This window comes from Oryza sativa, chromosome 7 (assembly GCF_034140825.1).
Source record: "Oryza sativa Japonica Group chromosome 7, ASM3414082v1".
NCBI classification, from domain to species: domain Eukaryota; kingdom Viridiplantae; phylum Streptophyta; class Magnoliopsida; order Poales; family Poaceae; genus Oryza; species Oryza sativa.
In genome coordinates, this window is record NC_089041.1 from 5,706,326 (window position 1) to 5,767,006 (window position 60,681).

General features: G+C 40.2%; 5 protein-coding genes and 3 long non-coding RNA genes across 18 annotated transcripts; 6 read left to right on the plus strand and 2 right to left on the minus strand.

Annotated features, from left to right (window-relative positions):
• Positions 1-1,227: 1,227 nt before the first annotated feature.
• Positions 1,228-2,389, minus strand: LOC136357495 (uncharacterized). Its single transcript, XR_010742813.1, has 4 exons — positions 2,122-2,389; positions 1,947-2,045; positions 1,502-1,875; positions 1,228-1,414 (listed from the first exon to the last, which is right to left on the minus strand). It is a non-coding gene; the product is annotated as an uncharacterized lncRNA (long non-coding RNA).
• A 144-nt stretch (positions 2,390-2,533) lies between these two features.
• Positions 2,534-3,839, minus strand: LOC112939705 (uncharacterized). Its single transcript, XR_010742845.1, has 3 exons — positions 3,762-3,839; positions 2,816-3,670; positions 2,534-2,730 (listed from the first exon to the last, which is right to left on the minus strand). It is a non-coding gene; the product is annotated as an uncharacterized lncRNA (long non-coding RNA).
• Positions 3,840-10,710: 6,871 nt separating this feature from the next.
• On the plus strand, positions 10,711-12,025 carry LOC4342679 (uncharacterized). The gene is made up of 4 exons (XR_010742502.1): positions 10,711-10,815; positions 11,242-11,284; positions 11,439-11,542; positions 11,985-12,025. It is a non-coding gene; the product is annotated as an uncharacterized lncRNA (long non-coding RNA).
• A 3,468-nt stretch (positions 12,026-15,493) lies between these two features.
• LOC4342680 (zeta-carotene desaturase, chloroplastic/chromoplastic) lies at positions 15,494-20,885 on the plus strand. 2 transcript variants are annotated; one of them, XM_066312297.1, is made up of 14 exons: positions 15,494-15,842; positions 16,180-16,332; positions 16,410-16,544; positions 16,872-16,944; positions 17,325-17,398; positions 18,036-18,140; positions 18,381-18,625; positions 18,709-18,796; positions 18,946-18,988; positions 19,063-19,219; positions 19,392-19,520; positions 19,756-19,828; positions 20,025-20,189; positions 20,395-20,885. In XM_066312297.1, exons 2-14 carry the CDS (start codon positions 16,300-16,302, stop codon positions 20,551-20,553), a joined length of 1,479 nt encoding a protein of 492 aa, XP_066168394.1. In that variant the 5' UTR covers positions 15,494-15,842; positions 16,180-16,299; the 3' UTR covers positions 20,554-20,885. The 2 variants fall into 2 exon arrangements, with proteins under 2 accessions (XP_066168394.1, XP_015646524.1); XM_015791038.2 differs by having other exon boundaries at positions 16,180-16,304.
• An 869-nt stretch (positions 20,886-21,754) lies between these two features.
• On the plus strand, positions 21,755-24,964 carry LOC4342681 (uncharacterized). Of its 3 annotated transcripts, XR_010742503.1 has the most exons (9): positions 21,756-22,155; positions 22,268-22,395; positions 22,624-22,689; positions 22,832-22,914; positions 23,247-23,293; positions 23,480-23,558; positions 23,658-23,870; positions 23,946-24,006; positions 24,826-24,964. XR_010742503.1 is itself a non-coding variant. In XM_015791039.3 (7 exons), exons 1-7 carry the CDS (start codon positions 21,875-21,877, stop codon positions 23,748-23,750), a joined length of 777 nt encoding a protein of 258 aa, XP_015646525.2. In that variant the 5' UTR covers positions 21,756-21,874; the 3' UTR covers positions 23,751-23,911. The 3 variants fall into 3 exon arrangements, 1 of the variants encoding a protein (XP_015646525.2); XR_010742504.1 differs by lacking the exon at positions 24,826-24,964 and having other exon boundaries at positions 21,755-22,155; positions 23,943-24,005; XM_015791039.3 differs by lacking the exons at positions 23,946-24,006; positions 24,826-24,964 and having other exon boundaries at positions 23,658-23,911.
• On the plus strand, positions 24,925-27,144 carry LOC107275250 (cytochrome b-c1 complex subunit 7). The gene is made up of 4 exons (XM_015791040.3): positions 24,925-25,109; positions 25,210-25,367; positions 26,051-26,098; positions 26,801-27,144. The coding sequence occupies exons 1-4, from the start codon at positions 25,013-25,015 to the stop codon at positions 26,867-26,869; spliced, it is 372 nt and encodes a 123-aa protein (XP_015646526.2). The 5' UTR covers positions 24,925-25,012; the 3' UTR covers positions 26,870-27,144.
• Positions 27,145-29,547: 2,403 nt separating this feature from the next.
• Positions 29,548-41,570, plus strand: LOC4342682 (transcription initiation factor TFIID subunit 5). Of its 8 annotated transcripts, XR_010742505.1 has the most exons (23): positions 29,548-29,839; positions 30,398-30,479; positions 30,742-30,891; positions 31,000-31,078; positions 31,196-31,287; positions 31,415-31,471; positions 31,639-31,726; positions 31,843-31,952; positions 32,143-32,241; positions 32,627-32,778; positions 34,029-34,139; positions 34,224-34,293; positions 34,385-34,424; positions 34,774-34,938; positions 35,038-35,114; positions 35,393-35,509; positions 35,644-35,909; positions 36,878-36,973; positions 37,052-37,127; positions 37,225-37,284; positions 40,150-40,269; positions 40,913-40,973; positions 41,052-41,570. XR_010742505.1 is itself a non-coding variant. In XM_066312299.1 (21 exons), exons 4-20 carry the CDS (start codon positions 31,045-31,047, stop codon positions 37,276-37,278), a joined length of 1,704 nt encoding a protein of 567 aa, XP_066168396.1. In that variant the 5' UTR covers positions 29,548-29,839; positions 30,398-30,479; positions 30,742-30,863; positions 31,000-31,044; the 3' UTR covers positions 37,279-37,284; positions 40,150-40,686. The 8 variants fall into 8 exon arrangements, 6 of the variants coding, with proteins under 6 accessions (XP_066168396.1, XP_025882762.1, XP_025882759.1 ...); XR_003243434.2 differs by lacking the exon at positions 40,913-40,973; XM_066312299.1 differs by lacking the exons at positions 40,913-40,973; positions 41,052-41,570 and having other exon boundaries at positions 30,742-30,863; positions 40,150-40,686.
• Positions 41,571-51,908: 10,338 nt separating this feature from the next.
• LOC4342683 (protein neprosin) lies at positions 51,909-55,194 on the plus strand. The gene is made up of 7 exons (XM_015789897.3): positions 51,909-52,324; positions 52,919-53,005; positions 53,144-53,401; positions 53,509-53,673; positions 53,850-53,903; positions 54,062-54,208; positions 54,479-55,194. The coding sequence occupies exons 1-7, from the start codon at positions 52,187-52,189 to the stop codon at positions 54,854-54,856; spliced, it is 1,227 nt and encodes a 408-aa protein (XP_015645383.1). The 5' UTR covers positions 51,909-52,186; the 3' UTR covers positions 54,857-55,194.
• Positions 55,195-60,681: the final 5,487 nt, after the last annotated feature.

Here is a 60,681-nt window from a genome sequence, read left to right on the forward strand (position 1 = left end):
CAAATCTGGGTTGAAACTTTTTAAAATGACTTAAAAATTTTAAATTTTAATTTCAAAGTTTTAAAATTTAAATTGAAAGTTTTAAATATAAGTTAAACGTTTTTAAATTTGAGTAGAAAGTTTTCAAACTTTAACCGAAATAATAATTACGGTCTAACTACTCGGCCTAACTACTCGTAAAAAAATCAGCATGCTAATCCTGATGCTAATCAGGTTTCCCTCGCGCTAATCGCACTACTCCTCTGTGAGCGACATGGACCGCGTGTACACGTGGGCCGGGGTGGGCCGGAGTGCTCGCCCGCAGCGAGTACGCGCGAGTTAGCAAATCCGGAAACTATTGACTGATATAGGTTTTGTTTGTAAACGTCCATGCTTACGAGCATCCGACTGCATCTAAGTAATAGAGAATTAATACAACCACAGAAAAAAAAAAGTGCCTGTAGGAGATGAATTTACTGAAATTTTTACATTTTTATCCTTTTTGAAAACTTATTTTACAAATAGACCCCTGGGAAAACTTAAACCGGAAATGGTCTTTTTTGGGACGCCAGAGTGGCTGGCGCCGTACCCCAACATGGCGGCGCCAGCCACACTGGCGCCGTGCCCGTGCCACCGTGGCAATAGGGCTATCGTGGAGGTGCTGACTAGGCCGAAGGGGGCGCCAGCCAAAGTGGCGCCGCCCCTCATATCACGGCGTCAGCATGGCTGGCGCGCCCCTCCTCTGCGGGCCCCACCAACTTTCTCCCCCCCCCCAAAATTTTCGCCAAGTCTGTTCTGCCTCCAGGCAACGGCTGGCGCCCCCCCCCGACCGCGGCGCCAGGGTGGCTGGCGCCCCCCTCCTCCCCCCATCGAAGCCCTTCTGCCTCCGGGCCTCGGCTGGCGCCGCCCTCATGGACCACGGCGCCAGGGTAGCTGGCGCCGCCCTCCCCCAGCCCGAAACCCTTCTGCCTCGCGGCACTGGCTGGCGCCGCCCTTCCCAACCTCGGCGCCAGGGTGGTTGGCGCCGCCCTCTGCCTCTCTGCAAATTGAAGATCCATATTGCACAAATGTACCAATTCACAGTTTGCAATTCAAATCACAATTCACAAATTCGTACAGACTAAAACAGGTTCCAATTGCACAAATCACAATGCCAAAAGTCCATCACATAGTCCTCACATAGTCCATCACATATTCCACACATCAAACAATGCCAAAAGTCCATCACATATCCCACACATCAAACAATGCAAAAAGTCCATCCTATATTCCACACATGAAACAATGTCAAAAGTCCATCACATAGTCCTCACATAGTCCATCACATTTTATATCACATAGTGCACCACATATGTCATACTACCAACCAATAGATTAACTTCATACAAATTACTTCTTCCGTTGGCGCCGAATTGCTTGCGAGCCCGGAGTGTACCTACATTTGAAAATCCAATGTTTAAAACATTTTAAAAACAAAATAAGGGAAATCAAATAACATTTGAGAATGGTAAGCTCATTTTACCTCTTTTTCGCTGTCCGAGTGGATCGCAAGTTGTATTGCGTGGGTTGCGTCCCCTGAGGCGCGTCGGGAAGCTGTGACATGTCTATCTCCTCGGCGTCTGGTGCGACATAGTCCTCATCCTCCTCGTCCTCATCGTCATCGTCGTCGCTAGGTGGAGCCGGCGCCTTCCCCTTTCCCCTCCCTTGCTTAATGCGTGACGACGACGAGCCACCAACTCCTTCACGCTCTTCTATCCTGATGGAGTGTCGAGCAGTACTTGGACGCGCGGATTGAGGTAGTGGTGGTGGTAGTCTCCCCGGTTGGTACACGTCGTCCAATCCAACCGACCTGCAACCTAATCTTGCTGCAAGTTTTCGGCACCTTTGACGAACTTTCTGCATTTCAAAAAAAAAAGAAGTTTGTTAGGCATAACTCAAGTAAATGCAAAGTGCTAAATAAATTTTACCTCTAAAACATTGCGGAGCGTGTTCTCCGTGTCCTCACCACCCCTCGGAGCTTAGAGGGCATGCCCCATTTCATTCACACTCCTGAGGAGCTCTCTCGACTGAAAGCGTGAAAAGATATATGTTAGGGTCTAGGGTGCAAATGGAAGTAACTTTGACAAATGCAAGAAAACTTACGACTCTGTCTCTAAGTGGGGCGTGCTCCATTTGATATCCAACTCTAGTCCGGACATCATAGGGATTCCGCCCCTCATCGGAGTCGCGGTCATCCTCTATGTCGGCTTCCGTCCAAGTAGGGCGGAGGAACAGTTTATATGTCCTATGCAGCCAACGAAGGTACTCTGAGAAAAGATGATTTTGGTGTATAGTCTCGATGTACCTATCGGTCCTTCCGGCTGTTCTCCATTCATCAATGTATCTATTATGCTCTAGCCTCCAGTCTTTCACCTTCTTTGTTCTCACCCTGTCATACCTAGACAAGTAGAAGGTGATGAAACAGTAGTGAGCATCGACAAGGGTTAAATGGTACAAAATTGAACATTGACAATGAAAGCAAACAAAGATAAGAAATATTTACTTGTGTAATTCAACTCCAGTTGAGATGTCCTCAACCGGCCAATCTTGTTTCTTCCCGAACTGTCACATGACACGGTGCGGAAGGTGGTACTCAACTGCCCAGAAACAAATCAATGGGCACTGGTACATGAAATAGTCAGAGTCTCGATTGCACATCGAGTTCAGGGTCAGGCTTGAAGCCTCATTTGTGTGGTATGGTAACCACTCAATCTGCAAAAGTTGAAGAGATGTCGTTGGTTAGTATCTCAATTAAAGAAGTAAATGTCTAACTAGAAGTGATATTGGAAGTACTTACATGTTGAGGCTGCAAGCAGTCCATCTCATTGACATAATGCTTGTATGCCACATCCCGAGCATGTGCAGTGGCAGTACTCTCAAAAAGGTAGGCCACTGTCTTCTCCATGTCTGGCTCATTGTAGGGCCAAGGAGTGAAGCTATGCCTCCACTTAGGCCTTCCAACCGGTAGTCTTAACCACATCCACATCTGAATCAATAGCACACAACCACTCATGTTGGATGATGGTGCCTGACGACAACAGGCCTCATAGAGCTGTCTATATGTCCACGCTAACACTGCTGACCCCCAACTGAAACGGCCCAGATCACCAAGGTTGGCGACCAAAGGAATCCATATCGCCGAAGCAATGTCACCCCCAGCATCAGGAAACAGAACCCCTCCCAACAAGTGCAAGATGTATGCACGGGCATAACACTCAACACGCCATGGCTCAGCATCGTCGTCAAGATGTGAGAAGTTCTGACTCAGCCAAGACAGGGGTATTCCATTCTACTTCTTCTTCCCCCCTTGCCCCTGCTCAATGTTCAGTGGAATGCCAAACAGCTGCTGCACTTGTGCATGCCATCCAGGAGTCTCTGTCCTGCCCGTCACGGCATGCCCCCGTAATGGGAGGGCCAAGATCATAGCCACATCCTGTAGAGTGATGGTCATCTCACCACTGGGGAGGTGGAAGCTGTGTGTCTCAGGCCTCCATCTGTCCACAAGTGCTGTCAACGTAGGAGCGTTGAACACTGGCATTCCTCTGCTCACGACCAAGGCCACCCCGAGCAACCCGGCAGCCCTTAGGTACGGGATGTACCTATCGTCGAACACTGGGGGGGCATGAGCTCTGACTCGGAGCGGTTGAAGTACCTGCATTAGCAATTGTAAATCAATTAGTTAATATAATGTCAAATACACGCTACCGATACTTATGCACAAGTGAATCAATGCCGATTCATACCCTCCCCGCCTCGATCGCAGCCCCGCGATGACGGGCCTCGTAGTAAGTCGGCGGTTGTCCCTCCTCGGCCATCCTACATGAAAAAGTAATAAATTCACCGTTAGTTACCAATGTGACATATATTAAAAGAAAATGAATGCGAGAACATGAGTAGGAAAACAAAATATTTACCTCCCTAACACTTAAATTTTTTTTGGACTTCTTCTTTTTTGGACGCTTAGGACACTTAGTTTTCTTGTGACCCTCCTGGTGACACAACGAGCATCTATTTTGCACCGGCGCAGCATCAAGTTGAACGCATGAAGGTGGTTTCCTTCCAGAACCACCCAGACCCGAGTCCATTTCGTTCTTGAATCGTTTCGATCTCCTCTTCCCTCTTGTTTTAATCTTCAAATTTGGGTCAGCAACAAATTCTTCACCATTGTACGATGGCCACTGTGTGGGGTCGAGGTATGGCTCAAAGCGACTTGCCCATGTTTTCACAACGGCTCTTGAAGAGAACTGATACGGCATTCGGTTGGGAGATTCCTTATCAATTGCATGAATCAGATAAACGTGTATAAGATATGAGCAAGGCATATGGTAGAGCAATGGCCTTTGGCAAGAACATGAGTTCCCCTCACCTTCAACTTTGAAGGCTCTTGCGCCGAATCTAACACCACCACGCGTTATACCACCCCTCTCTGTGACCTCGTATGTCTTTTTCTGCTTATCGAAACACCTTGCAGTGTGTTTGTTCGCCTTACTTTCTTGCACCTTCATCTTACTGTCAACCTTGGTGGACCAACGCTGCCCTAACTGGACTCGCTTCAAAGCTTCATCATGTCTGTTCACAAAGTAGTCATTGCACTTCATGAACGTAAATGATATGATGGCCGTCACTGGAAGCTTACGAACACCAACTAGCACGCTATTGAACTGTTCGGCCATGTTGGTTGTCATGTAACCCCACCGGCGGCCATTTCTATCGTATGCACGAGACCACTTATCTTTATCCAACAACTCATCATAATATTACAAATACTCTATCATACAACCCAAACCTCCGTCATGCCTCAACCATAATTTTTCATCCATCCATCCAACCAAACCATCCAAAAATTAACATTACCACATATATGGTTAAAAAAATCATGACACCAATGAGTACATTGCAAACATGTAGCACTACAACAAGCCAATCCTAAGAACAAATGCTAAAAATCACAAATTTGGGTAAAAAAGGGGTTCTAGGGTTACCCACCGATCTACAAATTCAACCAATAAAAATGAAAAAAAAGAAGGGGGAATGAAGGAGTCTACCTTTCTCTTCGATTTCCACAACAAATCCCGCGAAATACGGCTTCAAATTGAGTGGATTTGAGGTGGAGAGGTGAGGGGGAGAGAGAGGGAGAAGAACAGCAGCTCGCTGCTCGGGCTGGGAATGGCGAAAATGGGAGTGGGGAGGAGAAAGGTGGTGGGGCCCACGGGGTTTAAGGCACAGAGGAGGGGCGCGCCAGCTATGCTGGCGCCGTGGTACGAGGGGCGGCGCCAGTGTGGCTGGCGCCCCCTTTCTGCCCAGTCAGCACCTCCACGACAGCCCTAGTGCCACGGTGGCACGGGCACGGCGCCAGTGTGGCTGGCGCCGCTATGTTGGGGTACGGCGCCAGCCACTCTGGCGCCCCAAAAAGGACTATTTCCGGTTTAAGTTTTCCCAGGGGTCTATTTGTAAAATAAGTTTTCAAAAAGGACCAAATTGTAAAAATTTCAGGATGAATTTACGTCTATTTTAAATACTCCATCAGTTTCAGATATAAGCATTTTTAGGTTGTTTAATTAGTAGAGATTAAGCCCAAGGGAAAAGATTATGGGTCTGTTCACTTTGATGCTAAAAAGAACTTACCAAATTTTGGCAGGATTTCTTATATAGTTACCAAAATTTAGCAGCAAACTAAATATAGCCACTTTTTGTTGTAACTTTACCAAAATTTGGTAAGGTTGAAAATGGCATCAAAGTGAACAGGCCCTATGTTCTAGTCTCCTTATTGATCAAAATTTGAATTTTAAATTGCTTGGATTTCCCACCTAAGCACATGATTAACCGAAATGATTGGATTCCCGTGAATTAATTGGAATCAGTGCCTTGGAAATGCTTATATTATATACTCCATTCGTCTATAAATATAAATATAAGCATGTTTGGATATGCTACAAAGATAACTTTATTCTAAATAGATAGAGTTAAACATTATGATAGTCTGTTTCACCATAAATCTAGTAAAATTATTCTTGCATACGTAATCTCTATGATTTTCTTTTGCTATTGACAATCAAAGTCAAAAAGTTTGACTTATCAATGTTTCAAAAGTACTTTATTTATGATAGAGGGAGTACACAATCTACATCATAAAAATACTTATATTCGGAAACAGAGAGTATATGATGTTGGACCATTTAGAATTTATGAAAAAAAACATTTTTAGTCCGGCTATGGTGAATAAAATATTTTGTGAATTAATTGTTGTAAAGATCACAGAGCTATTTTATTCACCTCAATCAAACTTAAAGTGATTTTTTCCATGAATTTTAAAAGTTTGAAACCATTACTGCATATGGTTTTCTATATTTCCACAGGTTGTCCATTGACATTGAGGCAAAGGTGGCTGGACATTTTGAGACGCATGTGAAAAAGCAATGTTTGGGAGTTGGAACATACGAAAATCATTTACATAGTATTTTTGCCTCGATTAATTAACAGGCACACAAACGGTTTCACCAATAATTTTTAATACACACAATTAAAGTGGTTTGCAAGATTTCCTAAACCTAATGGAGAGTTAATGATTCATTTATTCACTGGTCTTATTTTGGAGTGGAAGGAAAGAGGCTGAGGTGTACGTTGGGTGTCCAAGTAAACGAAAAAGAGGATATTGGTCGCCGACCATGGTGCTTCACCCACGACCATGGGAGGTAGACTCGATAAGGCGCACTTACTGCCGCCCAAACAAAATGCAATGCATGCCTCTTGTTGTCTATGTCCACACGCTTACTTTCCCCCCTAACATCTACTAACATATGTGGGTCCTACTATCAAACATTTAATGAGCGAAGCTCCACCATTTAGCTTGTGCATATACTTATCTCTAATCCTTCCGTAAAAAATACCCAACTTAGGATTGAGTTTTTTTTTTTACGCAGGAAGTATGACTTATATTAGTAGCAAATAAAAAAACACATTAACTTATGGTTAATATTTTTTATATACACATTCTTAGTTTGAATGTTATAAACGATGGAAACCCACAAAGTCAACTCTAAAAATTAAGTTTTAAAATTTAAAATTTAAATCATAAGCATAAGAAAAAGATGGATGCGCATGATTATACAATGTTTCAAATCCATACTTGATAGTAATTCATACATAAAAATGTCCAGCATGAAATTTACTTTTTGGAGCTAGACAAGAGCTATATATATATCCAAATCTATAATAATATAATTTTCTGGTTTTTACATGTGATTTTCCTCATAAATCATATATTTAGAGAACCTTCCAAACGGTTGTCCAAAATATTCCACGGTAACAATTATCTAAATATTCACCAACAATTATGCCACGCCAATTTTCTTGACTTTTTATGTGCGATATGTCCTTAATCAAACTATATGCATGATCACATGGCATTCATCAGATATTGCCACTAAGAATGTGTTCATCTATGGTCAGTGAATTTTTTAAAAAATATATATTTTTTCATCGATTTTACATGAATATACACGTTTAAAGGGTAGAAATATACCAGCGCAGTGGGTGCGCGACGTCGCGTGGCATGTACGCGCGGGGGCTCCTAGCTAGCGCGTGCGTGCCGCTAGCGTGCACTTCCCCTTTTAGTCTTAACTACCTATATTAGTTAATATACTTAACACTAATGATAGTAATTAGGAAAGATTCTGGATATTTTTTGGGGACTTTTTTTACTAACGGATTGAAAAAATTTTAAGTTAGATTTGAAATCTTTTGATTCAAGTTTTAAATTTTAAAGTCAAATTTTAAAAATTTTTAACTTAGATTTGAAAACTTTCAACTCAGATTCAAAAACTTTCAACTCGAGAATCGAGATTCGAAAACTTTCAAGTCCAGATTTGAAAATTTTGAAAACTTTCAACTTGAGATTCGAAAACTTTCAAATCCATATTTGAAAATTTTGAAAACTTTCAAGTCGAGATTTAAAAACTTTCAAGTTCAGATTTGAAAATTTTCAACTCAAAATTTTAAAACTTTCAAACTCAAAACATGCTAAAGATTAAAAATAATCAGCAAAAAGTGGGGAAAAAACGAAAAAAAAAGGTAAAAAAACCAAAAAAAAAGCGTGGAGGAGGCGTGCGCCGGCGCAGTGGCGCTGGGCCTTCTGGGCCTAAAACGCGCGCCGCCGACACGCGCGCGAGAATTAGTGATCGTGGTACGCGCAGGCTGCTCTAACTCGCGCGATTAACTCATGAATTAGCATCATTAACAATTAATTATTATTTAATTAGCATATCTAGTAATTAATTAATCTCTAATTAGGATTATTAATTACGTCATTCCGGCTGTGTCGCTAGGGGAACAAGCGGGACCCCCTTCTCGCTAGGCTAACCAGCGAGACAAAGCAGTCTCGTACTGTCCCCTTGCAACACCGCTTGCGTCATCATGTCATTATCAATATCGCGTGTTAGTCTTGCCATTTCGTCGCGATTTTCCACTGCCAAACCGCCACGACGGTCTATTCATATAAATTTGTTGGAATCTCGTATATTTCTAAGAAAAAATAACTTCAACAGTACAATTTCAAAAAAAAATTATATGGTCCGTGTGCAACAATGGCCCCGTTCTTTTCTCCAATTAGAGTTGGATTAAGATTAAGATTTTTGTGGCACGCTTTTCAAACTGCTAAACGGTGTGTTTCGTGCGAAAACTTTCTATATGAAAGTTGTTCTAAAATATCATATTAATCTATTTTTTAAGTTTACAATAATATAGATTCTTCTTACAGTTATACTGTAGATTTTTGCAGCAGATAGGGAGGATAAATCAATCATTCTCTGCAGATAGATTTTGACATAGATTTTAAAAATAAAACAAATGTAATAAATTAAAATTTTATTTGAAATTTAATATAACAATAGATTTTTTTATCGGGAGCACTAAAAAAATATCGTGAGCATCTGTAGTACTATCTTTATACGAATGCTCCTCATTTTTACGTCTTTTTTCTAAAAAAATAAATATATATATTTTATTTTATTATCTAAAAACAAATTTTGTCAAAAATAATGTATCGCACAACAAACTCATAACTATAATAGTCTCATGTAACAAACATTTACATTCTCAATAATACAATTCATAATTTTTTATGTTTATCCAAAGAGTAAAAATGGTCATTTTTATAGAAATTAGGCGGTCAACTAATATGAGGAGCATGAAGGGATAAAATCAAATTTTTGGGTATAAAAAGAAGTAAGCAAAATTTAAGGGTATAGAAGTGATTAGCTAAAATTTTAGAGGTATACAAGAGATTTTCTCCTTTACCAATGAGTAGTGGATTCATTTCTAATTTTTCATATACTTGCATGGAGTTGTATACAGTTTTTTCACATAGGGAAGTCTTTGTCAAGACCCATCTAATAAAGAAAGTCGTCTTATGCCCTGGTTGGATCCATGGGTTATCTTTTAGCCCTCCTTTAAATAGTCCTAAATAGCTCAAAAGTTCTAAACAGATAAGCTATTTTAAAGTTATTCGGAAACAACCCACCAAAAAAAACTATCCCTCTCAAGGAGTGCTAATTGAGGCTATTTCAGGTGGGGTCCACTGAAAAAGTGTTTTTTTGTCTCTCTCCATGGGAAAGTGCATTAAAGGCCAAATAGCTCTCAAAATACCCTTGGATCCAAACAACTTAGGACTATTTCTTTGTGCTAAAAAATAACTCTTAAAATAACTCTTGACAACTTAGGGCTATTTCCTTGTGCTAAAAAACAGTTTTTAAAATAACTTTTGACTAGTTCTCCAAACAGTGGCTTAGTACATGCTACTAGCACCTCCCAAGGACACGGACATTCTCTAGCCGGCCATGTTTTTTCTTAATTATGGTACAGACTTTATCTTAATCAGTACACATTTCAAACTGTTGAACAATATATTTCATGCAAAAAAAACTATATATAAAAATTGCTTTAAAATATTAGATAAATTTCTTTTCCAAGTTTAAAATAATTAAACTCAATTAATCATGTGCTAAAAACTTTCCCATTTTACGTACATGTAGTACTTAATCTTTATCTTCATTACTTTCAAACAAGGAAGCTTAAGATTTTAAGAAGCTGGCTTGCGAGAATCTGGAAAAGTTTGAGTTTTCTAATTTCTGCTTTCTAATTCATTTTTTCTAGATTCTACAACTTTCTATTACTACAATTTAAATTGTTTAGGAGAGCTTTTCACATTCGGAGATTGTAGAAAAAGCTACATCTATACTAATATAAAAATGAGTAGTTTGCCCTCCAATCATACGTGCCAAATCAGAGAAAACTGGGCCCACGTGTGAACGCACCGAATCCCCATCCCCGCCGCTGTAAATCCCTTCGCGCACTGATACCCTGGCGCAGCAAAAAATCGTTTCCCCTGAAATCACGCTGCCGATAGCTTCCTCTTCCCCTTGATATCGCTCTCCACAAAATCGATTAGCCTACACACGATTTCACCATCCACAAAATCGCTCAGCCTCCTCCTCCGCTTGATCTTGCTGGCCATCTCCTTCACCACCGCTGTACGCAGCCTCGCCGGAGATCCGCCTGACGACGGAGTTTGAGGTGGCGCGACGGAGATCCACCAGGAGCGAAAACCAGTCTCTGCTCCCGCGGAGCACGGCCTCGACGACGCTTCCTCCTTCCCACCTCACCCCAACTCTCTCAGATTGGCGCCGCTGCCAGCCACTCACTCGCCATCGGCAAGATCAGTCGCACCGCCGACCCCTCGCTCTCCCTTGCCAAGAACAGTGCCGCTGCACCTCATCCCAGCCATCTCCATGACGAAGCAAGGTAACCTCTCCTATTTCTTGCCAAGAATTTCATTTTTCTTACACTGATTCCCTTGTGAGTATTTTATTATAAAGTGATCTTTTCAATGGCATAAGTTTTCATGTCAATTCTCAATGCATCTTTCTTGATGGATCTATTTTTAGCATAATCAGATGGTACGAGGCATGCACTTGCAAGTCGTGTCAGTTCTTGGTTTGCAATTGATATCATAGTTAGGGAAAAAAATTTCAGTATTGCTCCCTAGATCGAGGGAATGATATGTTTCGAAACAATTGAATTATTTTCATTCTTCATGTTTCACACAATTATTCATCAAACGATCTCTATGTTCCATCAGTTATTGGCCTATTGGGTGATTGCCTGTAAGCTTGGAACTATATTGGGTAAGTATTAGCAAGTTTAACCTTTAATGTTTCCTGTGTGTAGAACTACAGATCATGAGATCAACAATGGCAAGGACAGAGGGCAGGTAAATAAAATGGTAACAACAGCTCCCACTCCTCCATTTTCTTAATTTCTCTATAAAACATTGGATGCCCTGATATAGGATGAGCACCATACCCAATGATGAGTAATTTCTATAGAATTAACTGCACACCTGATTAATCACTTGACACACTCAGGGAGTTGTGAAAGTGATTGGCAAATATTTTATTCGTACACGGTATCAGGTCACAAATATCTATCAACTTAAGTCTCGACCTCAAGGAGTTCCTCTAAGAGTCAGGTAACTATGCATTTGCTCTCTGTCAATTCTTGTGAATTGTTGCTCTATCCAAAGTATGTGTATGCCATGTCAATTAGCAGTGATTTTTAGGTGGTTGACTAACTTATATTGATATTGATCTAGCAGTGTGTTCTAATTGGTCTACTACTCGACTGTGCATTATGACGAAAAAAAAAGTGAAGCCTAATTTTTTTGTCATAAGTACATGAGTTTGACCTCATTAAGTTGTACTAAGCAGTAGTAAGAACATGACATGTAACATGGTCAAGTTGTGATCAATCTTTTTACTTAGAGATGCTCTGACTGCTAGATATTTGCTGCAATGGGCTGAAGACCCCTACTTATTTAATTCCCATATAAAATATGTTTATGTTAATCTAAAATTATGTGCTGCATCCATTCTGTCCTTCTCATAAGCATATCTAATTTGCAAACCTTGCAGGAAAATGCTAAAATCAGCACAAGCTATTGATGAATTCAATCAAGATGGAGTTTGAACAGAAAATTTGAGATGGGAGAAGAACTTCTGTGGTTGGAAGTTGAGATGGGAGGATTTAGCACGACAATACATCCATCACCATGTAGTCCGCTGCCATCTTCACCATATGGTGTAAAGCCTTCTGCAGTTCACTTGATGCACAGATATTTTGCATGTTAACAGCTGAGGGGTTTTGTTAATCATAAGGCGTGTATCTCATTCAAATTAATCATTTTTTAGCAAACACTTCACTTTTGTTATCCTTGAGCAACCAAGTTTACAATTATGTCGTTTTGAGAATGCAAGATTATTTGAGAAGACTTGCTTGATTTTCATGGATATGTAGTTAGACACAGGTGCTTGACACTTTGAGAAGTGTAAGTTGGCACTTGACAGTTTCCTACTAGGCGTCCAAAAAAAACTAGCATGCACACAAGTCTTGCAAAATCTGAACCATATAGCTTAGCAACTAATTTTTTTCATGCAATGCTTAGGTATCGAACTATTTGATGCCTCACAACTTCTTTCGTCATGTTCTGTAATGCTATATTTTTCCTTTGCCATTACTTAAAGAATACTCAATTTTCGTGTTCGAGAAAGAAAAAAGAATACCTTTTCTTGTCATTACTGTTAAGGCTGAGGAGAAACAGGAAGAATTTTGAGGCTTAACGAATTACAGATATTCCTTCTATAAGTGAATTTTATAGCTTGATCCTGACCGCTGTGCCCACCGACTAGCGAAACCTGAGATACCTGCTTATGAACACGCTTCTTTATCACTTCAAATTTCTTATTTTCTGTTCTCTAAATTCATATTCATAAAATGTCAATTTTAATGAATTTAAGAGAGGACTAAATATTTGTGTTTGCAGATGATGATTTCAAGAATTGTTTTTTCTGATGAATTACAGTGCCAACTTGGTTGATTATAGTTGCTTTTTTCTGCATTTTTAAAGTCTTTTTAGCTTTCTAATAATGTTTTAAAGAAGGATTTCACCTCAGGTCTGACAGTATTCAAATGTTTAGTGAATCAACTACCTCTTGGATATGGGATTGTCTAAGAAAAATGTGTGCTCATTGAGCTATAGATTCTCTCCACTTCTGCAGCTACAGTATTGAGCTTGTTATGAAACCAAAGCTTGAATTTCCGTTAAGAATCATAAAAAGCCACTCAAAGCATGTTGTATAATATCCAAGGTACTTCAGTTATTCACTGAAAGGGATCAAGGTAATATAATGCCACGGTTTTATATACTTCAGAGTAGAAACCTGGATTGTAGTTTGACAGACATGCTTGCAAAAAATAGATTTTTTTTGTGGAAATAGGAAGATTGCTTGTGACAGATCTACAATCAAGCAAAGGTGCCTAAATTTTGGACTCATACCAAGTGCTAGCCATCTTAGGAGATCCAATTATGCAGTATTCAGCGTTTAGAAGTTTTACCACTGGTAAATTGTTGTAGAAAAATAGCATGTACTGCTTGACCTGGAAATATGTGGAAGGGTGTATTTAGAGTGGCAGTCAATGTACATGTATAACTCAAAGAAGACGGTGAGACATGTATGTTAATTTGTTTGCATGTCTTTCAGATTTAGAGAATTTTGATATGTTAATTTGTCTGTCATGTTCTTTCAGGTTTAGAATGCAGATAAACAGAGGAAGTTCAAAATAGGTGTGGGTGATTACAACAGAAAACTCAGATTGTTTGACACCTTTGTCTAGAAGCTAACATGAATAATTGGAGGACACAATCCTCACAGAAGTATAATCCATTCACAATAAATTGAAGCATCTTCAATTTCCACTCTGATGTCCCCACGGTATAGCCAGGGCAACCGTAACTCTCCACTGGGATGTTCTTTCTCATAGTATTTTTATTGGATGACACTTGGTTGAAATGTATCTTTGGGATATCTCCCTCTTAGCACCAGACAGGGTAACCGAGAGTGGTGCGCTTTCTCAAAAATATATATTTTTTTTGCACGGCATCTGGTTTTGAAATGTACCTTTAGGGTTTTTCTTTGTTTTTGTTGTATGTCACATGAATGTACCGCCACTTTTTGTGTTACATTACCCATAGCTTGTGTTTGAAATATGTATTTGCGGAGACGTGCATTGCACGTGCACGATTACTGGTATACCAGAAGTTCCGTAAGAGTGTATTATATAATACACTTTTCCAACTTCTCCTCTCACTTTTCACATGTGTGTTTTCTGAACGAGTAAAAGGTGTGCTTTATGCGAAAAAAAAAGAAATTCCATAGGGAAAGATGGGCTTAAAAACATATTAATCTTTTCTTTAGAAACACAGTACAAACGCAGATGCTCATAACGTGTGAACACATGCACACCCTACCCCTATGAGTACATCTGAAAGATTGGGCCGGCATATCTTGAGATTGAAGAAATCACCACGGACGCCTCACTATCGACGGATATATCGTATACCATTGAGAGAATAATTAGCCATAAATGCGAACACTTGTATCAAGTCTAGGGCTTGAACCGGGGTGAGTTGGTTCCACCACAAGGAAATCTAACCAGTTGAGTTGCGCTCACTTCGCAAATTATATTAATCCATTTTTAAGTTTTTACCAAGCACATAATTTTCTAGATCGTACAACTGTATATTCTTATTTTTAAAAGAGTAAATTATTTAACCGAATTATCGTATAACTATATATTTAAGATTTAAGGTGTTTATATCACAAAACTACAGATCTAGCAACAAATTATCATGTAACTATAGATTTAAGATAGAGTTATAGGAAAACTACAGACATTTTAAGTAGCAAATTTATCCCAAAACTACAAATTTAGTGGCAATTTAATCAGTAAACTACATGTCTATAGCTCGCGCACAACAATAGTGTTGGATTAAAACAATACGATTTGTAGTTTTGCGATAACTTCAATATTAAATATGAAATTTTGTGATAAAGTTAACGCTAAATCTTATAGTTTTACGATATTTTGGTGAAAACTTACGTAGTTATGTAAAATTTACTTCTGAGAGGCGGAGATTCGAGAAGCTACGAACCTCCCCAAAGAAATCTAAAATCACGCTTCATGTGTGTGTGATTGTGTGTGCGCCTAGCACAAAGGGGGAGCACCCCCAGTCACAAGGTTTTTGTTTTGTTTTCTTTTTTTTTGTCGCTTTCTCCCTTTATTTTTGTTTATATAATTTCCAGATCAAAGAATAGAGAAAATAAAGAATTAGGATGTCACACGTACACTTTTCCTTACGAAATTTCCTTAAGAACAAAGAGGTAGTATCATCTTATGCTAAGAATCCTATGAAATTAGCTTAGCTTGTAAGACTAAAATCCTAAGGAATTTAGTAGTAGAATCCATTCATGCAAAACAAACGATTTATTTTAAAAAAAATCATTGTCCCTAAATTCTACGATAATCCTGGTGAAAATCGTCTGAACTGAATGAGCCTTCACCCATCCATCCAAAAAAAAGGGGCGTTCACTTCAGTGGTGCGCGCGTGGTGGCGCCACGGAGGCCGACAAATCCGCTGCTCGACGGCATCTTCGCCTCCTCCCCCACCCGCATCCTCTTCCACCTCTCGCGCTCACGCCATTTATACTCTCCTCCTCCTCCTCCTCCTCTACTCCTAGCAGCAGCGTTGGTTGGTGAGCTGAGGCATATGGCCATGGCTGCCACGTCCCGCGCGCCGTCCACGCTGGCCCCGGCGTCGTTCTCCGCCGCCGGCGGCAGCAGGAGGCGGCGCCGGTGCCCGAATCCCAGGGTGCGGGTGGGGGTGGGGGTGCGGTGCTCGCTCGACAGCAACGTCTCCGACATGGCCGTCAACGGTGAGGGTTTCTTGGGTTTCGTTTTCTCCGGTCGATTCTTTCTTCTGCGGTGCCACTCCGCTCTCCCCCTAGAGATTCTTGAACGGTTTTGGTATATGGATAGAACCAAGGAGACACAAATTCTTGAACCCTGGATTTTGGTGGCTCTGAACTGAACTGAATTTGTGGATTAGTTAGTTAGTTAGTTGTTGCTTGTGATGAGTCTGACCATGTGTAGTAGCTAGATTCTTCTTTTCTAGGTTCATTCAGTAGCTTTCTACAGGATTACCTGAATATGCTGCTGACTGTGAAAGGCTGAAAGCAATTGAATTGGGGATCTTTTTTCCGTGTGTGGCAGCTCCGAAAGGATTGTTCCCGCCGGAGCCGGAGCACTACAGGGGGCCGAAGCTGAAGGTGGCCATCATAGGGGCCGGCCTCGCCGGCATGTCCACCGCGGTGGAGCTCTTGGACCAGGGCCATGAGGTTTCTTCAATTCATTGCCTGCAATGATGTCCGTGTTCTGCTCTTCCAGGGAAAAGACAGTGATTTTTGGTTTACCAAAATTGGGGTGATGTTCCTCTTTTGCAGGTTGATCTGTACGAGTCCCGGCCGTTTATCGGCGGCAAAGTCGGTTCTTTTGTGGATAGGAAAGGGAACCATATCGAGATGGGGCTGCACGTGTTCTTCGGGTGTTACAGCAATCTTTTCCGCCTTATGAAGAAGGTAATTTTCTATGTTCTTTCAGATGGTTGGAGAATGTCTACTTTTCAAGTATTTTGTTAATCTAGACTGCACTAAGTAGATAATGGAGCTGAGTTAGATGCTTCTTCCATCATGAAAAGTTAGGAATGCCATCTGTTTGCACTTACTAGAGTATGGTAAATCTGTACTCCCGGAGTATATTGTGAGGAGAACATGCTATCTTTATTTTTGTCTATATGAAGCATGTAGTCAATTACTTTATTTCATGAGTCGGATAATTTGTACTTTTTCTGTATTAGCCAGGTTTGACACTAACTGTTAATCGAGTTCAACCTTATTTTGTTTCAGGTTGGAGCTGATAATAATCTGCTAGTGAAGGAGCATACCCATACATTTGTAAATAAAGGAGGCACGATTGGTGGTATGTTCAGTTATCCTATACCCATGTGCCTAACAGTTGTAGGAGTTGTGGTGTTTTTTTACTTGTCGTGCTGAAATCATTCTTCATTACTTTTGAGCTACCTTTCATAGAAAGTTAAACCGTTGCTAATATTTAAAGTTTACAAAGTGTAAATTACTATGAGACGATTTGCTAGAACACTAATTGTTCTTTTGTGGGCGGCAAAAAAAAAGTGCTCTGGCGTGTTATTTTCTTGATCTTGCATTAGGCCAATACTGATAAGACAACTTGCCATATTTCTACTAAGTGTGCTAAACTAACTCAAGTGTATTTTGCTATGTATTTATATTCCACTTATTTTCTAAACTTTCATACTATTTGCTTTGCTAATTGCTATACAGAACTTGATTTTCGGTTTCCTGTGGGAGCTCCGTTACATGGTATCCAAGCATTCCTACGAACTAACCAACTCAAGGTAATTACTCTAAATTCATGTCCGGTAACTAGGATATCAAACTTTGACTATCTTTATTGACCATGTTTAATCACAATATTTTGACTTTCCAACTTATTGTAATATTCTTGCTTTGAACTCTGTCAAAGTCATGCCCACGCTTCTAACAGTATCCTCATTTTTATACTCTGTATTCATACCTTTTAGTCACACGCCATTACTTTTTGAATATAGTGCTTGGCGCTTTGGGGCACAATGTAATCAGCTGAGTTGAGTGTAAATATTCCTTGAAAGCTCCTAAAAGTGATTGGTCTGTTTAATATTCCTTGCAGACTGTGATAATCTACTAAAGATGTGGCTTTCTGTGATATTTGTATTGTCATGAATCAAAGCATTGTAATGTCTTCCTACCTGTCTATATATGCAAATTGCATAGCTAGTTCTTGATTGCCATGTCACCAGATAGAATGTGATATGGATTCTTCTAAATCTTGTTATAATTCATAATTGAAAGATTCTATAAGGGTGATAAGCATATTTGTTAAGGATTCTATAAGGATTCATAAACCTTCAACTTTGCCCATCTATTTTATACAGTACATATTTGTTAGATGGATTCAATATATGGACTAATTAAAATATTTGAATCATGTTTCAGGTTTATGATAAAGCAAGAAATGCCGTTGCTCTTGCTCTAAGCCCAGTTGTTCGAGCTCTTGTTGATCCAGATGGTGCATTGCAGCAAGTACGGGATTTGGATGATGTATGTATCTCTCTCCTCTTATTTAAGTGTCATTAGGAGTGTATATCTACTGTCTAGGCAATGCATCATTATATCTCGAATCTGGAACATAGGTTACTAGTGCACTTCCTTCTGTTTCATTCTCATCACAATTAGTTATATAAACATATGCACTATAAATATCGTAGAACTGTTATTAATGAAAAATCAGAGGTAGATAGCTTCTATCTAAAGGTTAATTTGCAAGTGTACTTTTTTCAGGTAAGTTTCAGCGATTGGTTCTTGTCGAAAGGTGGTACTCGAGAGAGCATCACAAGGATGTGGGATCCTGTTGCCTATGCTCTTGGTTTCATTGACTGTGATAATATCAGTGCACGTTGCATGCTTACCATTTTCACTCTGTTTGCCACAAAAACAGAGGCATCTTTATTACGCATGCTAAAGGGTTCACCTGATGTTTATCTGAGTGGTCCAATAAAGAAGTACATAACAGACAGGGGTGGTAGGTATGATGGCAAAGACCGAAATTTGTTTTGCATTAGTATGTACTGCACCGTTGAAAGCTTACATCATTTAACAAATCCTTCAGGTTTCACCTGAGGTGGGGATGTAGGGAGGTTCTCTATGATAAGTCACCTGATGGGGAAACCTATGTTAAAGGCCTTCTCCTATCCAAGGTTAGCACCATTATCTATGAAGTGTGGTTATCCTTTGCATGACTGTACAGCTAGATTATGGTTGATAATAATGTGCATTGCTGTAGGCTTAGCTTAACCCTTTTCTTGATACTTTAATTGACACTTTTGCCATGCCTGGACATTTTTAGGCTACAAGTAGAGAGATAATCAAAGCAGATGCATATGTCGCAGGTTCTTTCTCTTCCATTTTGTCTTTGACTACCACGTCCTACCATGCAAGATTAAATTGGAATTGTTGATTGTAGCTTGTGATGTCCCGGGGATCAAAAGACTTTTACCTTCTGAATGGAGGCAATGGGATACATTTGACAACATCTACAAGTTAGATGGTGTTCCTGTAGTCACAGTACAGCTTCGTTATAATGGATGGGTTACAGAACTTCAAGATTTGGAGAAATCAAGGTAACTCCAGTCTCCCCTCCCCAGTTAGCCCAATATTTTTATCAATGCCCGTGATGCACACATTATATTTTTTCATAAAGAGTGCATTTGTTTGTACTGAACAATGGCCGTACAAATGCAGTCTGCTTTTTTGCATGATGCTGAATGATACCTCTGTTTATCTTTGATGTAGACAACTGAAAAAGGCAGTTGGCTTGGATAATCTTCTCTACACTCCAGATGCAGATTTTTCATGTTTTTCAGACCTTGCACTTTCATCTCCTGCTGACTACTACATTGAAGGACAAGGTTCCTTGATCCAGTAAGGCTACTTTCTCTTCCATGTTCTTTGCTTTTGTGGTCTGGAATTAAGTTTGACCATTCAGTGTTCTTGACATTTGATATCATTCACTATTGTAGCTGTTAGTTTGTAATTATGGTTTATTTTTACACAAGCAGCTTACTTGGTGACTAGTGTAGTAGAACTGTTGAATTTCATGCATCAAATTGATAACTGTTGCAATTAAAATCACCGTGTGCTACTACTTCATTTGTAGAGCTGTGCTAACCCCTGGCGATCCTTACATGCCATTGCCGAATGAGGAGATAATTAGCAAGGTTCAAAAGCAGGTGGGTTTGTAAATACCACTCTGTTGATCAAATTATTCTTGTATTCCATTACCAAAATTCTAGAACTGGTTGTTAGAGATCCATTGCAAATAATGAAGCGTGTTAATTTTAAATCAGGATAATTTCTTCTGCTTTTGTTAATTATTTCATTCTTTCAAAACTCACTTCAGTGCAAATCCATTTATGATTCATGCAGGTCTTAGAATTGTTCCCGTCATCACAAGGCTTGGAACTTACATGGTCGAGTGTGGTGAAAATCGGTCAATCATTGTACCGCGAGTCACCAGGAAATGATCCATTTAGACCTGATCAAAAGACACCAGTTAAAAACTTCTTCCTGTCTGGCTCTTACACAAAACAGGTATCTAAACCATTGACTTAGTCACTGTCACCAGTAATCAATCAGCGCTCATCAAATACAATTGTTTTGATTCTGTAAATTTAGATTTTAAGCAGGAAGGTTCGTTTGGTAGATATTCGTAATATTGGATGAAACATATATAACTGCTCCTGTAAAAGCATGATCGACGATCCCATGAACTCATAATCTGCTATCTTGTTTGCAGGACTACATTGACAGCATGGAAGGGGCAACTCTCTCAGGCAGGAGAACCGCGGCCTACATCTGTGGTGCAGGAGAGGAGCTGCTCGCCCTCCGAAAGAAGCTCATTGTCGACGACAGCGAGAAGGCCAGGGGTAAGGTCGAGGCCCTTCAGACAAGCTGAGCTTCCTCAAATGACACATGCTGGAGTGAGTGGATTGCTATGCCCAAAACAAAAACAGCTTCCTGGGTGTAGTAGGCGATTTCCGCAGCGACTCTCATGTAAATCCTACTTGATTGAGCATTTAGGTCCAATCTGCTGCTGCCCTTTTTGCCTTGACACGATCGTTCGTTCGCCCGTCAATGGTGTGTTCTTCGTTATTGTGAATTTGTGATTGGGAACCAAAGGTGGCATACGGGATTACATCAGGCAGCGTGTGTTTTGTTCAGCTTAACCGATCATTGAACCCATTGATGATGATGATGATGTTTATATAGTGCACACATCACTTAAAATCTTGTGAGAGATGGTGCTTAAATTTGGTGAGTACTGCTGTACTTTATAAGGCAGCTTTAGAGTTTTTATAAGGAGTATATTTTGAACATTGTGAGATGAGAAATTTTAGATACTTAAAAGTACGAGTTACTTAAATTTTACACTAGTAAGCTGTTGGTATCTTAAAATTTTGGTACCAAGTCGGTACCTTGTCAAGGACAGTAAAATTTATCAAGGACAGTAAAATTACCTTGTGAGATGTCTTGTGAGATAGTGTGCTAAGTGTGCGCAACTAAAATATGGAATATAGAAAAAAAATATTCAAAGGAGGTAGTATTGAATTGTTGTGACTGAAATTCGTCGATACTGGATGGTGGAAATTTGACTCTTTTTTCCCCTTGCCATGCCTGAAGTCTGAAGTTTCCATGTCCTATTGAAAATGAAATGATCATCATCTTTTACATCTAGGATAACACTAAGCATACCTAAAGCACTGAAATTTTTGGTTTGGTCAGAATATGGATTGCAGCACGCCAGCACCATCATGGAGGCAGCACCGTTTCATATTACAAGTCACTTTAATTTTTCTACAAATTAAACTTTTTTAGTTTTAATCAAATTTATAGAAAAAAAATAGTAATAAATCTAAAACACCAAATTAGTTTCGTTGAATCTAACGTTGAATATATTTTTATAATATATTTGTTTTATATTGAAAACACTACTATAATTTTCCATAAATTTTATCATACTTCTAAAGCTTAATTGGGAAAAAAAATCAAAGCGACTTGTGTTTTTCTTTGGGCTCTCTGGCAAAACAGCAACTGCCATTGGCTGGCGTGGCGTGTCACCTTGAGCACCTCACAATCTGCCGATCCCCAGCAGTGTCCAAGTGTGAGCTTCTTGTGGTTGGATTGCCATTTGGCCATTGCCTCTGGATCTGCCTCTGCAACATTGAGAATAATGCTTTCCAATTTCCATGTAGTAGTAGTAGCAGCATGTAGTGTGTATGAGCCAACTGCAAAAACAAAAAAGAAAAAGAAAAATGGCGCCAAGATTAACCGCCAAACGGCCTGCTTCCCTCTCCTCTCGCGGCAGAAACGCAGTTCTTCAGCTATGGTGTGGATCAGAGAAATGGAGGATTCTGCAGAGCCATCGCCGCCTCCCCGGCGGCGTCCGGTGCAGCTCCGGCTCGCCGGACAGCGGCGGCGGCGGCGCCCCGCCGCTCGTCAGGGCGGCGGTCAGCGCCGTCACCGAGCTACTCAGGGTCCTGACTCCCAAGAACCCCAGGCATGCAAAGTGCTCGAGTTCATCTGATGTTGCTGTTCACCATTTGGTTTTTGAGAATTCTTCTCTAATTTGCTGATGATGCAAGCATCTGGGATTCAATTTGAGGGTGCAGAGTTGTTGATGATGATCTTCAGAAGGGAGATGAAGGAGGAGGAGGAGCAGAGTTGGATTCGCCGCGCAGCGTGGATGATGTGATTGCTGTTCTTGAAGCCGATTACCAGCGAGCATATTTCCTCACTGGTATGTAGTATGAGTTTTCTCTGTCTGTTGATGCTGCCATGTCATAGAGAACATAAGATAAATTGAAGAGTTGGAAATTGCACATTTAATTTCACTTTTTAGTACTGATGATGGTTACATAGAACTTAAAATTTAGGTTAATCGACTGCCATATATATAGTACACATGCCAAATAGTTTCAGAATCTGAAGTTATAATGCACTGAAACATCGGATGTTTTCTTATCAGGGAACTTTACTCCGGACATATATACCGAAGATTGCTTGTTTGAGGACCCGACAATAAAGTTCCGAGGTTTGCGATAATTTTCTTTGCTATTTGACCTCACAAATGCGCAATGCAAGCCCCGTCAAGCAATGTTTAATTTGATTCGCTCCAATTTCAAAGAAATACTATGAATTTTTGTTATGCTAAATGCACTGTTGTTATTTGGTAGGAAGGTCTAGATATTCCCAGAACCTAGATCTGCTTGTACCGTTCTTCGACAGCCCTTCACTTGAGCTTGAAAACATTGAAAAGGTAACACTGTTTGCTGAAATTGTCAAGTGACCAGTGATGCATCTGCAATGCATGTGTTGTTGTCTTTTCTTTCTTTTCCATTCCATTTTGCTAAAATTGATGTAGCTACCAACTTACCAAATGTCAATTTCCATCTCCAGATTGCCCTTCTGTTCTGAACTGTAAGGAATGCCATTATATTGTGCTAGTAAACATGCAAGCTATTTTTATTGCAGATGTGCCTTTACTGATTAGCTTCTAGTTTAGTTATACTGGCACAGTGTGATTTGTCAAAGTTTTGTCTAAGCTATACCCATTTTGCAACTTCCTGATGCTCTTTGCAAATCAAGCAGGGGTTGAGGGTTGAAACAAAGTTCATCATGGCAACATGGACACTAAGGTGATACTGTAATATTAAATCTTGTTTCGTTAATTATTAGGTGGGGTAAAACTAGTCATCTTTTGCAAGTTCAGAGTAACTGAACTAAAATCTCTATGAACCCAGAAGGATTTAGCAGAAACTTGTATTAAATACTGCACACTACTTTGTTTTTTCTTGTGTTCAACTAATATGCTTTTCTTACAGGACATATTTAAGGCTTCCATGGAGACCCCTCATCGCCATCAGAGGGAATACAACATATGATTTGGATGAAGAATACAAGGTAAGGAGGTGAAAAGAAAAGGAAGCAACCTTCTAATTTTTTTTCTCTTTCATTTTAATTCAAGAGCTAAGAATATTTTGGCTGTTACAATATGTTCAGGTCACTAGACATGCTGAGAGCTGGGATGTCTCTGCATTGGAGGCGATTGGGCAGATATTCGTGCCGGCTCCGAAACAAACAGATGACATCTAATTAACCAGCTAAAGCAACACAGAGCACTAGTATACATGAATATGATGCTGGTGCTTTGCCACGTAGTGCTTCTCAACCGCAATGCATAACTGTACATTTCCTTTTTGTGATTACACACAAGTAAGTGCACATATTATATTCTAACTAAGTACGAGTTAGTATGTTTTTGGTGTGAGTATGGTTCATGTAAAGCAGGTGGGCGAAAAAAAAAAGACACCTCGCAAGAAAAAAGAAGCTACTAAAAGATACACCTAAGGTACGTTTGAAACATAAGAATTTCACATATCATATAAGATGTTTTATTTTGTCTTTTAAGTCCAAATTCTTTAATTGTGACCAAATTTGTTGAAAAAAGTAGCAACACATTCAACACAAAACAGACAAAATATCCTATAAAAATGTATTAATTGTGAATTTAATAAAAACTAATTTGGTGTTGTATACATTTTTCCATCAACTTCTCCAAACTTTTTTAAAAAATTGATTTAGGAAAAATAGAAAACACCTCAAATATACAATAGAGGAGCACATGATATTTTCATGAAATTCGAAAAAAATATACCCACGGTTCAAAAAGGACTAGAGGCACGAAAACAAAATACAAGTTCTCTCCAAGGCTCCTTCAAGACATAAGTTCCACAGGAATTAATTCAATTCCTACAAAGACTCAAAAATTCATCAGTTTCATAGTTCATAGTAAATTTCACTTTGGGTTACTTTTTATTACCAATATTTCACTTTAGACCATAGATTAACTAATGTTTTTTTAATTTGGACTGGATAATCTTACCTTTGTTTTATTTTGAACCACCCTAACTCTTTTCTCAAGTGTATGAACGACCTCGAATATGTCAGCTCCTATTCATCAATAAACCTCTTTAGTTGTATGTAGACCATTGCTTTGACATAGAACAAAGTAGATGGATAAAAAAATTGAGTGCACTTTAAAGTGACAAAATGGTAAAATTACCTAGTCCAAAGTGAAAACATTGGTTGAAGGGTGGCCCAAACTGAAACATCGGCAATAAAAAGGTAGTCGAAAATGAAATTTACTCTGATATTTTTTTAAATGAAGATGGGCCGGCCCATCGGCCCATCACCGTCGAATGTTCCACAAGCTTCGCGGCCCAACCCCAACCACCCAAAGCCAAGCAACCGTACGGTCTCCTCTCTCGTCAAACCAAACCCAAGCAAAGCACCCGCCACATCGGAGAAGAGAGAGAGAGAGAGAGAGCGTGGAAGCTTCTGGAAGGTTCTCGAAGATGCTGTCCTCCCTGTCGGCGTGGCTGGTGAACCCGCGGCGGAACCCGCTGGCCCGCCTCCACATGAACGCCGTCGCCTCCCGCCTCCGCAAATACGGTGAGCTGCCCCCTCCCCCCCTTCGAATTCCGCCGCTAGGGTTAGGGTTAGGGTTTTGCCGCGGCGAGGGATCTCTGATCGGGGGTTCTGGTGTGCGCAGGGCTCCGGTACGACGACCTGTACGACCCCTACCACGACCTCGACATCAAGGAGGCCCTGGCGCGGCTGCCGCGGGAGGTGGTGGACGCCCGCAACCAGCGCCTCAAGCGCGCCATGGACCTCTCCATGAAGCACCAGTACCTCCCCGCCGATGCCCAGGTTGAACAAGATTTCGCAATCATCCTCGGTAGTTTTGGTTCAGTCCCACATTCTGTTTGTATGTATGTATGAATGTGTGCGCGACCTGTGGAATTAGTAGAATTGTTTCTTCCATTTGCGTTGTCAATGTGGATACGGTCAATTGTGGCCGGGGACTTACGGAGACGTGGCTTGTCGATGTGGCTAGTTCGTTCCTCGAGCTTTTGCTCCGCGAGACCGCGACGCTCCGTGGCTTGGTGACGTAGGAATTAGAAGGATGGCAACTGGTAGACAATTGGTGAATAGGAATGGGCGGTGGACACCGATTTGATGCTTGTGATAGGGAATGGAACTGTTACTAAATGATGCTATGGCACTGTTAGTTTTGTCCTCTCTCTCTGATACATTTGCTTGTGTCTCCTTGTTAGGTCTATTTTGTTGAGATCGTTTGGTGAATTTGCTTCAATTGACCTCTTATACTTTGTTGTTTTCGGGGTGTACTGAGTTCTTGCTTCCTATCCTGTGTTCAGAATATAGTGAGCTTCCCTTTGAAGCTATAAGACCTTTAATTCCTTCTCCACATTCATCACATTCTGTTTTGACATTCTCCTGTCAATTACCGTCTGATCAGTTATTTAAGAGGACCTATCTGCATATCTCATATATTGTGATTTGCGACACCATTAATTTTCATTTTTTGGCAGGCGAAGCAGACACCGTTCAGAGGCTATTTATCTGATATGCTAGCACTGGTAAGTGTCCTTTTTTATCACCTTACCTTTCTTGTTACTTGAACCATGGATTACAACTTGGGAGCTGGCAATTGGCACTATACATACTGGAATAAAATGAACTTCGCTCATCACAATGTTCTTTTAGGAGCCACTTTACTTGAACAATTGTTTTCATTATACATGTTTGTGGTACCTGATACTTTCCAAGTATTTTGATTTCAAAGATCAAACTTTGTATATTTTGACCAATAATTAGCCAAAGTACATGTACAACTATTACTACTGTATGAAAATACTAGGTTTGCTGTCTTAAGATTGGCTTTCAGTACTATGAATTCCTGAATGTTGGTTCCTCATGCTGATTTAGTATCTAAAAAATTGTGTGCATAATTGCAAAGGTTATTTCTGCTCAAGGCCCCATTCAAATGATTTACTGACGGTTAATTGCTATCCACTAATAGTGTGTCATTGGCTGTTGGTGATTGTCCAGAGAAACAGTCTGCTGTTATCGGTATAAATGATTTGGGTAGTACTCCTTTTATTACACTTGTTTCCTCTTCTGTTGGTAGTAGAATATCATCGTATATGAGCAGATGTTTCTTCCAAAGAAATCAATCCTTGACTACTCTGATGTGTGGGCCTTAAGAAACAAAACTCATGTTAAATTTTGATAAAAAACCATCTTTTGCTGGCTACTGTTTGACACATCATGCTTTTCAGGTGAAAAAGGAGAGCGCAGAGCGCGAAGCATTGGGAGCACTCCCCCTGTACCAGAGGACCATCCCATGAAGCGTCTACTTCGTAGGCCTGTTTCTAATTTTCTTGATGTATGAAAGTGAATTCAATAAAACGCAGTGGACGATTATGTACCATGTATTATGCTAAAATCCTTGTTGTGTAATGTGTTATGTGTATGCTTATTATGTGAAGATACCCACCGTCAGTTCTCCATAGATACCTTTTGGTATGACAACTGACATATGGTGTATGTTTTGTAATCAATTTAAAACTCTATATAGCTTCACTTGGAGCTGAGTAGGTAAGAAAGTTTTCATTGTCGCACAGACCCTCTGAGCCGTATTTTCCTGTTTTACTATGTTCATTTCGAGTTTCACTAGGCTTATCAGTTGTAGCTAAAATTTGAATTTTGAAGCTTAATTTTATAATTGATTTTAAAGTTTTTTTTTCATCTTAGTTTATTTTGTAGCATTGGTTTTTAAATTGCTAGGAACACAAAAATATATAAAAAGTTATATTTAGAAATTATTTTTGGTGGTTTCGTTTTTTTTTCTACGGGTGATAACCTAGTAGAGCAAATGATGATAGGCTAAGCTATTAACTAGGGTTAAACGTATTGTGTTGGGAGGGTTTACGGCCCTATTTAGGAAAGCTTCTAGCTGTAGTTTCTTCCATGATATTCAGCTATTCAAACTCTGTAGATTCTGATTATATGTAACCATAGAATCTAGAAAATAAACTATAAAGCAGAGTTTATCATAGAATCTGGAAAACTGTCTTCTGGCTTCTAGTTTATTTTCTGGATTCTACAACTATAACTTCTTATAATATGGGCGGAAAGCAGAGATTATCTTAGAATCTGGCTACCAACCAGCTACTATAGAACCTGGAAAACTGTCTTCTGGCTTCTAGTTTATTTTCTGGATTCTACAACTATAACTTCTTATAATATGGGCGAAAAGCAGAGATTATCTTATAATCTGGGTACCAACCAGCTACTATAGAACTTGAAAAACTATCTTCTGGCTTCTAGTTTATTTTCAGATTCCACAACTATAACTTCTTATAATATGGGCGGAAAGTTAAACTGTTTGGGAGTTTTTTTTTTATTCTAGAGAAGTTGTAGGTAGCAGAAAATCCCCAAACGAGCCCACAATCTTGTAAGTTCGGCCTATGTCTTTCCTAGGAGGAATAATTTACCTTACATCCCTCATCTAAGAGTTGAGTTTGGATTTCATTCCTCAACCACAAAAAATCACAAAACCAAATACAATACCAAATACAATGTATCCCTCGTCTTTAAAACCCGATGTAAATCAAATCCCTCGGTAGTATTTAAAGCAGTTTTAACTGATGTGGCACCTACGTGGCAATTTGACATGGTCTTTTTGGCTATGTGGCATTTTTATGTGGAACCCATGTCATCTTCTCTCCTCCTCTCTCTCCTCTTTTTCTTCATCTCTCCATTGACGACTCCTCTCCAACCAAAAGCTGTTGTGGGCGTCAAGCTGCTGTCGCCTCCGCGACCAGCTGGAACTAGGGGTGAAAACGGTACGAAAACTTTTCGGATTCCAGACCTATTTTCGAAAACGGAATCTGTCGGTCGGAATTTTTTCGGAATTTTTCGGAAACGGAAACGAATTCAGAAATATTTTCTCAGAAATGGAATCGGAAATGATAAGGGCAGTTTCCGTCGGAACTCGGAATCGGTCGGAAACTTTCCGGAAATTTTCTCGAAATTACCAGAAATTTTGTGACTGAAATATCCTGGATTCTCTTTTTAAGCACTAAATAGTGAATATCATGGTGTTTGGCTGTTATTTTTTTAAAAAATATTTGTTATGCAAATCTAAAATTACATAAGAATATTTTTTTGTCCTACATTGGGATTTATCAACAACATTACTCTTTTAAATATAGATAATTTATTCAATTGGATTTATCAGTTTGAGGGGTTTTTTATTCCGATAAGTTTTCGTTACCGTATTCGCGCCGGTTCGTTTTCGCTCCGTTTTCGGTTTCGATAATATTCGATTCCGTTTTCGTATCCGGGGTTTCCGATTCCGAAAAAACTATGAAAACGAAAACGACAAATATGGTTTCCGTCCATTTCCGTACCGTTTCCACCCCTAGCTGAAACCCTTCTGCGTCACCGATGAGGCCGCCTTCCTTTGCACGCGCGTCATGGACTTGCCTAGATGACAGGAAGTGGCGGCGATGGCGTCGCTCGACCCGATGACTCCTTGGCGGCGACTCCACCCCCTTTCTCCGCTAAGCTTTCCTGCTGCTGCTTCTCTACTATCGCTGTCTCCTTTCTCCACACCACAACGTTTCCACCTTCCCATCGGCATCGATGAACCAGAGACCAGTAAATGTAGGAGAAGGGTAGAGAAGAGAGAAAAATAATTGGCATGAACATGATTTTTATTTTATTTTTATTAGAGTGCCACGTAAGCACCACGTTAACTAAAACCGGGCTGAATACTGCCTTAAGACGTTGTTTACGCCGGTTTTATAAGATAAGGAATGTGTTGTATACGGTTTTGCGGATGAGGGATGTGATTGTAACTCGACCGTAGGATGAGGGACGTGAAGTGAACTTATTCCTTTCTAGGAGCAATTGCGTACTCCTGGGCCAAGGCCATATAACGGATTGGGCTGGGCCTCTGCCTGAAGCACACATGACGCTGTGCTGCGTTCTTCCTCCCTTTGCCTCTGCTCCTCCTCGTGCTGCTGTTGCTTTGCTTTCTTCTTCTTCTTCTTCTTCTTCCTCTGACGTTTCCCCGCCCCGCCACGGATCCGAGCTCTTCTCAAAACCCTAGCTCCCCGAACCTTCTCCGCCCCGGCGGCAATGGAGGACGAGGAGATGGAGAAGAAGGTGCACCAGTACCTGCAGCGGAAGGGCTTCCGCGTGGCGGGGCTCGCGCTGCTCGAGGACCGCACCCGCCTCTCCGCCACCACCACCACCACCACCACCGCCTCCTCCTCCTCCCACTCCCTCTCCGACGCCGCGCTCTCCAGGTAACGACCTCCCCCTCCCCTCCCGGATTCTGCTCTTGCGGCCTCTCGCGCTCGGCTCAGCCGCCGGAGTTTCGGAAACCTAGTGGTGGAATTTGTAGTGTCGTAGTGCAATTATTATTGTTATAAATTGATTTTTTTTTGTTCGAGATGTTGTTTTCACACTCAACTAGTACTAAGGGACCTCAATTTGGTCGTGTGGTTTCCCCCACGCAGGAGTAATTTGTTCCATTTTTGTAGTAGTATTACTAGCTTTGCTTGGGTGTTTGGGGATGGTTTTGTGGAGGAAGCAATTTGGTAGGATCAATTTGAGCGCTTAACTCTCAACCGACAATTTCTACGGCGAGGATGAGTGCGGAACCACATTTCTACGAGGAATTCTGTCATGATTTTCATATATTGTGTTCAACCACATATTCTTAATTACCGCATGGATTCTACTGTAGCACTTCTTCTCACTGCAGCAGGGGTAGTTCCGCATCTAATTCCTAGCTCATTGTGTTGTTCTTATTATCTTTACCCTCTACATCATTTTGATTGTGTCATTGCCTGCAATGACAGGTCAGAAAACGATCCAGCGAGGTACTATGATGGCTATAGTAAACTAAGAACATGGGCATACAGTTATCTTGATCACTACAAGGTGTGTTACATGCGCAGATTGTAATTCACTTTCATAACCTGCCCCTTTTTTTTGTATTTTACAACCATATGTGTTTTAGCTGCTTTGAGGCATGGAACTGTTATATCCAATCTGTTCATTTGTTACTGTGTTACAGCCTATACCATCTTTTAAGAGTGTTTTCTGTGTTATTCACATAGAGCTGATCACTTGTTTCTCTTGTTAAAAATGTTCAAGTCTGTTTTGTATAGCAAGCTTCTAGAGTCACAGTTTGTTGCTTCAGATGGAGCATTTACTTGAAGAGTCTTCTTTCGTGTATTCTCTTCCATCCATCCAGTGCTGCCCACCTTCTGGAGAGCAAAATAGTATTCCTATAAACATCTGTACTTCCTACACAGGCAGAAAGTATGTTTTGCTTCCTGCGATTTGTAATGTACATAATTACCATTGCACCTTTATTTTGTATAATTTTTTTATATGTATTTTAATGTTCCTAAATTAAGCTATATAATCTCTTTCTAAATTTTTATTTCTATTGTAGCATGAATTACTCCGCATTCTTTATCCACTATTTTTCCACTGCTTCATGGATTTAGTGGCAGAGGGACATACACAGGAAGGTAATGCTAGTAGGTGGATATGATAATGAATCTTCTGTCAGTTTTTTTTTTTTTTTGCTTTCTATCAGTTTATTCGGGGCAGTTCTTTCTTTGATACACTAACTTTGAGCACTGCAGCTTGCTCATTTTTCCACACATTTCGTGAAGACCATGAACACTCGAGGGATCTCAAGAAGCTGGAAAGCATCCTTTCTCCTTTACATTTGGAAGTTAGTGACTCAGCTTTTCCACATTGCACTACCCTATTTTGAATGAAGACTTATTTTTTGTTTATTTGATTCTATCTCCTCAAAGTTTACAAATTATGGCTTATCCTTCTAAATATTGTAATTTCAGCAAATGGAAGTGGCTCGATCTTTAAGGCAGAATAAATTCAGAATTAAGCTATGTGAGGTTGTATACCATTTCCAAATCCCCTTTCATTTCAACCCTGTACCATGTACTATTTTTTGGGGCAGCATTTCATGATAGCCACTGTAATTTCTTGATTGCTGCAAAATTGCTTTTCTGGAAATATAATCAGCTGTCCCAATTAAAGTTTCTGTCTTTTTTTATTGCAGTATTCATATGAATTGCTTCTCCAGTATCTCCACAAAACACAAGCTCTTGTGGTGCTTGGAATAATCAATGAACGCATAGATTTTCAAGGTAAGTTTCCCCAATCTGTTATGACTCATGATTAGTGACCTAAATGTTCATCCTGCATTTGCTCCTTGTGAGTTATCTGAATCTTCTGTTCCAACTTTCCTTTACAATATTGATAGTATCCCCTGGGCAGTCTCCATTAATCATTGATGACTCGGATGCTGTTGTTCTGATTGGAACTAGCAAGGACTTGACAAAACAGATAAATCAGAAGGAGGTGCATTGGGGGGTATGTTCTGTACCAGTCTGGTGGTTTCCCAATTCTCATCATTTATTTTATCAATAGTTAAGGATACAGCCTAAACGAATTGAAATTATATAGATCGATCAGTTAATATTTAATGGGATTCTAGCCGTTTTTATTATTTGTTCACTATGCTCAGACATTTTATTTTTGTGATTTAAATTCTGTAATGCAGATACTTGAAGATTCACTTGAAGAACGTATGGAGAAGGCAATTTCAGATTCTGATAAAACTGAAATAGAAAGCAAGGATGCAGACACAGAAGACAACAAGGCAAGAAACTGTTTTGTAGTATGCCAGTCTTTTTTTTCATTTTGCTTCCTATGCCCTCGGTCATTGAAACACAAGCTTTCCTTTTTTTTAGTGCGTGCGATTCTGTTAGCAACTTGTGATTTTTATGGTTGCTTTATTATAAAAACAGTACTTTCTGATGTGCACTGGCTGTCAGCTGTATATGATATCAATGTTTCATTGATTTGTTCCACTATGTAATTCTGCATTCTCCTTTGTTCAGTGCTCCCGTAAATGCTAGCAGGCAGACTGGTTAGAACCTAGCACCTGGGAAGGCTAGGCAGCTGCATAGGGGGAACTATGTTCCTCACTCACCATTGATGTTTCTTAGCCTTCTCATTTCACTCTTTTCTTATTTTTGCTACAGAAAAGATCCTCAGAAGGTGGAAAGCAGGGTGGCTCACATAAAAAGATCAAAAAGGACAAGTTTGTAGGAACCACAGGGAAAAACATGAAATCTGAAACTAGCATGGTTTCTATAGCACCACGAGTTAAACCAGAGCTAACGCTTCCAATGACGTACGTCGTACAATACATCTTTAATCACTTCAAATTTTCTTTTGAGAAGTCCAATTTGGTCATCTAATTTTGAATATTGTCTGGTTTGTGACCTAAGGTTAAAAAGTTCTCCTGAAATGATTCAGGATTTTAGGTTATGATAAAATTATAACTTCCTCTGCATCCATTTCCTGGTCCGTGGTTGGGAAGAAGGCAACCACATGTTTTTTAAATTCATGTGGCCATTGTTTCATTTTTCCTGCAGACTGCCCCTTTTGAAACGCAGGATTAAAAAACTTAGGAATATGGAAAACAAAGGAATTTTGTAGGTTGATTGGACCGTAGGAAAAACATAGCAATGGGCTTGGATTATAAGAGTAAATTGGGTTTCTTATCTACTTATACACATCTTACCCTCACTAATTGAATAGACAAGTGGCCATGAGCTACTAGATTTGCCTTGATCCAACGCGAGATAACAAAAACATGAGCTTGGAATGGATGTTAAATTTCCTATGTTTTCCTCTAGATTTGTAGGAACAGGAAAATCTCCTGTGATTTTCCTTTCCTCATTCCTACAAATCAAAGGCATGAACAATGATCTTCCCTATAGGATTTCAATTCCTTTGTTTTTTCTCCAATTCAAAGGGGCCTGCATATTCTATGCACCAACATATTGCTTCCTCATCCACACTGTTCAAATGATTTGGTTATCCCATGTCCACCTGCCAATATGTTATTGCTTAGATGTTGTTTAACCGTAGAATATTTGAGCTGTTCAAAAGCACTTTTGTAAGACATTAACAAAACCAAAGATTATATTTCCTTTGCCTTCCAAACTATCATCACGACATGGCCATTAAGGCTCTGTTCGCAAAAACAGGTTCCCAACCCAAACAGTACGCACAGAAAACGGAGCGGTCCATTAGCACGTGATTAATTAAGTATTTGCTATTTTTTTTTCAAAAATGGATCAATATGATTTTTTTAAGCAACTTTCGTATAGAAACTTTTTCTAAAAAAACCACCGTTTAACAGTTTGAAAAGCGTGCGTGTGGAAAACGAGAGTAGGGTGTTGGGAACCAGCTCTTGCAAACAGAGCCTAAGCCCACTGATAAGATTTTCTATAGTGATGTTTTTTTCTTATATTAAGTTGTAATAATTTCTTTGTACACATGTTTACTTTTATTTGTTGGACATCTTTGTTGACTCATCAGCCTTACCTTTATCTGTAAGAATCTGATAGACGTTTACTGATTATTTTTTTTCAGGTCTGTTGAAGTTGAGCAGTCAATTCTTGAGGACTTGCGAAACCGTGCACAATTGAATAGCTTGTCATTGCCATCTGTTAGCTTCTATACATTCCTTAATACACATAATGGGTAAACTTAACTATGGATCAATGCCTGACAATTTTTATTTTCAATTTTTCCTCCTTCAGTTTAATCATTATATGTGGAACTCAGGTTAAATTGCTCATCGATTTCGCATGATGGTTCATTGGTCGTTGGTGGATTCGCTGATTCATCAGTGAAGGCTAGTCCTTTTAGGTGGCATCTTCTTATTATGTGATTTCTGTATTAATTCGTAATAGTAAAAAGTGTAAAATCTCCTTGGTGTTCACTAGGTTTGGGATATGTCAAAGATTGGCCAGCCTTCCAAAGCATGTTAGTTGTTCTTCACTCCTTATTTTTGATTATTTGTTCTGCTTTGTGTTATGCTGAAACACTTATATAAATTTGCGTCTGGTTTATGTGACTAATTGGCTATTGCCTTCTTAAAAATACTATAATGGTACATTCATTTGTATCATTCGAAGTTCCAGTTACAAGTCCTAAGAAGTATGATGTTTTTCAGTCATACTTGCTGGATGTACTGATGCACTTGTGTCATTACAGTATTTGACTCTGGAACCTGTTCAGAACCTTATGATAGTCTTAGAACATTAATCCTCCTAGCATCAAAGTCAATTATGCAATGATGGTATTTACTGATTGAAGAAACTATAATTTTCAGCTTGTTCACAAGGCGAGAATGGACCCTCCCAGATTGAGCGGGTATCGACATCAGATGAAGCGCGTAAATCCTGTACATTATTCCAAGGTCATTCTGGACCAGTTTATTCTGCCATGTTTAGCCCAATTGGGGACTTCCTCTTGTCATCATCTGCAGACTCAACAAGTAAAGCCTTCTCATTGTGCTTGTTTTGTATCATTCTCTTCCTTGTTACTTTATTAATTAGAATTCACAATTTATCTATATTTTTTTGACTTGCTACAGTTCGCTTATGGAACACCAAGTTGAATGCTAATCTTGTTTGCTACAAAGGACACAACTACCCTGTTTGGGATGTCCAAGTATGTGATTACCAGTTCTTTTAGTATATTATTAGTGTGGATACAAAGCTGTTTTCAATGCCAAAAAGAAAAAAGGAAGCATGGGTTTCTGTGTGCTCCTTATGAACTATTCCTAACTAGTATTTCATCGTTAGTACTCTCCATGATGGAGTACTAGGTACTTATATGTCCTGTGAAAAGCTCACTGTCAAATTCTTTTGGATGCAAGTTATCTGATTCTGTTATTGTAGTCCTTGTGCTATGATAGTTGTTGACACTGTTCTGTTTTCTTTTGGCAGTTTAGTCCAGTTGGACATTACTTTGCTAGTGCTTCGCATGACAGGACTGCTAGAATCTGGTCCATGGATAAAATCCAGCCTTTGAGAATAATGGCTGGGCATTTATCTGATGTTGATGTAAGTGTACTCATGGTTTTGGTCATTTTCTTATATGGGATCACTTAATGTTGGAATATTTCCATACATGCTTATTCTCTAATTTCCTATATTGATGTCTGCATTTTTTTAAAAAAAATACTTTTGCCTGACAGTGTGTGCAATGGCATGTCAACTGCAACTACATTGCCACTGGCTCTAGTGACAAAACAGTAAGACTATGGGATGTTCAAACAGGTGAATGTATAAGGATGTTTATTGGCCATAGGAGTATGGTTTTATCATTGGCAATGTCTCCTGATGGGCGATACATGGCCTCTGGAGATGAAGATGGAACAATCATGATGTGGGATATATCTTCTGGTCGTTGTGTTTCACCGCTAGTGGGACATAACTCTTGTGTGTGGTCGCTTGCTTACAGGTAATCATCATTTGATGCTGGTCGGCTGGTAAAAATATAATATCTATCTAGCCGATTTCTTTAATATGCCAATAGAGTAGTATTATGGAACTACGGCACTACGCTAGTTATAGGCTTATAGCATGGCTTGGCAAACTGGCTAGTGCATATGTAGCAGGACTGAGTTTTGGAAAATCAATTGGTTTATTTGAATTGAGTAAGCATGATCTATCTATATACAAGAAATCAGCTCATCGTTTCTTCCATCCTCATCTAGATGTGTTTAAATGATATCACTCACAAGGGCATCAGAAACCAGATCTGGCTGCGTCTGGTTTTTGCCTTTTCAGTTTTAGAGTTGGGCTTTGGGATTTACACTGTATCAGTGGAAGCAAATTGGAGTATTTTTGTATAGAACTTAAATTTGAAAAAAGTGTTATTAGAGGGGTGAACCTGAGGAGTTCTAATGGTAGCAAAAACATCCACATAGATGTTTCCAGTTTCAAGGCCAGTTACCAGCTGTTAACTGGTGAAATTTACGGCCAACAGTTTGTCTTTTTTCTTTGATAATCTGCTTTGAATTTCTTGAATAAATCAATGAGATTAATACAGACTTCAAAGTATTATCATTGCGTTGGCATGTCAAAACCTTGCTGTTAGCAGCAACACACCTTCTTTTGGGGAGAACAATAGAAACGTGCATGTTGTTGGTTACAAGTGATTACATATGGAATGTTTTGTTTAGACTATCCTGTAAATGATCATTTGTTGTTATGCTTTGCTTTATTTAAGCTTGCGATTTAAGGACTTCTTTACTCGCACAATGCTTTCCATGTATGGTGCGCATGATTTGTGTATATAAATGCTCGCTGTTATTTCTTTCAGAGGGAGTCATGTTTGCTGTTTTGTGATGTCTATAATCTGCGTTCTGTTGTAGTTTAAGGAAAAGTATGGTTGATCTTAGTTAATACATTCTGCCATTATTTTAGCTGTGAAGGGGCATTACTTGCATCTGGATCAGCCGACTGCACTGTAAAACTATGGGATGTCGCCTCCAGCACTAAGACTCTTAAGATGGATGATACGTGAGTTGATCGAAGTGTTTATAAAGATGCTTGTACCAAATCATTGCCTTACTCTTGTTGTAAAATGTCCTTGTACAGCAAAGGTGGTTCAGCTAACCGACTGAGGATGCTGAAAGCCCTCCCTACAAAATCAACCCCTGTTTACACTCTGCAGGTGAGAATTTTTTTCCCTCCTTTAGTCCATTATGTTGCCTTAAGTTATGGTTGTTACCTTATGCATTGTAAACATAACTGCTTTCATCTTGTTGCAGTTTTCTCGGAGGAATCTTTTATTTGCGGCTGGTGCTCCCTCACTTGGCTCCTAAGCTTCTGTATGTTCTATAGAGTACAAGTAGCATTCTTTCAGTTTTTGGTTTTAGTAAGTAGTAAAGTTGATGTCTACTGGGGTGGCAGGTGTCGTAGCATCTACATTTTCCCTTAGTGATCCCAGTGAACCTAGGGGTAAATTGTAGCACTGGGGCACTGCAATTCGTTGCAATATGTGTAGTGATGTAGCATTAGCCAGTTCAAAATATATGCAATTTCCCGTAATGATACATCTAACTTTACTCTACGTGTGCCATACTGTTTCAACCAATCATTCTTTCCACTCAAATTCTACCCTTTGTATGGATGGGGTCAAATCTGAACCGAGGTATAACCGTGTAACCTCATTTTCTGGATAGACCATGCCCGCGCGATAACTCCTTCTCACAGAGAATGATTAAAGCAGAGTTTCTTATGTTCGGATTTCTGCCAATTTAAATTTGGTTCTAACTCTCTTGGTACCAAACAGTAAGCTCCATAGGCACTGATCCACTGCTCTTACCTGCTAGCTGCTACTGTTGCTCACTGATTGCTCTACTGATGGCCAAGCTGGCCACCTTGGCAACAGTCGACCAACAGCCCATGGCCTAGGTGCTGGGATGAACAGCCCTGGATCTTCACTGTTAAAAAAATTTTAGAGGGTGAGAGGGCATGAGGCAAACTCAAATCTGTCAATCTACCAATGGTCATGTAGTGTGGTATAGTAGAGTGCAGAAGATTCATGTATTTACCTGTGAAAATGATGGTGGATTTCGGCAGAATTGAATCGGAGACGTTGCATGTCTTGTAGTTTCAATGTTCAAATGATTTGGTCTCCCGGCACCTGTGTCCATGCAAACACACTCCATATACCAGTGCCACCGCGTCTCTGTCTCCCAGTGTACAAGGTTATGGATCTATCAGCCTGACATTTCACTCTCAGCTGCAAACTTATGATGGTCCACGCTTTCAGCTTTCTCCCATCACGCCACTGCTTTCGCCATCCGTCCAAAACGAGTTTTTTATTTTTTTGCTTTTTCTTTTTCAAATATAAATATACCCTGACAGGTGAACTATTTTTCCTGTGAAGTTCATGTAATTGTTTTTTGTTTCTCTCACAGCTTGTCTCAGTGAGAGAAGTGAATGCCTAGATCAATGCTTGGTGGAAGTGGAACTAGAACCTTAGAAACTTTCAACTGTTTGCTAGAATATGTGTGTGCACCATTTATCCAAATCCTTGTGTTGGCCATACTCGCCAGAAAGACTGGACACACCAAACCACATAAAAGGTAAATTTGTATTCATCTGCAGAGTTTACAAGCAAACAACTGGACTGTCATTGGGTTTTGGATCCCTCCTAGCATGCATGTGACTTTTTTCTTAGATAAATGGAAAGCAATGCATGTGACTATCTGGCTACCTAACACATATTTTGCTGGTATCCTGGTGAATATTTGGTAGAATACTCACCACTTCATCAGAGGATGTCACAGGCATAAAACTACCATATTACTAGCAGGTTGCCATCAATCAGATGAGATCCCTCATGAAACAAAGTTAATCCCTTCACAATTATACACAGCCCATCTTGCAGGCTGTAATCTTTTTTTGAGAGCCTAATTAGTTGATCAACATGATTGGCAAAAAGGCTCAACTTTTTCATATCCATCTAAAAAAACCAGTTGGCATTGTGTGGATGAAATGTAGCTTTCAACATCCTGCATTTCATAATTTGCATTGCCTGCTTAAGATGGATTAGAGAGCAAGGAGGGTCATCCTCCAACCTCCATGGGACCTATGTCCCAAAGGTGAGCAGCCTACCTAGTTGGTACATGGCAGGATCAGCTTGCAGCCTCATAAGCTGTGACAGTGTGAGGGTACTGAGGTCCCCTCTACCTCTGTTCACCATGTATCATACACAGTGCCAGCAGCCTTTTTGGAGTCCAGACATTGCTCCATTATTGTGTATGTCTCCTAGGCTAGAGTACTAGACCCTTGGCATTTGGCCTCTTCTTCTAAGGACAACTGCCATGAATCTCACATATATAGTGACTTGCATGGCCTTTTTTCAGCTCTGGTGTTGTTATTATAGCCAACATTCAACATTTTGGTTTAACTGGATTTGACTGTTAGTTTAACTGAAGATGATTTCAGTGCAAATATTGCATTTTTCAAAATGACATTGAGGATATAGATGCATAGGATGCTGCCACTATTAGTGTGGATGGATAGCTGGAGTGGTGATGGTGAACCAAACAACCCCTAACATGGTACGTTCTATCCACGTACGTTTTGAGTGATCTTTGCGAGTGCTCCGTGCTAAGAATATTGAAAGGATGAAGCTGATCTGGTGATAATAAGCTGGTCCTTGCACATCTCCTACCGTCCACCCACTTGTGGTAGGGCATGCCTCTTATCATTTTGTGGACACAAGTGATTTGGCAACTTGATCACACTAACTATTCAGATCATGGTGCTTAATTAGTTTTTTGCAATATTCCCCTTGGTGGTTAGGGAGCAAAGATGACCCTTTTATAAGTTGTGTGGTTATTGATCAATCCATGATGTGAGTATTGATGTCTTAAAAGGTTATTGGAGAATGATTGGCATATCACAGTGGCAGTATAGCACTAGCAAGCAGCAGATGCATTTGAGTATTTTGAGTGTCTGAACCATTCAACCAAAACAATAATATATAACTCACCTGCCAATAAATTTCAAGGTATTGGAGCAGTCACTGATCACTGCATACATTTACAATTTTCTGTAACACTATATGCATGCATCATCATGTGAGAATCTTCACTGTGCATTCCTGTCATCCCCATGAAGTAGGACCATGGTGCCCTAGGTTTCTTCCATTTTCAATTCATTCCAAGTTTGTGTTGCAGCCTTGCAGGAGCTACCATTGCTCTCTGAACAACACACAAGAAAGATGATGGTAGGAAGATCAGAAGGGGTCACTTTTTTTGGGCTCGATGACATGAGTGGACAAATCTACCCAAGCTAAGGTTAGTGGGAGCAGCCCATGTGATGATGTGGGGTGCAATTGGATCATTGTCATCTTACCTTTTTTTTCCCACCCCCTTCTTTTCATCTTGTGTGGCAAAGTGACATGGCCTCATGTGATGATGCATGGGAGAAAAGGAAATTTTTTTTTAGTAGCAATGCAAAGTGTGCTCTTTGCTGAAAATGCAAGAGGAAAGTGGCTTTTGTGCAAATGGCATAAAACCTTAAGATATGGGGGGTGAATTTCATGAGTGCCTTGCATTATAGAACCATAGATGTGTAGCTAGCCTTTTTGTGGTGCTTTGTTTTGATAATTGTGGCAGTGCAGATGCACAGTGGCATCAATCTACCTGTTAGTGCAATAATTCATTTTGGTGAACCAGTGTTATTATGGTTTTGTTAGTTGGGATACGACACCACATATGTTAACAACATGCCTAATTTTATTTATAATGAAATAGCAAATATCAATATTTTTTAAAAGAAAAAGAAAAATTGAGAGAGCTCTAAGAAAGATGCCTTTTAAGTTCTGTTGTTACATGAAAAGTGAACTTGTGTTATTATGGTTTTGTTATTTGAGATATGACACCACATAGTGTTAACAAACATGCCTAATTTCCTTTATTTATAATGAAATATCAACAGAGAGAAATAGAGACAAGTCTAAGAAGAAAGATGCCTTTCAAGTTGTGTTGTTACTTGAAAAGTGAGAAGATTGCTATGCCCTTTTTCTTGTGTGAATGGATTCCATCTCTTGATTGATATGGCTATATATGCCTTTTAGGAAGGGATCCATGCCGTCCATCTTCAACAACACGCAAATGATCAAGAAAACATGGCCGAAGTTGCTGCCCAACAAACCCTAGCTAGCGAGTTTCCTTGGATGAAAGAATATTAGCACATCATCATCAGAAAGCGAGCTTTGTCATATGCCCTAGCTACAAGACTATAGGGATATGGACGCATCTCACTTCACTTTACGGGTACCCATTGTCACACACCATATACACAATAATATAGGATAAGTGAATTTTAGTTGATTTTGCTTAACTAGATGGATGGTAAGACTTTCTAGCATTGTCCACATACATATAGATGTTAATGAATCTAAACACATACATATCTCTAGATTTATTAATATCTAAATGAATATAGGCAATGCTAGAAAGTCTTACATTGTAAAATGGAGGAAGTATAAACTTAATTGTATATAGTTCATTATTAATCATAGAAATTAGGTAAATGTAGCTATATGCTATTAGTTGGTTTGTCTCTGAACAATGAAAATCAGTCCCTTCATCTCGTTTATGGTTGATTATTAGTTATAACGCTTATTAACAATAAAAATGTACATGCGTTAAAACTTGTGTATGTGTTATATATCTTAGTGATTTATAAGCCGATGTTAAAAATAAATTACGCTAAAATTATTAAAATCAAAAGTGTTTGATGCAGCTAATAGGCTAAGGGCCTGTTTGGCACGGGTCTAACTGCACCTCCCCTAGAGCCCAGTAAGATAGTTTCAACTCCATCTAAAATAGGAGCAGAGCTAGGTAAAGCGTTCTCATAAAATAAACTAGAGAGGTTCAGTTTGGTTTAGACTGCTCCACAAAATTCCACTCCAAACCTAACTCCTAGAGTTAAATTTAGAAGTTAAACCTCTACCAAACGGAACCTAAGGCTGCCTTTGAAAGTGGAGGTTGAGAACTCCAATTGTTTGCATGCAAAACGGAACGACAAATAACGTTGATTAATTACATATTAGCTAAAATAAACTAGAAAACTGAATTAATATGAATTTTTAAAGCAACTTTCCTATATGAACTTTTTAAAAAAACACATCATTTAGCAGCTTGTGAAACGTGTGCACGGAAAAAGATGAAGTAGAAGTTGGGAAAAGGTGTTGTCGAACAGAACTAAGATCAAGTTTAATAATATAATCAACTACTAGTTTCAAAAATTAACATATTATCTATAACTAACTTGATAGCTCACTTAGAGCACCCGCAATGGTAAAGTAAGGTGCTATCTATAAAACATGTACACCTCAACAATAGACTAGATTAATAGTAAACCACTTCAATGGTATGTCTACATGGGTATCTATAGCTCTCTAATCCATTGTCTCGTTTTTCTCTATAGACTATCTCCATGTTAGTAGATAGCTTTGCTCTCTCTCTTCATTTAATCTCTTTCAAGTAGGAAAATATGCTGACATGGATCTCTTGTAGAGAGCTTATAGATAACCATTGTGGGTGCCCTTATACCATACTTACTTATAGATATATACTATACCATTAATGCATATCCTATCTCACATAGGTTATTGGAGCTTGTGTTGTAGTTGACTACAAATCTTTAACCAACTTTTCTCTTTCCTTCAAGTAAACACAAATATAGTGTGGTAATATGTAGAACATACTTGCATCGTCATATTGAGTTGATTTGGTTTGTGGCCTAAATAGGCCTTACCAAATTTTGTCTAATTTTGGTAAGGTAAAGTTGTATTTGGATTGAAGTCAAAATAGCCTAAGTTTACTATTGAAATGGTCTATTTTCTTAGACATGCTAAAATTTGGCTTCAAACCAAATAGACAGTAAATACTATTGAAATTGTCAAATATTGGTAAGTCTAATTTAGGCCTCAAACCAAACCAGTCCATTATACTCGCTCGGGTCAAAAGAGGCTATAGGCAGGGTAGAGTGTCATTTGGACCTTGAACATTTTAAAGAACAAAACATTCAAGTTAATATTTTACTCCTGATGAGAGAGTTGCTGTTACAGAGTGTGAAAAACCTTAGGATTCCTGAACATATTTTACTCCCTGATGGGTAAAAAGAACAGAGTGATTAATTAATGTCTGATGCTGGGCCCATCCAAGACCAATCATGGTGGAGCTGCAGTAACTGTTACTCCAATATTGACCAAATGTTTGTGTGTACGTACTGTAGTAGTAGAATGTATGACCAGCTAGCTAGTCAGATTCCAAAGAAAGATAGTACTAGTAGTAAAAATAACTGAAAACAGGCGTACTATAGTAGTAATACCTAGTACTACTGAGTGAAAGCAGGGGGTGTACTCTTGTACGTGTTTCACGTGCTATATGTAAGAGCAGGTACAATAACAAATTATAAATAAAAAAGAAAATAAAGAAGAGAGATGAGCAATTGGCTATAGATTTATAGCCAGCTACAATATGGACTCGAAGACACAATTTATATATAACATGTAGGATCAGATATTAATAGTATATTATATATTTGTAGGTAACTATTATATAAATTGGCTATAAATGATTTGGAGCTATTAGTTGGCTATACTACTATTAAACTTGCTTGGCTATACTATTAAACTTGCTCTAAGCAGAAGTGGTGAACAAAAGCCGGGAGTACACCCTCAGTTCCTAAGTAGAGCAATTTTTGGTTGAAAGAGATACAGAGTACTTTCCTAAGGATGAATTTGGACATACTCCCTATCTAAATTCATAATATTAGGATATATCACATCTGACAGAGCGTGGGGCTCCTCACCGGGAGACCGCGCAGGCCCCCCTTTGCCGGTTCGGCCGGGGGCTCAGGGTGAAATCCCAAGCTCTCTCTGTATGTGGAAAGATCGCGACCTATCGAAAGAGCATGAGACACAGGCGATGTATACAGGTTCGGGCCGCTTAGAAGCGTAATACCCTACTCCTGTGTTTTGGTGGATCTGTGTATGAAGGAGCTACAAAGTGTGAGCCAGCCTCTCCCTTGTTCTGGGTTCCGAATCTGGCCCCCCCCCAAATCCCCCCTTTTCTAAATGGGCAAGGTCCTCCTTTTATATTTCAAGGGGATACCACATGCACCCCCCTCTCTCCCAACTGGACTTTTCTTCTCTTCATAAATGGACGGAGATTTGCATGGTTGCCCTCCGAATGACCTTCTGACGGGACGGCCCATACCTACCTCCACTTCTGCCGAAGGCAGGCGCGTCGTGGGAACGTGGCTGTCTGCTGACGACATGATCAGTGTCAGACCGGTCACAAGTCGGTCATTCTTGTCCACCATGCGTCAGCTTAGCAACATGCATGTTTGCCCTTCTTCACACAACATATTGCTTGTAATGGTTAGGATGAAGCCTGGCATATATCCGACCGGGGCTAACGTGCCATCTCTGGGAGGTAACACGCTAGCTCCAGCTGGGGACGAGTGCCTAGAAGCTCTCGTCTTGACGGGATGGGGCGAAGCGTGCGTCAGACCGCCTGTCGCCACCTAACCCGCGATCTGACCGGTCTGTGACTGGTCACAGACCGGATAAACCAGTGCACTGCACTGCATTTCGTGCGGCGTGACACGTTTAGCCGAGCCGCAATAAATGCGGTTAGGTGAGCCCCGCTGTGTTCACCTAACCCATACACGCGGAGTAGAACCCGCGAGGGGTCGGGGCGCCTCGGCCCTCGGGGGCGAGGCAGGAGTGGTCCGACCCCCCTGGGGGAGACCAAGAGGTGGGCGCACACATCACCCTCGGGCCCGACGTCCCCCGAGGGTGCCAGGCCACGTGGTGTAAAGTATCTCTTCCCTCGACAGTCGTCTAAGGTCCCTCTATCAAATACTAGTCTACATTCTCACACGGATTCTGATAATATATTGTTAATGTAAAATTTAAAAATAAAATAAAATCCAAAAAGAGAAAACACTGATTTTTACTACTCATATCACCAGTTTTTAATCGGAATCCTGAGCTATATATCAAACAATGACTAAGTTCCTTTTATTTTCTTTACATAATTCTCGCCTTCTTTTTATCCTTATAGGCTAGGTTAATTTGTAACACATTTTGCTACCTTAATTTAATTAAGGAACAAATGGTATATCTCCGATACGCAGCAGGAAGCCACCAAAATAAAGGCCTATTTAATATTGACTAGCTAACAAGAGTAAGCATGAGATAAGTTTAAGACTGCTTAAGTTTAACTCTAGTTCTTTTGTTGAAGTTCTCAACTCAACTTAACTCTTTTGTTTTTCACGTACACACCTTTAAAACTATTAAACAGTATGTTTTTTTAAAAAATATATACAAAAGTTGCTTTAAAAATCATATTAATCCCTTTTTAAAAAATAATTGATACTTAACTATCGTGATTTAATGAGTCGTTTCTTTTTACGTGCGTGAGAGATGAGTTTTCAACACCGAGCACCGAACTCAGCTTGAAGCTTTAGATTCTAAGAAACAATGGATGAAAATCTAGCAAGTAATTAATTAATTTAGAGAAGCTAAGATAACAACTTTTATCTTTCAGTTTGTTATCTAAGTATAGTATCTTAAAATTTTAAAAAAAGCTAAATTATTTGGAAAACTTTAGTTCTTAAAAAAATTGTAGATGCTAAAGTCTTCGTAAACATGTCCTCAAACTCGGGTGGGGATGGTCTAGGTATGCGATTGAACTAATTAAACTATGGTCCAGCTCTGCTATATATCTTAATTTACTTTGACACGTGAACTTGTCATGAAAAATATATAATGCAAACCAAATATGTAGTGAAACTTGAAAACTATCGTTGGATTAAAAAAATAACATTTGAGATTGATCCACGTCACGAAAAGAAAAAAAGTTTTCAGGAGTAAAGTTTTTACTCATGATGTGGACAAATCTCAGCCATTTATTTTCAGATCTCACGATAGTTTCCATATTTGTATTACATATGTGGTTTGTATTACATATTTTCCTAATTTATCGCTGGCCGGTGAAAAAACATGTTGAAGTTTGTGTTCTTGTGGCAAACACATATCTTAGTTTATGATTTGTTTTTTATAATCGATGGTATTGCTTGGGAAGCTTAAGATTTTGAGAAATGATAGTTAGCTTTTGAGAATATTGAGAAGCTCAGATTCTGACTTCTAGTTTATTTGGGATTGTTTTTGACTCTAGAAGAAGCTATAGATGTCAGAAGTTCCCTAAACGGACTCCTAATGCAAAAGAATGCATTTCACGAAAGAAAGTTAACTTTCCTCTATTCAAAGGAAATGCTTGACATCGGGAAAAACACAAAGGTGTTCATATCCAAAGCATGATTGTTGGATATTTGTTTGGGATCATATGGCTATATGTCATGTTTAGAGAGCTTGATATCTGTAACTACTCGTGGAGTTTTTCACTGACTCAAACAATCAAATTCTCGCTTAAATTATATGAATCAGTAGCTAGCTTTTTCTTATTCACCTCAAAATATAGTTTTAGAGCTTTTATTCACCAGTTTTGATGTATACAACTTTCGATAGAATTTTAATAAGATCATGGATGCAATCACTGGTTTGTCTCTTAAAATGTGTGTTAGGGGACGCATTCACGGGAGTGCGAGTGTAGTGCTACATATATAGTGGTGTGTGTCCGTGTGCCATGTAATCGAATGGCCTGTTTATATTGTACCCAAAATAAACCTTATAAAATTTTGACAATGACAAAAATTTGGCAATTTAATAATATATATTGCCAAAATTTTGGTAGGATTTTTTATGTATTTACTAAAGTTTGGCAAGAAACTAAATGAATGTGTTTATTTGACAACTCTAAAAAAAATGGTATGGTTTGAAATGACATCGATCTGAATAGGTCCGAAAATAAAAAAAATGTTGTATGATTTTATAAGGTATAGGAATACTGCCGTTGTGTTTGTGTAGCGCAACTGTGCATAGTACAGTGTCTCATGTTCTCATGATCTCGTCCCTTTGCCATGCCAGACGTACCTGCCCGCCCAGTCACCTCGCCTGCGTAATCTCTGCATATGCATCGCAATTCGCAAGAGGCGAGAGGGAGGATCCAATGCTGCTGACACGGTGGGTCCCACATAAACTGACACCGTAGCACATCAGCACGCTTTCTGAGCTTCTCCCTCTCCGGTCTCACGGTGTCCCCCGCCTTGAGCCTGGTGAATGACAGGTGGGCCCGTCCTGCGCGTGGGACCAACCGGTCAGGGGGTCGGTGCGGAGCTCTGGGCTTTGCAGCTGCAGGTCGCACGTGTCGCGGGGCTCCATAGCGGATTGGATGTGGGCCCCACTCTCCCCAGCCGCTAAGAGCATGTACAATAGCAGACTATTAGCCAGCTACAAACATATTTTAAAGAGATAAAATATGAGAGAGAATAGCAACGGGGGCTACAGATCTGTAGCCAGCTGCAGCACGGACTCCAAAGACACAATGTGTGTATGACATGTGGGACCATGTACTAATAGTATAGTAAGCAATTATTGTATGAATTGGCTATTAGCTTGGCTATATATGAATTAGAGCTAGTAGTGGGCTATACTATTAAACTTGCTCTAACCACACGCGGGTTTTGGTTATAGACTTCATAATTTTGCACATCCTTTTACAGAAAATCTATCGTACGGTATTCTGTGGAGACGGAATAGTAGTACTGCCTTATCTCCTTTTCCTCTCTCTCTGTATCTCTTCCCCTCCACTCGCTCTCTCTCTCTGTCTCTTCCCCTCCACTCGATCTCTCTCTCTCTGACTACCACCCATGAGCACGGAGGCGGCAACGGCGACGACGGTGGTGGCAACGGCGGCGACGACGATGACGACGGCGATGCCGTCACTACTAGCCCCCGCGGATGACCTAGACGACAGTCGGCGGACCACCACGGGCGACGGCCGCCGTCGAGAAGCCTCCTCATCAAGCTCCTCAAGCCGCTCCTCCTCTTCATCATTCTTGTCGCTGGCTTCCTCGCCGCTGCCGCCCTCCTCCTCCTCGGCTGCGCTGGCGCCTCCTACAGTCGGGGAGCGCTTGGCACAACATGAGCGACGAGGAGCTGCTCTAGGTGGCGTCAATGGAGCTACGGGTTCGGCGGTTTGGAGCGAGGCACGACGACGAGCGACGGAATGGCACAAGGTAGGCACCAGATCTATCGCCTCCTCTTCCTCTTCCTCCGCCGCCGCCCAGCTGCTCGACCTCCCCGACCTGCAACTCCTCCTCCTCCTCTTCTCTCTTGAGATATCACGCTGATACCCAGGTACCAAGGCCTGATACCTAGGTATCAGCTCGATACCTAGGGTACCAGGTATCAGTCGATACCAGGGTACTAGCTGATACCAGTGTACTAGGTACCACCTCGATACCTTACCCAAGGTACTAGGGAGGATTGGATAAGGTGGAATCACAGGATAGCATGGACCTCCCCACGAAATTGACTATGCGTATTAAATCTCTCGGGATTTTAGTTATCCTGTGACTGCTAGGAGCAACGGAATCCCGTGGGGTAGCAACCCTCATCCTTTTATTACCGATGGTGTAATTTCCCCGTACTGAGCTGGATCACGAGTCATCAAATATTGGTCAGGATGCATGCATGTTAAATTATACGGAGTACTTCTTGTATCCTAAAATAAATAGTAATAAACGTAACACAACCGAAATATAAACCGACTTAATTGCATCTAAGCGCGAAATGTTCAGAATTATACCCCTAACCAACATGTCCGTGTGAGCACGTAATTTCGGTTGATCAGACCTCCAACGGAGTAAGGGCATGTTCAATGCGTAGCCCGGCGAGTGGCTCTGGCTCACGGTGTCGATTTTTTCGGTCGGAGCCGTCTCCCAGCAGAGGGCCATGACCCCTCTGCAGGGGACGCGCCTCCTGTGTTCCTCCGCTCCTTTTTGTCGAGCCACAGGACCGGGCTTCACGTTGGAGACACCGTGGCTAGGGGAGTGGCTCATGGACACTGCTCTCACCCACGGATTTTCCCCTTCCACCCCTAGCCCCAGCAGTCTCGTGCTTAATAGATGCTTCATTAGCGACGGCGAAGAGGGAGGCGCATAGGAGAGAGGCGACGAGGGGTGGTGCGAGAGAGAGAGAGGCGATGACGATGACTAGATCTGGCCACCAGCCAATGACGGGCAGAGAGGGAGGCGTACGCGGTGGTGCCTCGTTGTCCTCTGCGACGGGAGAGAGAAGGAGAGAGGCGACGATGGGTGGCAAAAGAGAGAAAGAGGAGAGTGGCGACGGCGACGACCAGATCCGGCCATTGCGCGCCGTGGCAGCCGTCCGTCGGCCACCAGCCGGCGAGGGGCGAAGGGCTTCCTCACGCGGCGGCAGCGACCAGATCTGGCGCAGGCTGTCGGCGCGGCGGTGGTGGCTAGGGAGGGTGAGGAGGGAGGCGACAGCGGTGGCTAGGGAGGGCGAGGAGGGAGGCAGCGGCGAGCGGCGGGGGAGAAATAGGCGACGCGCTCGAGAGAGGGGGAGAGATTGGCGATGCATGTGCGCGAGAGAGAGGAGAAGTGTCGGTAGGGAAAAAAAGTCGTCGGTGAGCTGGAGGATAGAGGAGGGTAGTATAGGAAAATATTCACTGTGGGGGATTTTTGGTTGGAACACCCACTGTGGGCCTGAGTACTTTCACCCAATTGCCTCATATTTTAAAGAGCCTATCTAGTGTAGCCTTTATTGAAAGATGAGTGTCTCTGAGAATGTCCTCAGTTAGTGAGAACAATCTAGGGGTGGCTTTGATTTTACATGCTCTAAGTGGGCTGCCAATTCCCTTTTTTTCCTAGTAACTCATGGTTTGTGTTGCATATGGGGATAGATTAAAAAACAATCTAGTTTGTTTACTAAATAATATCCAACATAGATTAATCTGGTTGGTAGCATTCTACAAACCAGATTAATCTATTTTGGATATTTAGTAAACCATGCTATTTCAGATTAATGCCATTTCAAACCATGATATTATTTGGTAAAAATGATTATGTGGCTATATTTAGTAATGACTATGGAATTTTGACAATATTATATTGAGCACATCCTACTAAAATTTGGTAATGTTGTCAATTTATCAAAATTTTGGTATTACCAAATTTTGAAAAGTTGTATTTTGATATCAATCTGAACATACCTTAAGGTCCTCTTTGATTCAAAGGAAATTCATAAGAATTTTAAAGGATTTTATTTCTATAGAAAATTTTCCTATATAGCCCTTTGAATCAAAGGAATGAATCCTATGCAATCCTATGAAATTCCTATGGAATGCCTCTTCCTATGTAATTATTGGAGGAAATTTAGCATGAGGTAGAACCTCATGTTAAGAATTCTTTGAGTCTTTATATCTACTCAAATTCCTGTATTTTTCCTACGGCTTAATCAAACGGTCATTCCTATGTTTTTCCTGTGTTTTGTAACCCTCTGTTTTACACTTATATTTCTGTGAGAATTCTATGTTTTTTCTATTCCTCCGTTTTTTTATTTCTGTAATTCAAAGAGGCCTTAACTCAGTTGTTTGTTAGTAGTAGTTGTTTGTGTGGCCACTGTACAAATTTCATGTCACTGCGCGCATATACCAGACCAATCAAATGAGTAAGCACAAAGCAATCGATGCGCTAACATGTACCTACTCCTGTATTACATTGCGACAAACAAGATATATATTGCGAATCAAAGCCCATTAATATCTTGGTTACTATTTACTCCCTCCGTCAAAAAAAGACAAACCCGGATTTCCGTGTCCAACGTTTAACCGTCCGTCTTATTTAAAAAAATTATGAAAAAAATTAAAAAGACAAGTCACGCATAAAATATTAATCATGTTTTATTATCTAACAACAATGAAAATACGGATTATAAAAAAATTTATATAAGACGGACAGTTAAAGTTGGACACGAAAACCCAGGGTTTGCCCTGATGCCCTGGCACAACGAGCTGAACTTGGTTTTTTTTTTGACGGAGAGATAGTTAAAAAGACGGCCAATTTATTTCACTGGGCCTGGTGAACCGAATTGGCGTGCTCACACTAGCATGTTGGTTAGAAAAATAATTCTGAAAATTACATGCTTGGATTTGAAATTACGTGGTTGCATGTGTGTTTAGATTAAAAAAAAGTCATGACCTGGTTTCAATAACTGATTATAATAAGTACTCCCTCCGTTTTTTAATATATGACGCCATTGACTTTTTCTTACATGTTTGACCATTCGTCTTATTCAAAAAATTTACGTAATTATAATTTATTTTGTTATGGATTGTTTTATCGTTCATAGTACTTTAAGTGTAATTTATATCTTATACATTTGCATAAAATTTTTGAATAACACAAATGGTCAAACATGTGAGAAAAAGTCAACGGCGTCATCTATTAAAAAACGGAGGTAGTAATGTTTATTAGAAATAAAAAGATAATTTACTAGATGTTTCACGAGTAAAATTTTTATTCATGATGACGTGGATAAACCTCATAGATCTAATTTTCCACATCTAACTACACATTTCTATTTAATATGTGTGATTTGCACCGCATACTTTCCCCGACAATAGATCATCCTGTGCGCGCTTAGAGCAGGTACAATAATAGACTATATATCAACTATAAACACATATCGAGGAGATGGAAGAAGGGAGAGATGAGCAGCGGGCTATAGATTTGTAGTTAGCTACAACACAGACTTCAAGACGTAATGTGTGTATAACAGATAAGACCCGATATTAATAGTGTAGTATATTGTATATATTTGTAGATAACTATGGTATGAATTAGCTATTAAATCAACTATAATTAGTTGGCTATATTATTAAACTTGATCTTAAATAATTAACGAAAATCATCGAGGTAGGCGAGGGCAGTTTGGTCAGAACACACACAAAAAAAAAAGTTAAAGCTCGGAAACGGCAAAAGCTATGGCGACCGACCGGTCACTTCCCACTCCCCAGTTCCCAGTGAACAGAGCAGGAGCAGCCTCCACTCCTCCTCTGCCACTCCACTCCCCACCACCACTCGCATCACCATCCATCCATCCATCTCCAACCCAAGCCGAATCACACCAATCGCCATCGCCATCGCCATCGCCGTGCGTGGTCGCCGGTGCCGGCGGCGGAGGGGGAGGGGGACCAAGGGAAAAGAGAGAAGGTGAGCTGAGCTGAGCTGAGGTGAAGTGGTGCTGAGGCGAGTGACTGGGGGGCAATGGCAGCGGCGTGGGTGCTGGCCGCGGCGGCGGCGTTGGCGCTGTGGGCGGCGGCGGCGGAGGGGGCAAGGTCGCCGGCGGCGAGGGTGCACCGGCACCTCAAGAGGCTCAACAAGCCGGCCGTCAAGAGCATCGAGGTTGGGTGGCCAGTTCTTGAAAACATTTGCTTCTTTTTATTATTATTTCTTTTGGGGGTTATCGCTCAACTTTGTGTTGTTGATGCATTGTTACATTGGGAGTTCAAAATGTTAGTATTTTCATTTCACATTCTTTTTTTTTTCACTTTTGTTTCTATGAGTTTTGGTCTAGCATTGATTTGCTAAGATTTTGAGATGGATTGATTTGCAGAGAAGAAAGTTTGCCCCTCTTTTCTGTGCTTCTTTTGGGCTGTTCTTGGTAGTTTTTCTCATTGCTGCTTTAAAGAATTTTTCGAAAAAGTTGCAATCTTTTGGAGGTACATTTTGGCAACTCAAGCAAAAGAAGGCAGAAAAGACGTGTCCTGCTTTCAGGCTGGCTCTGGCAAAGTTGTATTATTCTCCAATGAAAAAAGGGGTTGAATGAACAATTCCTTTTTTTAAATCTTTCTTTACATTTCCGAACAATGATTTCTGCGTTTTCCAAAAAGTTCAAAACCTGAAGCGTTTGTCTTCTTTTTTTTGGTATTATTGTTATTATTATTTGTCATGAACAAATGTCCTATCCGTTTGAAACTGTTTTGCAAACCGATGCAGAGCCCAGATGGAGACATCATCGACTGCGTGCATCTCTCTCACCAACCAGCATTTGATCATCCCCTACTCAAGAACCATACTCTCCAGGTAAAATGCTTCACTTTGCAATCATTTCAAAGTACTCATCAAACCTGCATTTACCACAGTACATCTGTACATGGTCCAATATGTTGCATTCAACATTTTTCTAAAAGAAAGCTCTGTCAAAAATCTTTATCCTTGCAGATGAGGCCGGCCTACCACCCTGAAGGCTTGTATGATGATGACAAGAGAAGCGTGGCCTCTGACAATGCCGGCGAGAAGCCGATGCTCCAGCTATGGCATCAAAAGGGGAGGTGCCCGGAGGGCACCGTCCCGATCAGGAGAACGAAGAAGGATGATCTGCTCAGAGCGAGCTCGTTGCGGCGGTATGGCAGGAAACGGCATACCGCCGTGAACCCGCTGTCCATTGATCCCAACATGCTCAATGAGGGTGGTCACCAAGTATGTCCGAATACGATGTCATGTTGAGTTGAAATCAAAATGGAACATGGTAATGGCATCGGCATGTTTGGTACTTAACCGAAACTGTTTTCTTGTTGCAAATTCAGCATGCCATAGCGTATGTGGAGGGGGATAAGTACTATGGTGCCAAGGCCACCATTAATGTGTGGGAGCCCAAGATTCAGCAGCCTAACGAGTTCAGCCTGTCCCAGCTCTGGATCTTGGGGGGTTCATTTGGTGAGGATCTCAACAGCATCGAGGCCGGGTGGCAGGTACTACTGGGAAGAAAACCTGAGCTCATATGAGCTTCATCACATTCATAGTTACGCGAATTGAATGATGACCGTTTTCGCGGTCGGCTGTCCCCCTGCCATGATGCATGGATGCAATTGCAACCTGTGCTGTGTGTCTGATCATTTGCGCTAACCGCCGTCCTTTGATTCATCAGGTCAGCCCAGACCTCTATGGAGATAATAACACTAGGCTGTTCACATACTGGACTGTAAGTTTCACAAACTCAACAATCCATATGCTTATACTATTGATGGTACATTGTTATACTATTAATGTTCTCTGTACTCTGGCAACAGACATTCTGTTGTTGATGCATTAACTTCGGTGTCCCTTACGTTTGCTTTCGCATTGGGGTCTTTTTTGTAGAGTGATGCTTACCAAGCAACAGGGTGCTACAACATATTGTGCTCCGGATTCATTCAGATCAACAGCGAGATCGCCATGGGCGCGAGCATCTTCCCCATCTCGAACATCGCCGGCTCACAGTATGATATCAGTATTCTGATCTGGAAGGTGAGCAATTCTTAAACTATTACCAAGGCATCATCACATAATGACATGCTTAGTGCCTTGAGAATTAGCATAAGAACTAATGGGGCCAGAGAATCTTTCCCCACTTGCTCTAATGCTCCTTCACACACCTGGTTCTTTGAAAACCATTTTGTCCAAATCACATGTACTAGGCATGCATAACTAACACTAATGTGGCATCTCTAGTGACTATATTATCGAAAAAAAACTCTAATTATATAGTAATATTCTATGTGCTTCATCTGTGGACAGGACCCAAAGGAAGGAAACTGGTGGATGCAGTTCGGCAGGGAGTATGTCCTCGGCTACTGGCCGTCCTTCCTCTTCTCCTACCTCGTCGACAGTGCGTCGATGGTCGAGTGGGGCGGGGAGGTGGTGAACTCGGAGCCCGACGGCACGCACACGTCGACGCAGATGGGGAGCGGGCGGTTCCCGGAGGAAGGGTTCGGCAAGGCGAGCTACTTCAAGAACATCCAGGTGGTGGACAGCAGCAACCAGCTGAAGGCCCCCAAGGGGGTGGGCACCTACACCGAGCAGTCCAATTGCTACGATGTTCAGAACGGCAACAATGGCGACTGGGGCACCTACTTCTACTATGGCGGCCCGGGGAAGAACTCGAATTGCCCATGAATTTGGTGATGAAGAAGCTGATGATATATATATATTTATATATATATATATAATATATGGTGAAGTGTGCAAGTGTAACCAAGCATTAATCATGTGTGGAATACAGATTGATCTGCATCTGTTTCTTAATTTAGCCCTAGGTAGTATATGTGTATCTTTCCTACTGATTTTCTTTTTCTTCTCTTCATTAGTTTTTTCTTCTTCTTTTTCTGATGTGCCATGTAAAAGTTTCTGAAGAGAAGCATGGCGTGAGGTGGTGGTGCAGGGGTGATGATGACAATTGATTTGTGGGTAATTTGCAAGTCAAACGGCTTGTGATCAGTACTACAAATTTATTAGCTGTTGTGTTAGCTGATAAAATGACTTGGTAGTAGACAGTAGTTCTGTAGAAACGTGAGAAAATTTGACAGATTCGAAATACAAATTCAAAGCAACGAGGAAGGGAGCTGGGCTAGACTGTCAGAAATCCAATGTACACGAAGAGAAAATAATAAATTCTTGAGGTGGCCTACCTTCTCGGGGAACATGTTTGTTCTCAGAAGAGTGTTGGTAGCTGAGAAACTCTGAATCCATGGTTCACCTCCATTTTATATCAAACTAGCCAATAGATCGTGCGTTGCAAGGAAAAACAAATTAAGTTTATAGCTTATTCAGTCAATTAAACACATATTTAGTCTAAGTAGTACTTTTATGTTTTTTTATTGAACAAGTAGTTTCTTTTTTAGATAATAGAAATGTGTTACATCTCCGATCTCTGCCCGTAGGCACACAACAAAAAGTCTAGAAGTGAACAGAAAAAAGCTTAAGAAGTACGGAGTAGTTGATTTCAAAATTTAGGAAGAGCCATGTATAATAGTATAGATTGTGGTATAATAACATAGATCGTTAGACCCAAATGTCAGTGATAAGGGTGGTGTGATAACGGCCAGCACTACTAGTAACATTTTAAGTAGCATAAATGCATACCGATAGATATATGATGACATTTTAATGCAATAGCTGTATCAGGGTCTTTGGGAGGAAAAGCAAGAGTGATGAATGCCAAAATTTATATGAAGATGTCAAATTTTATATGACACCGTTGATTTTTGACGTGATATTTGATCATTCGTCCTAATTAAAAAATATATATAAATGCTATTTATTTCATTGTGACATGGTTTCTCATTAAATAAATTTTACTATAAATTACACTTAGGCATATTTATACAAATGTTTTTTAAAAAAGAATGATCAAACATTATTTTTAAAAGTCAACGACATCAACTGTTAAAAATGGAGGGCAGATCAACAGTGTTAGCATCAGTGTCAGGCGACACCGACGACTTTCGACAAAACCTAAATTATTATTTTTAGATCCGCCACTGAAACGGAGGTAGTATCAATTACAGAAGAAGAGCGAGAGGAAAAGGAGGGCAAGCAGTGGCGGATCCAGAAAATCGATTCGTTAGTGTCAGAACGTGTCTATCGGTGTCATAGTATGCTAATTACACTTAGATCATGGTGTTATAGCATATGAATAAGCAGTTTCGCTATAGGTTTTGCCGAAAGTCGTCGGTGTCGCCTGACACCGGCCCTATAACTATAGATCCGCCCCTGAGGGCAAGTGTGAGGCAATGGAGGAGACCTAACCGGCGGCTCACCATCACCGGAGCTGTCTGCCAGTCAGTCTGCCGTGGCCGGCGGTGGCATGGGGCATGGCCGAAGCGGAGCCTCCTCTACTTAGGCCAAAATTTGGTCTGGTCTGAGGCTTCAGCTAGGTCACACCACCATTCATTCCTTCATTCATCGCTGCCCAAATTAAGTTTGTAATTTGCACCCCTAGTCTCTCCAATTTTACAATTCTTAACATTTTAGACAACACATGGTCTCCAAAATATATCTTTGACTATATATTTCTATTATAACATACTAGTCGCATACCTGTGCAACGCACAGGTTATTATCAATATTTTAAACATTGTTTACTTCTTGGATTTTATATTTGAGGTGCCAGTCACTTTTGTCATATAATAGCCCTATGGTTCTCATCACTACCCTATCACTGAAAACAAAAATTCCTTTCTAGGATAAAATGCTGGAAATAGGCTACTATAACATACAAAAATTTTCAAAACTACGGAACATTAACTTATAACTCATAACAATTTTTTTTAAAAAAAATCAAAATTACATATAAATAAAGCAAACAACAAAATGCAGTTAAAATGATCTAAAATCCCACACTGCATAGTGCAGTTTTGAGGACTAAAAAGTTACAGATTTTTAGGCGCCTTAATCACCTTGTTTCTTATTCATAATTATATATGAGTAAAATATATGGCTGGTCCCTAAACTTGTGTGGTGGTGTCACTTAGGTCCGTGAACTTGGTTTAATGTACCATCCCGGTCCAAATGTCCTTTAACTGCGTTTGACCGCATGCCACGTAGGTAACACTTTTGCTCTCAGCCCCCTCCACATCACAATACATCGCATATATCTTCTTATAGCTATATATAGTAACACTAGAATCCAAAAAAAAAAATCTCAAATCGTTCTCCCATCTCATTCTTCTCCTTTCATGTATAGAAAATGCGGTTCCGATTAGCAATTGCTATTGCTCCATGCTCCAAAATAAACTTATTCTTACACAACGGGCACTTGATCAACAACACATTCTTCCCGTGACTTCAAGATGGGGGTGAGCTTGTAGAATCCATGGGGATGCCTAGCGTGCAAGCCGCATTGCGCTGCCTCCTATCGCAAATCTGGCCGCACTGTGCCACCGCTAATCCTGCTATACCCTGTATTGGCGCTGTCTCCTGCCGCTAATCTCACTGCCAAGACCGCCACAACCACTACCTTTCGGTCTCCTTCCGCTAACCTCACCGTCGAAACCCTAGATGATTTAGGGATATTTTTGGGGATTTGGGTTGAAATGCATTTGTCAGGGCAAGTTATGTGCGAAGATATATGTGAAGGGGGCTGAACACAAAAGTGTTGCTTACGTGGCATGACACATTGGCGGTCAAACGTGGTCAAAGGACGATTGAACGGGGGTGGTACATTAAACCAAGTTCACGGACTTAAATGTGCAATTTTTAAGTTTATGGATCTAAGTGACACCACCTCACAAGTTTAAGGACCGGCCATATATTTCGCTCATTATATATTGTTCTCATATTCACAAATATCTTGATCAGAAATTGCTGACAACCTTCTGTAGAAAAATTGTCATTCCTCCTATTTGGAAATGTTAAAGCATTCCTCTTACAACAAAACCCAATAAAGCATCAAGCACGTGGATATCCCTTCAACAAAACATAAATCATCGAAAGGATATCAGACGACTTAACGAAGCATAAAAGCGGATTGGAAATGGACGACTATTTGAAGAATGCCTAAAGATCACATATTGATAAGTCCGCATTAAGTCGTCAACTTTGGATCCGACTGGGGATTTTTGAAGAATGTTTCATGAAAAAATTGGAAAGCAATGATGTTGATGCTTGCTTATGAAAGGACATGGGGGGCAACTAAGGTCTTGTTCGTTTCTCCAACAAGATGGAGATGAAATTTTGGTTATTCGTGGCACGCTTATTAAACTGCTAAACGGTGTGTTTCGTGCGAAAACTCTCTATATGAAAGTTGCTCTAAAATATCAGAGTAATTTATTTTTCAAGTTTGTAATAATTAAAACTCAAGTAATCACACGTTATTACCACCTCATTTTGCGTGAAACACTTAATCTTTATCTTCAGGAGATACCTAAGCATTGAACATCAGGACCATGAATATACCTGATAAACTCCCACCGAAGAACAGATCCAGAGGTACTTCTCTGTTGCTCTGCGATATGGTCAAGAAAGCGCGCATAGATCACCAGATTATTTACATCCATTATATATGACATGGCAGGCACTAAAAAACAATTTATATTAATTATTATGATTAAAGAGTCATAAGCTAGGTAATCGATCAATCAATGTTGTTTAAGATGAGAAACATGTGAAGAAAGAATTAAATTTTGAAAAAGGGTTCAAATCAAATCTTGCATCAGTTGAGAAAATAGCATGCAATAGTAGCTGCATAGGATTGATCCATCGATTATGAAACCGGAGGGAGCAACTTCTCTTGACTTTGAGTGAAACCCCCAGCCCAACTTGCATTTGCGTTGGTGAGTGACCATGTACATTTTACACGTTGGGTGGATGTTGCATACAAGGAATTCACTCCACTAGTGTAACTTAATCATATTCAGCACATAGAATTTTATTCCATGAATATCAAACAATGTGGATATTTCTTTTTTTTTTGTGGTCCTGTACTCTTGTTCGTTTCTCCAACAAGGAGGAGATGAAATTTTGGATACTCATGGCACGTTTTTTAAACTGCTAAATGGTGTGTTTTGTGCGAAAACTTTCTATATGAAAGTTACTCTAAAATGTTAGATTAATCTATTTTTCAAGTTAGTAATAATTAAAACTCAATTGATCACATATTATTACCACCTCGTTTTACGTGAAACACTTAATCTTTATCTTCACCTTTATCTTTAGAAGATTCAAACACCACCTTAACTGTACGGGGAATTGTGTCCTTGCAAAGTCTAGGTTTGAAGAGCTACTGCAGCAGTGTGTTTTGTATCTCCAAGTCCAACCGTTTAATTGGAACAAGTGCAAGTTCTATCTATCGACTATTAGCGCAATTTGCAATATGGTTTTTCAAATGGTGTCCTGCGCTATTCCACCGTTGCTAAGGTTTTATCCTCATCCGCCATAGCAAATGTTTTATTCTGGTTTTGCGATAGTTAAGGTTTTATTCTGCATCGGTCATTGAAGAAGCCATACATAGTAAGCCATAATTGTCTTTTATCTTTTTTTGGTGTGTTAATAAAATTAAACAATAGGATCAGAGGCATTGATGGTAGGGAATTTTCCGAACAAAACGATATATATATTTACTGGTTTTTTTTCTCTTTCTATACTTCTTCTATCTATAAATATCAAACTCGGACCTAATGTCTCATACACACATCAATTACAATACAATCTGGCATATAGCACATATTAGCTCATCAGTAAGAAATGGTGAACCACAGCTGCCAAGGACTTTTGTTACTTCTTCTAGTGTGTTCTGCCATGCCTGCACTTATCGAGGGTAACTAATGAATCTTCTATTTTACTTTTGTAGGAAGGGGGCTCTAATTTGCTTTTCATTTATATGTCGTTTTGATGGCACCACACTTAAAATTTCATCTTGAATAGATTAATCGAATTTACATGTACATTATTGCATTTTCATTCTATTTTGACAATATGTATGTTCCCTTGATAAACAGGAGCTGATGTTAAAGATTGCATTCACAATCCCATGGACCCTCATCAAATAGATAAGAACTTTTGTTGTGTAAAGGATAATGAGTGCTGGATGTCGATTCAAGAGTGCCTGGCAAATTGCCCATGTGGCAAAAATTGTTCGACGTAATCATATGCTCATTAGTTAGATCTGACATCTTTAGCTAGATACTACGTTAATTATCTCTACTACATCCGGTAATGCTGGCGAGTGCCAAGTAAACCAAAGGTCCGGCAATGGTGTTGTCAGCGGTTGTGTGTGAGGGCGACCGATGTTTTCCTTTTTCTCCTTGTTTACCGATTCAACCTAACTAAGATGATGTTTTTGGTAAGGATGATATTTTTTTCTTTTGCATTTATTAATGTAAGGGTGACCAATGTAACCCCTGAATTTATCTAAAATAAAATGAAGAAAAAAATTGAACTCCCATTTCAAAATGGTAGTTCAATTTTTTTTTCTTCATTTGATTGTTACCTTTGTTTCTATG

Coding starts and splice junctions, on each gene's coding strand:
- LOC4342682 (XM_026026977.2), top strand. CDS start 29,670: ATGGAGGACGAGGAGATGGAGAAGAAGGTGCACCAGTACCTGCAGCGG. Junction 31,288..31,414: donor TTTCTCCTTTACATTTGGAA/GTTAGTGACTCA, acceptor TTGTAATTTCAG/CAAATGGAAGTGGCTCGATC. Junction 35,910..36,877: donor GTGTGGTCGCTTGCTTACAG/GTAATCATCATT, acceptor CCATTATTTTAG/CTGTGAAGGGGCATTACTTG.
- LOC4342683 (XM_015789897.3), top strand. CDS start 52,187: ATGGCAGCGGCGTGGGTGCTGGCCGCGGCGGCGGCGTTGGCGCTGTGG. Junction 53,402..53,508: donor TCAATGAGGGTGGTCACCAA/GTATGTCCGAAT, acceptor TTGCAAATTCAG/CATGCCATAGCGTATGTGGA. Junction 53,674..53,849: donor GCATCGAGGCCGGGTGGCAG/GTACTACTGGGA, acceptor TTGATTCATCAG/GTCAGCCCAGACCTCTATGG.
- LOC4342680 (XM_015791038.2), top strand. CDS start 15,677: ATGGCCATGGCTGCCACGTCCCGCGCGCCGTCCACGCTGGCCCCGGCG. Junction 17,399..18,035: donor TACGAACTAACCAACTCAAG/GTAATTACTCTA, acceptor ATCATGTTTCAG/GTTTATGATAAAGCAAGAAA. Junction 18,141..18,380: donor AAGTACGGGATTTGGATGAT/GTATGTATCTCT, acceptor TACTTTTTTCAG/GTAAGTTTCAGCGATTGGTT.
- LOC4342681 (XM_015791039.3), top strand. CDS start 21,875: ATGAGCCAACTGCAAAAACAAAAAAGAAAAAGAAAAATGGCGCCAAGA. Junction 22,396..22,623: donor GCGAGCATATTTCCTCACTG/GTATGTAGTATG, acceptor TTTTCTTATCAG/GGAACTTTACTCCGGACATA. Junction 23,294..23,479: donor ATGGCAACATGGACACTAAG/GTGATACTGTAA, acceptor CTTTTCTTACAG/GACATATTTAAGGCTTCCAT.
- LOC107275250 (XM_015791040.3), top strand. CDS start 25,013: ATGCTGTCCTCCCTGTCGGCGTGGCTGGTGAACCCGCGGCGGAACCCG. Junction 25,110..25,209: donor CTCCCGCCTCCGCAAATACG/GTGAGCTGCCCC, acceptor TGGTGTGCGCAG/GGCTCCGGTACGACGACCTG. Junction 25,368..26,050: donor ACCTCCCCGCCGATGCCCAG/GTTGAACAAGAT, acceptor ATTTTTTGGCAG/GCGAAGCAGACACCGTTCAG.